General features: G+C 59.8%; 1 protein-coding gene across 4 annotated transcripts; it reads right to left on the reverse strand.

Moving 5' to 3' along the window:
• Positions 1-283: 283 nt before the first annotated feature.
• Positions 284-36,290, reverse strand: OSBPL2 (oxysterol binding protein like 2). Of its 4 annotated transcripts, none has more exons than XM_059132610.1 (14): positions 36,159-36,290; positions 23,444-23,615; positions 20,581-20,689; positions 18,950-19,025; positions 14,755-14,889; positions 14,115-14,212; positions 11,188-11,370; positions 9,720-9,827; positions 9,102-9,191; positions 7,010-7,133; positions 5,556-5,684; positions 4,377-4,500; positions 3,381-3,471; positions 284-1,603 (listed from the first exon to the last, which is right to left on the reverse strand). In XM_059132610.1, exons 2-14 carry the CDS (start codon positions 23,478-23,480, stop codon positions 1,501-1,503), a joined length of 1,407 nt encoding a protein of 468 aa, XP_058988593.1. In that variant the 5' UTR covers positions 23,481-23,615; positions 36,159-36,290; the 3' UTR covers positions 284-1,500. The 4 variants fall into 4 exon arrangements, with proteins under 4 accessions (XP_058988593.1, XP_058988590.1, XP_058988592.1 ...); XM_059132607.1 differs by having other exon boundaries at positions 20,581-20,725; positions 36,159-36,289; XM_059132609.1 differs by lacking the exon at positions 36,159-36,290 and adding an exon at positions 35,875-35,895 and having other exon boundaries at positions 20,581-20,725.
• Positions 36,291-51,788: the final 15,498 nt, after the last annotated feature.

The following is a 51,788-nucleotide window of genomic DNA, read 5'->3' on the forward strand; positions in this document are numbered from 1 at the left end:
TCAAATAAAAAAATTGTTTAAAAACAAAAGTCCAAACCTTGCTGGCCAATGACTGGTGGCCATGAGAAATGGATTCATCCAGAACAAGTCGCTCAAAGGCCCTCGGCCCTGTCACACAGGGTCCCCCACTCAGACAGCCAAAGTCTCCTCTCGGAATAGCGTCCCATGCGCAGCCTGCGCCAGCCGCCCCGCTCCGCTCCCCTCCAGCGGATCACCCTCGGTTCCCCTCCACACTGGGCCTTCCGGCGTCCAAAGGTACAAAATCAAGCCTTCAGAACAAGTATTCGCTTTTAAAAGTGTTTTAATTACAAATGTGATGTTGAAGCCTGGACACACAGTGACGACACCCTCTCCCGAGAACCCGCCACTCCCTACATGAGACCGCATGTGCCTGAGTGTGCAAGTATGTGCGAGCCGTCGGTGGAAGGCCTTCCGCTCGGAGCTCTGCTGTGCCCTGTGGCGGTGACATTTCTACAGAAAGACCACAGTCACTTGAAAAGATGTTTGCTAAATGGACATACGCTTAGTTTTTGTTAAATAATTTTAATCACAGGCTGCTCTGGGCCCTCCTGCGGCGCCCGCCCGCTGGGACTCGCCCGCGTCTGAACACACATGCTGGGCCGACGGGGACACGACCGCGCCGCGGGTGTGGGCAAGACGCTGCAGGCCAGGACACTGGCTCTGTGATGCAGCAGTGTGGCCCGCGCTGACGAGGACGCCCTGGTGACAAGAGGAGCGGACGAGGGCAGAGGCAGGGCTCCCTTCCCCGCTGGGAGCGGCCCAGGGAGTGCGGTCGACAACCCTCGAGGTTTCCGGCCGGCCCGGAGTGTCAGGGTAGCGCTTCCTCTCGGACAGACAATTGGGGATTAATGCATATGCTCTTCAGCAAAATACCATTCAAGTAGTTTTAACTTAAATATTTTAAAAGTAATCTTTACATTATCGAAGATTGGTAAAAAATACAGAATCTGACAACTTTTCATTTCATTCAATCTGCTGCTTTGACAACCTCCACGCTCGCACTACCGTCATTCCTGGCCCGGGTAAAGCTCCTCCAAGGACTTCCAGATCCATCTTCCCTGTTACTGGTTCACATCCGACAGTCCCGGGAGCCCTGCGCCCCTGCGTGATGAGGAGGACTGTGGAGGGATTTTCGACTATGGGAGCCCCTCCCGGTCACGGGCTTTAGTTACAAACTTTCCAGGGAAGAGGGTGCGGTCAGCGACACAGCCCAGCCAGGTCCTGTTGGTGGAGGGACTGCAAAGGGTTTCCCTTTTCCACCCTCGACGGGAACATGATGAGCCCAAGTGAAGCTTTACAGAGGCTGCGACAGTAGTAGAATGTTTGGCAAAATCGAAAGTTAATTAGAATAAAACCCCCACTGGGGACGGTGGTGCCGCTGCGCACACGGTCGCTGGAGAAGCCAGTCTCTGCGGCAGCCGCAGCTCCGGGCAGCCGCTCGGCGCAGTCCAGCCTCCGGTCCCGCGGCCGCTCCAGCCCTCAGTAGATATCCGGGCAGCGGGAGAAATTCCGCTCAAAGTAACCCCCCGTGTACAACCAGTCGGGGGTCCCCGTGTGCGGGTTGCTGCCCTGGTGGAACCACCTGCAACACAGACGAAGGCTCGGGAGGCCAGGGGCTCGGGGGGCGCGCGCGGTCAGGGCTGTGCTCCCCTGGGCCTGAGGACGTGGCCCCCCACGGCAGCAGCCCGCGCGACGACTTCAGTTGAGAACCTAATCATGCCTAATCACGCATTCCCTGAGATGGACGCGGTCCCCTACGAACAAGCCTGGGGTTCGCCAGCCAAAGCCCAAGGATTTAACAGAAAACACGCCGCGCCAGCAGCAGAGAAGACTGACGGGTCCGCTCCGCGGGGCCTGCCCCTCTCAGGATGGGAGCGCACACTGCTGTGCCCTCCCGTGGAGCCTGCCTCTGGCTGTGCAGAGGGGAGAGCCAGGGGGTGGAGGGGAGAGCCTGAGGGCAGAGGGACAACCGTGGCCACCACCGGGCCACGTTTTAAGCCCTGCGCCCTAGGAAGACCCCACTGGCTCCCATGGGGCACCTGTGCCCCTGTGCCATCCACCATCCCGACCATCCCCACCCCCAGCACCGTGCGCCGCACCTGCAGCCCTCCCCCAACCCCACCTCCCACTCCAGGACCCCCCCCTCCCCCAAGCCCCACCCCACTCCATGGCCCCGCACCCTCACTGTGCTCCCACTCTTGCAGCCCCCATCCCCTCCCCCTGCACCCCTCCTTACTCCGCCCCACACCTCTGCAGTCCCCCTCCCTCCTCTGCCCCTGCAGCCCCTCCTTCCCACCCCTGCACCCCGCCCCCGACCCCCTGGGCCACCTCTACTTCTGTTGCACAACATGAAGACAGCAGAGGTTGCCTGCAGGTTACCGCAGAGTCGGTGTGGGGGGCTCACAAAGTAGGAGTCACCATCTTAGGACAAAATATCGTTATCTTCACAATGTACTTTTAAAATCAACTACTTAGATAAAAACAACGAAATAAGGCTAACTCTTTCCAAGCTTTTTCTAGAAGGAAGCCAATTCCAAATATCAAACTCCTAAAAGCCCGGTATTAAATCAGACCGGGAGCCCAAGCACAAGGGGTCGGCTTTAAGAATGTCAGTCACGTAACCATGGCCGGAGGCTCCCGTCCTGGAGCCTGAAGCGTGATGGGAAGGATCGGAGCAAACCGCGCACGGCCGCCGGATCACTGCTGTGGGGTCGCGTGAACAGACCCGTTTCTCGTTACGCTTCAGCGCCACAGCACTCACCTCACTGAGTGCTCATCGCACGGGGCATTGTCCCCTTGCCACTGACAACTGACAAACCACAAGTCCCCACAATTCCGCAGGGAGAAAGCAGGCGGTGGCCCAGGGGGCTGGGGGGCAGCATCTGTGCTCTGTCTTTCTGCGTCTCTGTCACCTGGTCTGAGCACGGGTGCGTCCTGGCCGGCGGGCGCCCCGGAGCACACGGGGCACCGTGCCCCACCCCCCGCAGCCCCTCAGGCCACCTGTGCCACATGGCAGGCGGCGTGGAGAGCAGCCAAGCAAGCGGCGGGGCCTCGGGTGACGGCTCAGCACACGGCTTCTTCTGCGGAGCTGCCTGTCCGAAAGCTGGGCCTGCCCCCCCACTAATGGCTTGGTTCAGACGACGGTTCCTTCTAAAACCTGCCCTATCTGAGCAGATCGCGCGGGGTCAGACACGCTGCAGGCAGGACCGCGAGCCCAGGTCTGAGGTGACCTGTGCCTGCACCGCGGGCCCGTCTGCGCCGTGGGCCCCACGCTAATGGGGCCCCAGGAGAGCTTCTGCTCAGCCCCACGGGCACACGGAGCCCTCAGCACTCCCCCCTCCCAGCCCCCGAGGCCTCACCTTGTCTGCCACTCAGCCTCCCGTTTGGCTCTCTCTCTCCGGGCCTCCCTCTGCTTCTCCTCCAGCCGCTCCTTCTCCTGGCTCGCCAGATCTGGGGGCCAAGCACACGACAGGACTGACGGTGAAGCTTCCGGCCGACCTCAAGCAGAGCAGGGTGCTAAAGGAAGCAGATGCCGGGATGCTCCCACCCCAGACCTGAGACTAACAGTCACACCGGCAAGAAGTGTCGTCGGTAAGCCAAACTCCATCATGAGCGCACAGTGGCGCCCAGACACCAGTGGGGCCACGGCAAGGGGCCGGCTGTGGGCCCGCCCCACACGGGCATGCCGCACAGCTTGTGAAACAGCACCACGCAGGGGTGCGGTGAGGCTCGTGGGCAACCTGACCCATAGGACAGGGGCAGCAGGAGCCACTTCCCACAGACCCGGCCCACGGGCTAGCTGCCATGCGGGAGCCCGAGGGCCGCTGCCTGGTCGCGATGGCGAGCTCAGAGGCTGGGGTCTGCACGTCGCCAGCCCACCCTGAGCGGTCGCTCCACTGAACGCCAACTGTGTACACAAATCCCAGGGCCACTTCGAACAGCCCTCTGGGGAGTCATCGGCTGCTGACCTGACCAAGGCAGCAGGGCAGGGAGCCTGCGGCCAGCTCCCTTGTCACACAGACGTGTCCACGGTACATGAAAGTCCGAGCCTGGGACAGGGGGCCTACTTTTAATGAGCAAAAGTGCCGTCTTTGGAATGCCACCCTAATGTCTGCTGACACAAAGCCTGGGGGTCTTGTAGTTTGCACGTATTCTGTTTCATTGCCTTTTTCCTGTCATTTAACTGTATTGTATTTGCAAATGATCGGCCTGCAACGAGCTAGCATCCTTAGAGCTCTTCCAGCACAGAGAGAGCACACGATGCAATGCGCGTCCGGCGCGTGCCTCTCTGTGCGCCTGCGGCCCGTGGGCCCCTCCCCCGCCCGCGTGCGCCCCTCCCCCGCCCGCGTGCGCACCCATGTCCCCGTTCTCCATGCCGCGGATGTCAGGGCGCCAGCGGCAGTCCGTGGGCGCCAGGGTCTTCTCCATGCCGCTCTGCAGCTCGTTGAGGCTGACAGTGAAACTGGTGAAATTGTACATCTGGGGAGAAAGGCACAGACGCTATTACTCTATCAGCCCTGGACTGCGCACGGCTCACAGCTCGAAGCCCTGGGAGCAGCGGAGGGTCACCCGCTGCCCCACTGATCCCCTGCCCAGGTGCGGCCCGAGAGCCCCACAGCGTGCCCCCGCTCCCCACAGGTACGGGGAAGGCCCGGGCACCGCCTGAGACACAGGGGTCAGAGCCAGGGGCCGCGGCCACCCCACACTCCAGCTCCGTTCCTGGGCCCGGGGCGCACCCAGTGTCTGGCAGGCAGCTCCACACAGATGGAGCCGAAGGACGGAGAAATGGGCGCTATTTTAAAAGACGAATTCCCTCCAAATACATAAGCCTTTTCGTTCCATGATACTGTTCACATCCTGCTGAGAGCAAACCCTAGCCAGCTAGGTAACAGGTACACAAGGGGACATTTGGTTTCCTTTCACTTACGTACACGTGTTCCGCCATGTTAACAGGACATGAAATACAATAGGAAACCGTGAAATATGTTTATATATAATTTCCATATGAAGAAAATAATTAACAGTAGATATTAAAGTAAATTTATTGCACGTTATTACATTTATTATACAGTTACTTTATAGATGGTACGTTATTGTACACAGTATGACCTTATTATATGTGATAGAAATCAAGAATACATACCAAAATGCATTTAAGCCTCTAAATTGATAACTGAGAAAAACAGCGCCTCAGACCAACCCTGAAGCGCCTTCAGGCCCTGGCGGGCGCAGGTCATCCAGAACAGACGGGGTCACGTGCAGCGCGAGGTGGGGCGCGAGCTGGGGCGCGGCACGCCTGCACATGTGGGCAGAGCATGGCCTTCACTGCGGGCCTGGCCTTGGCAGGGGCTCCGGGATGGCCAGGGGCCCCCACAGGCTCACTCTGCAGCACGGTCCGACCGAGGGACAGAGGGCCCCTAAGCTCCGGGACAACGGCCTGAGGCGGCATGCGCACAGTCCCAGGGAACAACTGAGGGGCCTCGCCAGGGCTTGGGGGCACAGAAAGGCCCAGACCTGCAGGGGGGCATACGAACCTGGGCAGAGTTGGGGGGCCGAGTATTGACCCTCCAGAGTAGCTTGCTGCCAGGAATGACCTGCACCGTCTCCTGAACCTCGGGCACGGTGTCCACCGCGTCGCCTTCGGCTTTCTGGGAGCCATCGTCCTGAAACACAGAACACCTTGGGACGGCCGGCCCGGAGGCACAGCTCTGTGTGCGCAACTGACCGGCCAGCAGCGGCCCTGGGCAGAGCAAGACGAGCTCACCAGCTAGGAGATGCGGTCGCGCTCTCTTTGCCGGGGCTCCCCCGAGAGAGGGCAGGGAATCGGCAGCAAGGCAGGGCCTTCCTGGGGGGAGAAGCCCACACAGTTCCGAGCATCGCCGGCAAGTCTGCTCGCCATGGGAGGGGCCACGCCATCCCAAACAGCGGGTCGGGTTCGAGCTAAGGGAGGCTCTCCTGAACCGGAGGCAGTCCCCTCACACCACAGCTCGGCCCGCAGTCGAGAACTGGCTCGCACGTGGGGTTTAATGGCATCTCAGCTCTTCCACACTGAACCCTAGCTGGAGAGCACCTCAGCAGAAACACACACAACGACCACCTTACTTTGCAAACTCAGTGGGGCCTAGAGAAAGAAGTGGGTCCCCACGAGCTGTTCCAGAATGCTGGACTATGACACAGTGGCCTCAGGAACCCCCAGCCGACTCCGACAGGGTGAGGTGCTGCTGGCCGCAGGCCACAGGGTTTGCTACCAGAAAGTTCGGTAAAGGCCGCTTAGGGATGAGTGTTCACGTAGAACTCCCTCTCATATCTAGGTCACCCAAAGGACAGCGGAGCTAAGTCAAGTCTCCACGTTCTTTAAATGGAACTTTCCTTTTCTCAGAAGTCAAGAGCACGGTCAGAAGAAGGCCACAGAGCCAGATGCTGACGCCCTGGAGGAGGCCCAGCACCTTCGGGAGAGAAACACTGAACACTCTGGGTCAGGCCCGTGACTTCTTACCTGGCACTATCAGACGCCTCTTTTGAACTTTCTAGTCTGAGGCTCGAGTAACTAGGCCCGAGGGCACCAGAATCCCAGAGCTCCCAGGGAAGCCCTGAGGCGAAAACACTGCAACTGTGGGACATATCCTGAACTGAAAACACAGGCACGACACTCTCCGGGTGTCTCAGCAGGGTCTAAGCAAACCAGGCTCAGGGAGACAGCAGGTGCACCAATAAGCGCCCAGACCGCAGGGTCGCCGGAGAGAAACACGGGTGTAGGTGCGCTCTGCCAGGCTTAGGGGAACGTGGTGGCACCAAGGAACCCCAGGCCCGCTGATAACACAGCCTGTGCACAACCCGCACGCAGATGAGCCTGAGCCCCACGCAGCGTCCGCACAAGCAGCCAGCCCGCAGACGCACGTCTGATTCCCAGCCCCGGGCGCCAGCAGCCGGAAGCCCTGTCCCCCACCCCCACCCCGGGGACCACCCCTCGGGGGGAGCAGCCCCTTACCGGCTGCATCTTGCTCGGCAAGTCACCTCTCCTCTCCCGTTTCCTGAATGACTCATACGCAGCTGGGTCAACGCCCCACAAGCACTCTGTCCATTTCCCATAGATCATGAAGAGCTTCTTCTTGCTGTAGTCAAAAGAAATTTTAATTTTTTTTCTAGTTTATCATTTTAGTAATCTCTACACCCAACTCGCAACTCCAATGTCAAGAGTCATGTGCTCTTCACACGGAGCCAGCCAAGCGCCCCATCAAAAGGAATTTTAATCCTGAACCATTCATCTAAATGTGCAGCACCTGAATCTCGGCCACGGAATAAACCCCCATTCTAACCTGCCTTCTCATAAGTCTTAGGACTTCTCTGGACCCAAGTGCAAAGAGGAAAATCTGCCTTTTAGGGTCCCTACTCGGGCCTGATTCACCAAATCAACGAAGAAGATGGGGACACACAGCCCCGAAGGGGGGCTGCCAGGGCCCTGCCACCAGAAGATAAGAAACAGGGGCATCGGGTATCACAGAAGCCTGCGGGCCTGTCGGGTCACCGTCCCTGAAATGCACGAACTTCCACGCACGGTGTCCTCCCCCTCTCCTAGAAGTCATGTCAACAGCCCTTCAGTCTCCGCAGACGCTGCCTGTTTCGTCTTCACAACTGCAAACTGGACACCCGCACCGCCACTCGCCCCGCTTGCTTCACAAATGACAACCTCTGGGAACCGTCCAGACCAGCCACCAGAGCACTCTGCTGATTCCAAAAGAAACACCGACAGAGCTGGACTGTGTGTGTGTTTCTTTTCTGCTTCGTCCCACGGGGGGGGGGGGGGGGGGGGCAGGGCACAGTGGCCACGCGCTCCTGGAAACGCTACCCTGGCAGGCGTGCGACATCCTGGGAGGCTCCCGTCTCGGCTCAGCCTGGAAAGCTGGCACGTGGGGCCTGGCGGGGGGACATTTGGCCAGTCCTCGCTTAACAGACACCTCGGCCAACACGGTGTGTCTCCAAGAGGGAAGAGCTCACCCCAGTTTGGGACAGAAAGCCAGAAAATCAGAACAGGGCCGGCAGCCCCTAGTGGCTGGTGAGCGTGGCCCCGAGGTGCGGCCCAGACTCCGCGCCCACTGCTGCATCTGTGCACCCCGAGCCCGGTCTCCTCCGGGTTGTTTCTGCCCCAAGGAGAAGCTGCTCGGGCGCTGTTGGCACTCTTGGCAGAAAGACGACGGGGTCCTCCCAGTCTGCGGGCGGAGTCCTGACTTACATCGAGAGGCAAGGTGGTCACAGCCCAAAGCCTGAAAGCATCTCGCAGGCCGTTTGAACAGGTGACTTTCTGGTACCCAAGAGCAGGAGGGAGCAGAAGCGCCCACTGCGTTACTGGGGAGACTTGTTTCTAATTAGAAACATGCAGGGGCCCCTGGCTGGCTCAGTCTGTAGAGCAGGTGACCCTTGACCTCTGGGCGGTGAGTTCAAGCCCCACCCTGGGCACAGAACCTACTTTTAAAAAGAAAAAAAGAAGAAAAGAAAATGTAGAGCTTTGGAAGCAGACAGGAAATCCATGACATTATATGAAGCCTGAATTCCTTATTGTGGGAAAAAAACGAGAAATTTGAGACCAAAAACAGAAGGTAACCCAAAGGAGCGAAGACCCCAGAAAATGCGTTGTGACCTCCTGACCGTTTCTCTCCTCACAGATTTCAAACGTCCCTCCCTCATCGCCTGGACGGAGCCGGCCAGTCACACAGGCGGGGGTCCAGGCCTTGCCCACGGCCCGCAGCAGGCGCTGCCAGAGACGGGGAGACGTGCTCAGGTTTCCGACCTCGGTTCTGGTTGCAGAACCACAGAAGTAGCCCCCGTGAGGACGTCTCATTTTCTCATGTCCACTCTATCCAAGGAGAACGGACGCAAGTTTCCTCCCCCAGAGAGGGACAGACAGACCCCACTCTCTCCTGCACCCAGAGACGACACTTCCAACTAATGCTGCGTCTCCCCGCGGACTCAGGAAGGCCCTGTCTTTTCTAACCAAAACGAGTCCTCGTCTGCTCTACTGCGAGTGAATGTCCCGGTGTCACTGTGTCACTAACAAGGCGCCCGAACCGCGTGCGCAGACCTACTTCTTGTCTTGAATGTGGCCCTCCACTCTGTGAAGTTCTTTTCCGAACAATCCACAGGGTTTAAAGTGAAGCACACACTTATCTCCGGTTCTGTGGAGAAAACACACACAGGCCTCTGTTGTGTGACGGGAGATGTGTGGGAGGGGCGGCGGGGACAGAGGGGCGGGGGTGATTGCACACGGGTGTGGGGGGCTCGCGGCGCTGGAGGAAAGGTCCCAGCGCCACCTGGGGTGACGGCTGCACACTTTGGTAAACACGCTAAGAACCACTGAAGTTCCCACTCTAAATGGGCAAACTTCACGGTGTGCCGACTCCGGTCCCCATAAAGCTGCGGGCGAAGGAAGCCGATGGGTCCTGCGCTCCTAGGGAGAAGGCGAGGACGGCGGGACGCGTGGGAGGGTGGCCGTGACTTTGTCCTCTGGGAGTCACACCGTTCTCTGCTCAGGTTTACAGTTTCAAAATAAATTCATGTTCATGACGAACACCAAAACGGGAAGCAACAACAGGTACCAGAGACGATACCAGCGCCGCACCAGTCCCACTGGGCCCGCCCGACGGACAGGCTGCGGGGAGCCGGGCGGAAGCGCCCCCTGGAGGACGCCGCGCACGCGCCGGCACCTGTGGTTCACGATCTCCACCGTGCCGTACTGCTCGATCCAGAGCTTCCCGACAAGCACGTTGTGTACACAGCAGGTAGGGTTGGTCCAGGTGTAGGCTTCCCCGTGTCTGTGAAACAGGCCAGAAACAAGCAAGTCAGAGGCTGGCAAAGCAAAAGACACTGCGTGACCTAAAACGCAAGATACCAGACGGAATTAAACCATAATTGCGTTAAAACCTGTACGAGAGCAGAATGTGGCTTTGAACTCCCTCCAACAGTGGTGATTTATTTAGCATTTGTTTGAAATTCACTTCTGCTTTCCTTTGTAGCATCAACAAAGCTTTCTGCTGAGACGTCAGATAATGAGGGGGAGGCCGCCCAGACAGAGACGCGGAGGTCCTGGGACCTGCAGCAACAGCCCAGGCCGACCCAGGGGTCAGGGAGCCGCTCCATGGCAGGGGTGCCGGCCGCTGGGAACAACCTTCCAACACCTTTGCGTGTGCTCCTCTGCCTCCCCGAACGGCCTGGCCCAGGGAGAGAGCCCCAGCGAGCGTGAGACCCGAGTCTCGAGGGAGAGGCTGTATGAAAGAGCCACGCTCAAGGGCAGAGACCAGCCCAGAGCGGAAGCGTCCAGGACCAGCATCTGGATCCCTCAGACTTCCAGGGGGACAAAAATGTACCAATCGATACGGTTTGCCACGTCTCAGTTCTGCATGCCTCACCCCAAGAAAGCAAAGACCAGCAAGCTTCCCAGAAAACGGGGTGTCGCCACTGGGCCCAGAGGTGCATGGGGCTCAGGCACTGGTATTCCGTGGCCCCCATCTGGGCTAGGCAGGGCCGGCATGAAGCAGAAATGACACCAAATGCTTCCTGGCAGCAGGCTATGGGGAGCGGGACCAGCCCTCTGAGAACCAGCGGCCCGCAGCGGCCCAGACCATCGTGGATGGTGCAGTGACATCAGGTGATCACCGAGGACTCCGTTTTCAGTTTGCAAGGTGTCTGCCCAACACTGCCCTGGGGTGGGGTGGGGGCTGGGATGGAGATTTAACAGGTGCATGGGCAGACTCCGGGGTGACCCTCGATGCTCCCAACCTCCAGGATTCAGCCTGTGTCTCTCCCCTGCCCTCAAGCTGACCATCAGGGGTTTAAGGTTAGGATCGCTCCTGAGATGACGTCATAACAGACACCACGGCTTCTGCCACTCACGGCCCCCGGCCCAGGCCCTACGGAACCGCGTGCGAGGGCAGCGGTGGCTGGAGGCTCCAACGCTTGAGGAGAGCCGGCACCAGCAGCGACAAGAGGGACTCCGATCACATGGGGCGCGCAGCACGCTGGCATGCGAGCTGCACTCGTCCCGGGAGGGGTCTGGGGAGCTCCCCCTTAAAGGGGTTGCTGCGGTTGGAAAGGGCTGAATGGGGAAAGGCTGTGACACCCCCCACCCCGGGAGGAGGAGTGTGCGCTTCCGCCGGGCCCGGCCGCCGCACTCACTTGAGCAGCTCCAGCGTGATGGTGCCCTGGGGCTCAGCCTCCACGCTCTTGCCCCAGAACTTGAGCTTCGGGTAGATGGAGCCGTGAAACAGGAAGTCCTGATTGAGGCCTTCTGAGTAAAACGCACTAATGGGGGGGTGGTGGCTGACCTGTTCAGATATGAATCTGAATCCCAAATCCTCCCTGGGCACAAAAACAAGAGTGGGGAGAGCCACATTAGAGACCGCAAAGGCCCCCCAGGGCCGGCTCGGCACCCATCGCGGGGAGCCCCGCAGCCCCGGGGCCGGTGGGAGGGGCACCGGGAGAGGCGCAGGTGTGCTCCGTGCCCGCCGAGGGGTGCCCAGCCCTGCTCACGGACCGCACACGTGGCCGAACGCTCCCTCACGTGCGCACACACTAGCACATGCGTCTGCCGTGCCTCTGGGGCGCGTCTGAACGCCACACGGAGGGAGGAAGAGTGTGGAGGGTCTCTTCCTGACCCTCTGCCCGTGCCCCCCAGCATATGCGGGTCCAGATGCGTCTCCTGGCACCAGGGCCATAGAGGCCCCGAGGCCAAACCGCCATCTCAGTCCTCAAGGTACGATGCGCGCCTCAAGGCTTCTACTCTAGCTTCTCCTCAGGCTCCTGGAAGTTTCCGGATGGAATGTCTGATGCCCAAGACACTCGTGGCCAGGAAACAGGATTCTCAGTACATGCTCTTTTTCAATAAAAATGTCAGTTTTTAATTGTTCCGGAACTGTGAATACACCTACAGCTGTAGTCATTAAAAATTATAAAAGCTAAACCACATAATTACTAACTTAACTGGAATCAGAATTTCCAATCATTACAGAGGAAGGAAAGCTGAAAAATTAGATTTTAAAAGGTTGCCTACCAAGGTATGTAATTTACAAAATGAACACTTGTCTAAGAAAAGAAAGTGCTATTTTGGGCTCTAGGGGAGCCGTCTGTAGGGAAAAAGACACAGAGCACGACTTGGTTCACGGGCGTAGCTCCTCGCGCAGGAGGACCCTCAGGGCCCTGCCCGCAGCAGCGACCTGGACGCCAGGCCGGGACACACGCGGCACCGGCAAGGCTGGGAAGGCTCGTTTCTCTGTCGGTGGAACCTGGCTCAAGCCCCGAACGAAGTTCCTGGAAGAGACGGATGTGCAGGTGTCCCTGCGTCCGGCACCGGGGCTGCTCACAGACCTCGAGCCGCTCGGCTTGTCTGGAGCTCCTTCTGGATTGTTTCATTTCTCTTTTCAAGATACGTTAATGGTGCTTCTGAATGAACGAGAAGGCGCACCGTCTGCTCAGAGCTAGACAAGGTCAGAACCCTGAACTCCGCCCCCACGGCCCTGTCCAGGGGCAGCCGCTGCTCCGGAGGAGGCGTTCTAGAGAAGAGAGAACCTCCACGTGATGGGAGGACGAAAGGTTCCCTGAAGAGGGGCTCTCGGGACAGGTTTTTCCCTCATGTGGGCCTCGGTTTCCCCATTTCTGAACTGAAGAAGCAGGGATTTGCCAGCTTCACGCAGGGTCCCCTGCTGACTGCTGTGGCTGTGAGCACACCCACGGCAGCACCAGACCTCCACCCGCCAGACCTCTTGAGGGAGAGCAGGCGCCCGAACCCTTGGTGCCCGCCAGCCCGTCGGTCCCTCAGAAAAGAGGCCGCTGCCCTGGGGCAGCAGGTGGTGGGGGTGGTGGGGGTCACACGGCGGGGTCAGCAGCAGGTGGTGGGGGCCACACGGAGGGGTCAGCAACAGGCCCGCCCAGGGCAGCCAAAGACAGGGAGTGCCAGACCCTAGACACTGGGGTCGCTTCCCCGATGGCTGAGTGACTGCCGTGAAGAGGTGGCTACAGGAGACGACTCTGCCCATGGCCGTTGGAGACCAGGGCTGCCACTCGCCACAGCACACGCCCGGCAGCGCCGCAGATGCCCACAGCATGGACTCAAGCAGACCAGCGTGCCCGGTCCCCGCAGCCACTTACTCCCCCTGGAAGAACATGCCGTGGGCGACAGCACACGGTATTAAGGGCAACAAGGAGCCCAGGGAGCACGACCTGAAGGACTCTGAAACCAAAACGCCAGGGACCACACGACGCACTGCGGCTTCATGACAGACAGCAGCCACGCCAGGCGCACTACGACACATGTCAGACACAACACACGGCAGCGCGACTCCGCACAAGCCCGTCACATCGTGGGGACACCAGGACGGCACGATGCAAAGTGGCAAGCGATACGAGTTACCGCAATCACAGCACGCGAGCACACACACGACACACGACACACGAGGAGGCCCGGCCGAACGCAAACTCGACAGGATCACTTTGGATCACTCGGACTCGTCTCACATCAGTTCACACATTTTCTACACGGAGCACACTCGCATAATCAATACCAACTTCTATCTGATACAACATCCAGTCAACTCTCCCTAGAACCCGTGGAGAGACAGAGTAAAAATTATCCCCATCTTCTCCAAACAGCCCCTCAGGGCTGAGCACGCCCACACTCACGCTGTGGGAGTCGCACACTCACCCTCACCCTCACACTCACCCTCACACTCCCAGAGCCACGGCCAGGGCTGGACGGCTCGTCCTTCCCCGGCTGACCTGGCGGCAAAGACAACATGGCCCTCAGCTTTCGTGCGTGTGCCTGGGTGGGCAGCGGGGTCAGAAGAGCACCCGCCCAACAGGCCCAGCTCACCCTCCCGGGACCCCAGCAGGACTGCCACAGGCAAGGCCGGCCCTGGACCGCGCAGGCCTCGGAGACCGGGTCAGAAGCTGGGGAGCTGCCCGAAACAAACTCCTCCCGGAACGGTCCCAGTCCCTCTCGCTGGCCTTGGGAGGCTGCGGCCACTGCACTTGCCGGCTCCAGCCGCCCTCCAGCACCTTCGTCCCTCTGTGTCCCCAGCCCTGGCGACCCCGACAGCCTGAGTCCTTACCTGATCAGCTCGTACGTCTCTCCCAGGAGGGGGTTGAAGGGCTTGCCGGTCCTCTCCCACTGGGAAGCCACCGCAGACACTGCAAAGGCCGCCACGCACTGGGGGCAACGCATGTGGCAGTGAGAGGGGGCTGAGGGGCGCGTGCACAGCTCCCCAGTGGCAGGAAGCACTCCTGGCGGCCCCAGTCTCCTGCTTGTCACATGTTTGGAGATTACAGAACTTCCGGAGAAATGCCTTTATCACGGACACTTCCTCAAAGCCACACAGGCAGGAAGAGTGCCAGGCTTCCCGGCCCCAGCCCCACCCAGCCCGGAGGCCCCACAGCTCAGCTGGTCAGTCCGGCTAGTATTCCCACACGCACACCGGGTGCCGGTCCCAAAAGGACCCAGGAGGAGCTGAGGCACAGGGCCCACTGCCACCCATGGAGATCAGGCCCTGGGACAAACGCTGGAGCCGTTGAGCAGGACAGCCCCCAAAAGTCAGTGTGAGCCACATGGGCTCATCCCCCCGACGTCCTCCAGCTGAGGTGCCTGGCTCCCACCACGATGTGGCCGATCAGATGGTGTCAGGTTCATTAAAAACTACAGTCTGGCACACACGCTCCATGTCCGACACCCCCTGGAAGGAGCCCACCACCTACCTGCATCCTCTCCAGGGCCTGGGGCTGGCAGCAGGCGCTGCGGATAAGGTACACATGCTCCATGTACTCTGTGATCCGCTGCAGGAAACTCAGGGGCTCGTTGAAGGCGATGGGCATGGTGATCTTGGACAGCTCCTACAAGGGGTGGGGGAGACCCGTCACCGGGAGCTCACGCGCACCCTGCCCGGTGCCCAGGGAAGATGCTTGCCATACTCTTCAACAGAAGGGAACTAAACTATGGGGGGCCCGCACTGCTCACCTGCTCAAATGGAGACCCTCTAACCCACCTGGGGCATGGCTGGGGAGAGAGGGCCCCAGCGACCTGGCCGCGGAAGCACAACGCCACACACACCTCCTCTGCGGTCTAGCGTCCCATTTCCAGGAGCCCGGCCCACAGACCCCCCAGCAAACATAGAGAGACCAGACATCACTCAAACAGCCCCCATGGTGCCTGGGAGGTAGGCACAGCCCTGGGAGGCCCCGGGAGGCCACCCGACGCCGGACCACGCAGGTAAGCAGGGCTCCACATGGCCGTGGCTCCACTGGGCAAGGGAAAGGCGCAATAGCCTCGAGTCTGTCTGAAGAAAGAAGATGACACTCCATCGGGAGTAACAGACCAGAAAGTTCTGAACAGGTCCCCTCCAGGGGAAAGGGGACATGAACAGACAGGTCAGTGACAGGAAGGTAAATTCTTAGAATACACTGGAACCTCAACTTAGAATATACTGGAACCTCAACTGCAAGATTTGACTTTGGATTCACAATCTTTTTTTTTTTTTAAAGATTTTATTTATTTATTTGTCAGGGAGAGAGGGAGAGAGAGCAAGCACAGGCAGACAGAATGGCAGGCAGAGGCAGAGGGAGTAGCAGGCTCCCTGCTGAGCAAGGAGCCCGATGTGGGACTCGATCCCAGGACGCTGGGATCATGTCCTGAGCCGAAGGCAGCTCCTTAACCAACTGAGCCACCCAGGCGTCCCTGGATTCACAATCTTGAAACAAAATTAGTTTAGATAAGCCATCCCCAAACATCCAGAATAAAATGAAACAAGCGAACGCACACAGGTGCCTCGGGCACAGCCGCCTGGGGACGGGGTCACGCAGGGATTTAAAGCGCACGGATTCAAGATGCACCCTGAGGACAACATGAACCACAAAAGACAACAAACTCGCACGTTTCAGTAAACCCGCTGTCGGCAGCAGAGCTGGTCCTTCCCTCCAGAACCGTGACGCATGTGGGATGGAGCGGGTGAGTCATTACGTGCTCATCTAGATCAGACATCTCCAGTGTTGCTAAAAACTGGGCTTATCGGGGTTGCCTGGGGGGCTCAGTCACTTAAACATCTGCCTTCAGATCAGGTCATGATCCCACGGTCCCGGCCGGAATGAGCCCCACATCGGGCTCTTTGCTCAGCGAGGAGCCTGCCTCTCTCTGCCCCTCACATCGCTCATGCACATGTGCGCGCTCTCGCTCTTAAATCAATTAATAAGAATCTTAAAAAGAAAACTGAGATTATCAGTGTGGGAGAAAAGAGGCACAGACAGAAGACAGAGGAGGTTAGATGAATCCTGTCATCCCAAATTTAAAGCACCGTTGAAACAAATCAAAACAGCTCCTAGCTCTCTCCCCTGGGAAAAACCTAGAAAAAAGCAACCTGATAGCCTCCCTAGGGCCCAGCTATGGTCTTGAGTTGTCTCTCCCTCAACAAGGATTCTGGACAGGGAGGTACAGAATGAGCCGGGCGTCTTCTGTAAAGCATGGCGGCCGACCTGAAGATGCCGTTACCAGCCAGAGGTGGAGCAGCTCGGGGCCAGGACACACCCAGGAGCTTTAACTCCACGAGTCCGAAAACTGACAGAAGACACGCTGGTTGGTTATCCTGGTCACACCAGGTAACGCAGATGAACCAAATACATCACTTGACAACTGGGATAAAGAATCACTCCCTGACCCTGACTTTCTTATGCAAACCACACTCACAGCAGTGGAAGGGCTGCTCTCGGCACAAAAGCGTCCCAGGAAATAAAGGCAGAGCGACTGTGCTGGCGTGGCTCCATGACAACTGGGGCACGGATTGCCGAGAGCTCAAGGTCAGGAGAGAAGCAACAAAACGGTGTCCGCACACAGACTGAGAAGCACAGACACAGGAACGGCACTCGAGACAGCCATGAATTTGAGGACATTAACAGACCGCATGTTTTCCTGCACTAGGGTACCAGGACTGCGGTCGTGTTAAAACAGAAACTGGGGGCATCTGGGGGCCTCAATCAGTTAAGTCCATCCAACTCTTGGTTTCAGCTCAGGTCCTGATCTCAGGGTCCTGGGATCGAGCCCCACATCAGGCTCAGTGCTCAGCGCAGAATCTGCTTTAGATTTCCCTCCTGCTCTCTCAAATAAATAAAATAAATAATAAAAAAATAAAATAATAATAAGAAGAAAACCCAGAATCTGAATCCTTTAGCAATACAAGACATCTTCGCAAGTGGAGTTTGCTTCAAAATACCAGGGGAGGCAGGAAGTGATGAAGTGTGGCTGGGGGTGATGACCCCTGGCGAGGCCATGGTGCCGCCGTGAGCCGGGGCAGGACTCGGCCCTGCCCGCTGCTGCACGTGCGGGCAACAGCCCCTGTGGGCCCGCGCGGCGCTGGGGTGTAGCAGGCCGAGCCGTGCGGAGAACGGTGTCTCCGCTCCAGAGGCAGAGCCCCCACACGCTCCGCTGGGGCGGCTCTGGGAGCGTGCTGACCCGCGCGTTCCATTCGCTTTAATCTGAACCATCCCATCCCCAGGCTGGATTCCTCGGGGAATGCGATGTGATGGCGTCACTTTATGAAAACAAGCCTCAGGATCAAGGTCAAGTTCATCACCTGTCTCCAGACAGACACACCCGTCTGGACCTGATCTGCTCACACCATGAAAAACATGGGAGATAATAATGCTAAAAGAAAAGAATCCCAAATGTACCATTTTAAAACAAGAGACATGTGGGGGGCCTTGACCAAGGCCTCCTTAGTCAAAGGAGCCACAAGTTCTGATCTCAGGGCTGTGAGTTCGAGCCCCATGTGGACTGCAGAGATTACCTAAAAATAAAAATCTTCAGGGGCGCCTGGGTGGCTCGGTTGGTTGAGCATCTGCCTTCAGTTCAGGTCATAATCTTGGGGTCCTGGGATCGAGCCCCACATCAGGCTCTCTGCTCAGCAGGGAGTCTGCTTCTCCCTCTGCCTATGCCTGCCTCTGCCCTGCTTGTGCGCTCTCTTTCTGTCAAATTAGTAAATGCAATCTTTGGGAAAGAAAGAAAGAAAGAAAGAAAGACAGCACCCCTCCAACAGGAGGGCAGCTGGGGGGAGGCCTGGGAAAGCCCAGTCCCGCAAGCTGCGAGCAGTGATGCTCCAACAGGAGCCCCTTGTCCTGCGCTCGGAGCTCTGGCTATTATGTGGCAGGCTGCCATGACGGGCAGCAGGGTGAAAGTAAGCAGTGCGTCTCTGCACTCTTCTAGAAGAGTCCAAAATTATTTCAAAATACACAAAGTGCGAGAAAAGGTGCGGTTTCTGATGGGAAAAAGGCCTCCCACTGAGGGCAGAAGCAGACGCAGAAGCATGCCGGTGAGCAGCGCAGGGGTTAGGGCCACACGCCTGCTGCAGGACAGTCACTGGAGTCCACGTCAGCCACGGCCCGCGGGGGCGCTCTTCTCTCCCAAGGGCCACAGCTCACATCCCCAGGGAACGTCCAGACCATCATGGAGACCATGAGAAGAAAAGCCCCGTGGCTCCGGACCCCAGACACCCAAGCCTTCTGCCGCAAACCCAGAGCAGCTGAGCTCTCCCTGCAGCCGGCACGGGGGGCTGGGGGGCCGGAGCCCCAAGTCCCACACGCGTGCTCACGGCCTGCCCTCGGCGTGCGTCAGGGAGCCCAGTGTCCGAAGCCCGCCAACTCCCAGCCCGTCCTGGGGCTGGATGTGCACCCCCGTGGTGCTGCCTGCGCCAAGAACGTGACCGGCGGGATTGTCTTCCCGCTGCCCGTGAACACCGTGGCCACTTCTCTCCCTTGCCTTTACGTCTCTGTCCCTTTCCGAGTCTACTACCTCTGCCTCATGCCGCTATAAACACGCAGAGCGCGTCTTCCACGACCAGCAGTGCCGCAAATTCACAGGAATTAAAAATGTTTCAGCTTAAAGCCCCAAAATGGGTCCATCTGGACTTACCAAGCCGATGCATTTCTTTAATATGCTCCACACGCTGAAGTCACTTCTGGAGAACATCGGGGCAGGCAGCGAGGTCCTGCAGAGAAGCGACCGAGAAGCAGGTACTTACTCCGACGGCACGCCAGTCGCTCTTGGCCAATCAGAAACCACACGTCTGCACTAGAAGCTGCGGTGCTGCTCCGTGCCAGAGAAACAGTCATGGCCACACGGACAACTTTCCTTGCCCTCCACAGAGTCGGGGACAGGACACTTCCCTACCCCGGAGCAGCCCCGGGCCCACAGGCAGAGGCCAAGACATGAGGACACAAGAGGGAACTGAATTAACAAAACCTTTCCAGAAGCCTGCCATAAGGCCCTTTCAAACGTGAGTCTGTTTTCCTGAGCGACATTCCTCGCCGGGCTCTCTTCCCACCAGCTTCTGGGGGAAGAGAGGGAATCTGGAGCGGTCTCCCTCCTGGGAATCTGGAGCTGGGATAGGAAGCTCTCTCCTCCTGGAAAGAGGGAGCTGAGCAGACTAGGAATCCAGATGTGGGGGGAGGTGTGCTGGACCCACGCACTGCAGATAACCCACTGGTAGGCAGCCACACTGTGGGGGGACCCCCAGAAGGTGCCAGGGTCAGGAAGGGCCCCCCTGCCCCAAGGTGAGCCTTATGTGAGTCGAAAGGAAAAGCCAGAACTAGAGACACAGGAGGAGAATGCCGTGGCCAAGGGAGCCGAGCACACAGAGCTCTGCTGTGGGAAAGGCCCAGGTGTCCCCGAGGACTCGAGAGAGGCCCCTGTCAGCTGGGACCAGGGACAATGGGACAGGGGACAGGGGCCTGAGCCAGAGGAGTAGGGCCAAGGCTTCGTCCCAAGAGGAGGGTAGCCTTATAGTCCCCTAACCCAGCTGAGACCCTTCTGTTAGCCCTCACCGGGGACCACATGGACATCGGCTGAGAATTCCAACCACGAGGTGGAGGAGGCCCAGTCGGACCCGCCTTGTGGAAAGATGACTCTGCCCACAGCACGGAGAGGAGACGAGAGGGTGTGGAAGCAGTTAGGGGCACCACGAGGCACAGGAGAAGTGGGGCCAGTGCCTGAGGCACAACAGAGGGGCTAGGAGTCCTGAGGGACCCAGGCCCGTGGAACAAGGCCAACACGTCAGAGCCGGGCGACAGGGTACAAGGGAAGGAACGCGGCACTAGGCCGACGTGTGAACCAGACTCCCGGGGCACTGAGGGGATGACGGCAGAGCTCAGATCAGCAGAGCCCTACCTGCTCTTAGACAGGCCATCTGGGCATGCCGGGGGAGCTCTGACATCTGCCGAGCGAACGGACGAACAGAGGTGTGAGCGAGGCGTCTGAGTCCCCCCGGTGCACACATCCAGCAGGCACGGGGTGGAAGGCTCAGAGCGGGGTCTGCGGTGATGCTGGAGGGCTCCCTCAAGCCACAAAGCAAGTCATCATGGCGTGGACAGAGGCCGCCTTCCCACTGCCATGGATGCCGTCCAGGGGCCCCAGCACAGGTGACAGAAGCCGGGTTGCTCCTCCCGCTCAGGGCTCAAGAGAGCTAAGGGGTGCCCCTGCAGCACAGCGGGGGGCGGCCACGGACGCCCTGGGAGAGCCTCAGTTACACCCGCAGGACAACATACCTGTGCTTCTGAATTCCATTCTCTCGAGGGGGCCTCTCCTCGACCTTTCCGACCGCACTGCTTCTGCCAGTGTCCACGCGCATCACTCCAGCAACCCTCTGATCGGCCTCTGAAAAGTCCCCGGCAGAGTTCTCAGAATCAAAGCCTGCACACGACAAGCAGATCGGTCATTCTCACAGGACCGGGAAGACGCCCAGTCCACCTCCAAGAGTGCCGACCCTGCAGCAGAGTACCAGAGGCACTGACACACACTGTAGCTGTGAGCTCTGCCCCAAGAGCCCCAGGCCGAGGCTGAGGACGCGGGCACCCTGGCTCTCGGGGGCCTTTCCCACGAGCAGCTCGGCCAGGCTGCGGCCTGAGGTCTGGCCCTCTGGCAGGGAGCAGTCTGGCCTCACTCCAGTGGGGCCCACCTTGAGGCTCAGCACGCTCTGACCCTGCACGAGGTCTTGTTCTAGAACACAGGCCACGGCAGTAGCCTCTGCGGAACAGGAACCGTGCGCCGCACACACGCACTGCCAGACACATGCCCGTGAGCGAGAGGCCGAGCACGGCCAGAGCGGTTGGAGTCCAGCAAGCCTCCCCCACAGCACAGAGCTCCGGCGGTGGGTTCCTGGGGACTTGCCCACTGGGAGGGCCTCCTCCCAGAGCAATGAATGGGCCTCGCCAGCGCTGGGCCACGGCCGCCAGGACAGAGTCCATCCAGCTGGGGACGGGGCTCCAGGACCACCACGCTCGGCCGTGACCTTGACCACGGGAGAGAAGGCACGAGACCCAATGGGAGCTGAGCTCCCGCCGGCCCCTCACTTGGCAGATGAAGGCGAGGCCCGGGGCATAAGGCCAGGCGGGGGAGCACTGCCAGCCCCGAAATGTAAACAAATCTGCTGCTGTGCTTCCCTGAGCACGTGCGGACAGCCTCCCCACGGCTCCTCCCCACACACAGGTTCACGAGCTGCAGCAGGTACCGCTCTGCGCCTGGGTGGCTCAGTGGTTTAAGCCTCTGCCTCCGGCTCAGATCATGATCTCAGGGTCCTGGAATCAAGCCCCACATCGGGCTCTCTGCTCTGCAGGGAGCCTGCCTCCCCCCTCCCTCTGCCTGCCTCTCTGCCTGCTTGTGATCTCTGTCAAATAAATAAAATCTCTAAAAAAAAATAAGGAAGATTTTAAAAATTAAAAAATAAAAATAAAAAACCAAAACGTTCCCCTTCCATGGTGCTGATCCTTGGCCGAAATAACTGCCTCCCCAGCCTTCATCTGGTGCCTGCCGGGCTTGGACACTTTGTCCTACTTTTTCCTCCCGGCCATGGACTCAGACCAGTGCTCCGCAGTGAGGCAATCAGCCTCTGCGGCTCTCCGGCTGCATCACTGCACTGGGCAACTCGGTGCCTTTTTTCTATTATCTGATTTGGAACTGAAGGACTGAGGTGAGAAGGCGCCGTCCCCTGGACAGCTCTGTCCTCCTGTCTCAGGGACACGCAGAGGAACACTGTGAGCACAGAGGCAGAGACTGAGCTTCTCTAAATGGCTGCACAAAGCTCATGTCCTCTCTAGAGAAAACTCTCCAGGCCAAGGTCAGAGACGTGTTCGGGAATCTGGCTACACTGGTCCCAGGCCAAAGGGAGCTTCCTATGAGACCCCGAAGAGAGGGGTGCACCAAGGCCGCTCTCCTACTTACAAACACCATCGCCCCCCACAAGGGCCCGGTGGCCCACGGGCCTGAGTCCCTGATGACCACCGCGCTCTGCGGTGACCAGCTGCACACGGTGACTGAGGAGGGAGGTCGGGCAGAGCAACACGCTGCCCAAGAAGCACATCCACGAGGAGCATCGCAGCCCTGAGATCGAGATCGTGGAGGAGGACTTAATAATTTGGCCTCTGAAAACCATAGGCAGCTCAGCACATCCCACTTCTTGGGTTTCAAAGAAGGAGTCAGTAGTCGGGGGCTGCCAGTCCCCCAAACTGCTGCGACCCTTGGTCTGCGGCTGGTGAGTGACAGCCCGAGAGCCAGCAGACAGACATGGTGGCCCATGGTCAAGCAGGCCTAGAGGGCACAGTGACAGCAGTCACCAGCAGAAGGAGCCCCTCTGACCTGACAGTCTGCCACTAAAAACCCCAAGAAAGAGTTCAAAGTTGCCATTATGGTCCTCTACCTAACGGGGGGACTGGGACCACCGGAGTCTCTCCAAGCCCCTTCCCACCAGTAACGGTCCTCAGCTGACGACACACGATGTTCCAGATGTTGCCCATGAGAAGGAATTGCCGGCTTGAGCGTGAAGGGTCATTAGGACCATGCGGTCACTGTACACTTGCCCCCTTAGGGGCTCGGGGCTTCTTCCCACCAATGGGGAGAAGAGGCCACTTGAAGCCAGTGTGAGCTGGGCCAGCGCAGCCCGCCCTCCCCGGCCCATGCCAGCCCCGGCCCCAGCCCCGCGCACGCACACGTTGGCCTTGCCCCGCGCTGGTTCCTGCAGGCTCATGCTGTCGTCTACGGGCGGACAGATGTCAGGGGCGCAGCAGTCCTGACAACGGTCTCAGGAAAGAGAAACTAAACCAGATCTAGTTCTGACGCACAGACAACAAGGCATGATCAGTGCGTACAGACGACGTAAGAAAACGCGCCATCTCGTTTAGGGATCCCGATAAGAGCACGTACACTCCAGGGCAACTTTTAAACCCAAAACTCAGCTGCCCTTTCTTGTTACGGCCTGTGGCCTAGAGGCTCCCTCCGCATGCTTCTGCGGGCGTCAGTGCGGGGGAACATGTCCCACTTCTTGCCTGCACGGCTTTACCGAGCCTTCTCACGCCCCCAAGGCCCAGTCTAGGGCCGGGACGCCACGGCCTCGGAGTCACTTCCTGCCCCACTCACCTGTGACAGCGTCGAAGAATTCCTCCTCGCCGTTCATCCTTCGGTTGCCGGGCTCCCTCGCCGCCCGGTCCCGGCCTTTCTACGGAGCCATTGCGCCCGACCTACATCAGCGGGTAAGTAACTGTACGCTGGCAACTTCCCTCTTGGTAAAGACCCAACAGGCACTGGAGATCTAAGGGGAAACACATTTCCATACACTTAGCTTTCACAAGTTTTATGGTTTAGAAACATTTTTAAAATACCCAATCAGCATTATTGGAATCAATCTCGATTTACAATTTAAGCAAAGAAATTAAATGAATGATCTAACAAATGCATGATCTCAAAAAATATGAGAGAAACATTCCTAATAATATAAATATCCATCAGCCAATAACAGATTAATAAGTAACCATTATCTGAAGTTATTTTAAAAAATCGTTATCTACAGTTGTGTAAGGAAACAGGAACACTGTAGTCAACAGCACGAGAAACAAGTGCTGGCGAGGACACGGAGGAAAAGGAACCCTCGTGCCCTGCTGGTGGGAAGCAGTCTGGGGCAGCCACTCTGCAGCCCAGGAGGGAAGGGCCTCAAACATTAAAGCCAGAGTGACCATGTGATCTGGTGATTCTGGGTATTTACCAAGGAAACAAAAACGCTGATTCTGAGTGATAAATGCACCTTTACCGCAACAGTAAGGACAGCAGCCAAGACGCAGAAGCAACACAGTGTCCACAGACAGAGGGCCGGCCGAAGATGGGGGTGCGCGTGCGTGCGCGTGTGTGTGTGTGAGAGAGAGAGAGAGAGGGAACACTACTCCGCCATAAAAAGGGCAGAATCTTGCCATCTGCAACAACATAAATAACCCAGAGCACGCGATGCGAAATACGTCGGAGACAAACGAATACCACACAACGTCACTTACATGTGGAACCAGAAGACAAATGAATAAGCAAAAAAACAAACAAAAAGCAGAAAAGACCTATAAATACAGAGAAGAGACCTACGGCTGCCAGGGGCGTGGGGGAACGGGGGAGGGGAGGGTCAAGCTTCCAGCTGTGGTGGGAACAGTCACAGGGGCTGTGGCCAGGGGCACTGTGATAGCAGGCTGTGGCGACAGACGGCAGCCGCACCTGTGGTGAGCTCAGCATCACTGGGTTGTACGCCTGACACTAACGTAACATTGTGTCAACGATACCACCTTATTTTAAAATAGTAACAAATTCTTAAAAAGAAAACAGTGAGGGGCGCGTGAAGCCCCAGACTCAGTGTTTGCTCAGGTGGGTCTCAGCGTGGCGAGGTCAAGCCCCGCACTGGGCTGCGCTGGGGGTGGAGCCTGCTGGAGAGTCCCCCCACCCCACCCCCGGCCTCGTGCTCTCCCTCGCCCTCTCCCTCGCTTTAAAAAGAAAAACCACGCAATGATCGATGCGGGGAAGCAGCCAGACCCGCGGAAGGGCAGGTCAGTTGCGGTGAGGTGCTCACACGTCTGGGGCTCAAACACACCCAGAACCTCCCACTGAAGGTCGCTGTAAACAAGAAAAGCACAATGACGTCCGAGCCCGTGTCCCACCGACTTTAAACCGAGTTTCCACCCCAGAGAATTAAGGCAGCTGTGTAAGTGAGCTGCTATCGACACAAACTGAAACCGACTTAGACTTTCTCAAAACTATTTTGGCAGAACTCACGCATCCCTTTATGAAAAGCAGCATTTTATAAACAGCAGCGGCAGGTCAGCCTTGTCCCCAGACCTTTCCCTTTTTATGAAAACAGGCTGAGTCTACATCTAACTGTGTCAGCCACACCGACGTTGGGGCCGAGCCCGCCTCCCGGTTCTGGGGCAGCGAAGGCTCAGGCGGTCCCCAGGAAGGGACACGCCCTCCGTCCTTGGAGCGGCGGCACAGTGCTGGGTGACATCTGCTCCTCTCCGGCCGTGTCCTGAGCACACGTGAGCTTCCACGCTATGGATCGGGCCAGCAGGAAGCCGCCCTGAAAGGCTCTCAGAGATCCCGTTCTTCCCACTATGTGGAGCCAGGCACCAGGCAGCTTCTGGAAACACCCATATGAAGCCTCACCCAGCGGTTCAACGTTGTCGCCTACCACGTTAGGGAAGTGACCACTTCCTCTAATTCCTCTCTGACGTGACCTGTTCCGTCTATGACACACAGCCACTTGCCCAGTCCCTCTGGAAGCCGCTTGAAGGAGCCAGAGTCCCTGGAGGAGAAATGGCTGACTCCAGGACCAGGATCCGTCTTGGGCAGCAAGAAGCCAGAGGCTCCCATCACAAGGCTCAGGACGAGCCCACAGAGGCTCCTGCGGCGACAAGGGAACCACCTAAGTGCCAGCACGCAGCAGGAGATGCAGACACGTCAGACACAGCTGAGCTCGCCAGAAGACGAGGTGGTCACCCTGGGGGACGCCCACACATTGAAACCAGTCGCTGACCGGGAAGCACCAAGCCTCCATCCAATCTTCTTTTGGGCGCAGGCTCTGGGCCACCGTCTGGCTGAATGCCAGAGGGGGAGCGGCGTGACAGCCAGACTCCAGCAAGTCGGTGCAGGGGTGGGGGGGGTGCATGTGGGGCACAGCTGTACAACACGGACAGGTGGCCGTGTCCGGTGCCGCCTGGAGGCCGCCCACCAGCGGTGCTGTGAGACCCGAACCGGGTGCGCCACGTGCCCATGGCACAGGAGGGCACCACACCCGTCCACCGCTGTGCCCCAGAACCTCAGCCCAGACGCGCCCCGGCCTCCGGCTCTCACCGCCAACCTAAGGAACACAGAGCATAAGGCAACGCGCTGAGCCCCAGCCTGATGAGAGTCAGCAAAATCCAGACTCTCGGGATGTCTGCGCGGTGACCCAGCTTCTCGGAGAAACAGGTCACAAAGGACGGAGCAGGGCAGGAGGGGGCCTCCCCAGTGCACCCGGCCCACCAGCTACACGTCCAGCTACGCCCTGGGCTGAACGGTCAGCCCTGCCCAGGGTGAACGTGTGGCAGAGAGTGGAGGACCAGGTCCCGACCGAGGGGACAGGTTCAGGGGTGCGCACGTAGGTCAACATTTACTGGACGGCTTAAATATGGGTCCTTGGTTGTACCTCGGTTAAACCTCAAATAAAGTACTTTTCAAGAAGGCACAGGTGTCCTAACCTCTTTAGAGCCACACACTGAAGTCCACGTGGACGGAAGGTTACCGCCGGGATCTCCCTCCAAGTGACCTGGAAGCAGCGGGCGGGGCAGGTGGGTGCTGGCCCAAGCCAGTCCCGGAGGAAGCCGGGATGGGCGCACAGGGGACCCTTGGGCTCTGCCACCTGCCTTCCCGCACACTGAAAATCTCCCATGATAAAAGGTACATGAAAAGCCATGACATTTTCTTTTTTGTATGCTTTCTCACCCAGAATAAAACTATTAAAATATTAAAAATAAATCAAACAAAATGCATGGAAATCTTTAAATTGAGCCTCGAAGATGTCAGGCAGGACAAGCGCTGGCTGTCAACCAGGCCAGCGCTGAGAACCGGAGCCTGCCTGGAAGGCCTCTGCCACAAACCCCACACACTGCACAGGGTCAGTGATGGGGTCTGCACAGCACCCGCAGGCCGACTCAGTCTTACCAGGTCAGGAATTAATTCTAACAGTCTCGAGGTAATTCCTGAAAGAGCTGTCTTCATTTTGCCTGGGCACCCAAACTCCCCACTGCCACAGACCATCAAGGCCAAACGGTGATTTCCCTCACGACTTCCACAAACATCCGCCAACGGCCACTTGGTGCCCGGCCTGGGGGGCCCCGGGAGGCTGTGCGGGGCGGCCCCAGGCCCTTCACACGCCTGCCGCCCACCTGGCCTCGTCGCGGAAGAGGAGCCCCGGCCACCACCTGGGGCCCCGCAGCATGTGGTCGTCCACCCAAGGGGCTGAGCTGTCTGGGGTGCTGGACATGGGTCTCCCACCCCCAAACCTGGCCCACGCGCCCTGCAGAGGGGAGCGCAGGGCCGTATGCATCAAGCCACCCCCACCCCCACAGCAAGAAGGCGCTCGAACTAAGGGACACTGAGGCTCTGTCACTCAGTCCCCCACCTTGGTGCCCGGACACACAGCAAGTCAACTGCTCGAGAAACGGCATCGAGAAGGCAGAATTTAGTATTTCCTACATATGTTCTTCTTCACGCAGATTTTATTGTGCATTCAGAAGACATCCACTTAGACAGTATTTCAGGAAAGGGCTTTCTTTCTTTCTTTTTTTTTTTAATTATCTCCTTCTGTCCCACTGTCCCCTCTTCTAACTGCAGACAAAACGCAGGAAGCTAAGCCTGTTCTGCCCATCGTCACTGGCCTCCTGTCATCGGGCTGTCCTTCTGCACTGCCCTCGGGCCCTGGAGTGATGCCACAGGGCTGACCTGGCCTCACGGAGGGAGCAGACGAAGGAGGCAGAGGTCCTGACCCCTGCATGTGGGGACCTCCCGCCATGGGCTGCACGGACTCCTCACTCCCAGACTCTTCAGGGGGACACCAGCCCATGACCTCACCATTCCTCCCAGTCTCCCACAAAATGCCTACTCCCTTGAGAAGAGCCGCGGCTCCTTTACCGTGTGCGCCGGCTGCCATCCGCACATCCGGGCGCCTGGCTCCACACGGAACGTCCCGTTACCACTTGTACAAACACAAGCACACTTGAACAAACACCACTCCAGGCTTGCAAACCCAGCTGTACCACGCTCTTTAGAAAACCAGATCCACTCACACAGGAGTAAGGGACTAGCTAAGGGACACAGACACTGGCCTTCATGGTCAACCCACCAAAGAGATGAACCGTGCGTGATTTCTCCTCTCTATGGAAAACAAGCAAGGCGACCTAGGTGTGACCTTCACAAAGGAAAGGGACACAGCTATGAACACTCGAAAAGTACTTTTGCAGTTCAATATCAACTGTGAACGTCAATTGTCCAAAATAATATAAATTCTATTGAATAATTTAAAAATACACCAGCAAGCATCAACCCGACGGGTGGGACATGAGGACACAGAGCGCTTTGAACCTCGCCCCGCAGGCTGGAGGCCACACAGAGCGCACAGGCCACCACCCAGCAGCGCCCGTGGCACACGTTCTTCCCGAGCACACACGGGACAGCGTCCAGCAGAGGCTGCATGTCAGGCCACAACCTACGTCTCAACAGATTTTACAAAACAGTCTCAGGCAAAGCATCCTGTCACCCTGAAAGGCGATGAGTTAGAAATCAAGAAGAACAGGAAGACTGGAATATTCCCAGACGTGCGGCGATTCGATGGCGGGCTCTGAAGCAAGAGATCAAAGAAGAAACCACAAGAGCAATCAGGAAATACCCAGAAACAAATGAAAACGCACACTCCGTGTGCACAAACCCAGGCGGTGCGGCAAAGGCAGTGCCGGCCGGACTCGATGAAGCAACACCAACATCAAAAAATAAGAAAAAACTCTCAAATCAACAACTTTACGATCTAAGGAAAAAGAATCAATACCAAGGTTAGCAGAAAAAAGGGAGTAAGAATAGAAAAACCAATGACCCAACAAAATTGATCACCGTAGCGAGGCCGACAAAGAGAAAGAGAGGCCGCTGAGCGACAACCGGACATCGCCACCGAGTCCGGCAAATAGGGCTGCGGTGAGTGCCGCAAGCACCGGCACGCCGGCCACCGGGACCCTCTCGCTGAAGTGGACAGACTCCCAGAAACACTAGCCCCACCACCAAGACCAACTCATACAGAAACAGAAAATCTCTGACGAGTAAGGAGACTGACTCCGTGATCAAACGTCTCGCAGTGAAGATGAGCCCCGGGTCTGATGGCTTCCATCACGCCCGTCAGAAACAGAGGTGGGCGGGCAGTGGCCACCTCCACCAGCATCTGCAAAGCTCTTGTTACCCTGTGGCTGTTAAGGTCAAGGCCGAATGCTTCTGGAAACCGGTGCCCGTGCACAGTGCAGAGGACACGGGGAGCCTCAGGCTAATGACAGAGCTAACCCAAAGTCTCCACCGCCTCCCCGCAGGGCGTCTCCTTCTCCAGGAGCCACCTGGCCGGCAGACCCCTGGAGAGATGCTCCTGTGACACTAAAATGTTACTGGGGATGCAGCGGGCACCAACACGGGAAACACTGTCCCTCCTGAGTGTGAGCCACACGCTCGACTACAAGTGGGAAGAAGAGACCGACAGAGGTGGAAGAAGGAACTCAGGAAGAGGAAAACCAAGGTCAACTGGTGATGGTGACATGCCCCAAGGAGAAGGCCGGCCCTGAGGTATACCACAGCCTGCCGGCTCTCTCCACCAGGCAGCCCCTGAGGCAGGAGCGAGGGGCACGGAGCCACCGGTCCCTGTGTCTCCAGAGACCTCACCCCTCCCCACAGCAATGCCACTGTGGGCAGACAGGGCTTCTTGGCTACACCGTCCTTGTGGTCACTCATGTTTTAGTGTGTTTTAGTTTTTAGTGTTTAAGTGTCCACTTTGTGCATGAAACCTACCCGTCACTTGGATGCCTAAGACCCTCACCCTACCGATGCCCAAAGTGCCACAGTTCCCAGCTTCTTTCTTCTGTAAAATACCAAAAACAGGGGTACCTGGGTGGCTCAGTGGGTTAAGCCTCTGCTTTCAGCTCAGGTCATGATCTCAGGGTCCAGGGATCGAGCCCCGCATCAGGCTCCCTGCTTACCAGGGAGCCTGCTTCCCCCTCTCTCTTTGCCTGCCTCTCTGCCTACTCGTGATCTCTCTGTCAAATAAATAAACAAAACCTTTAAAACACACACACACACACACACACACACACACACCAAAAACAAATGGAAACAGGCTCAATCTGCACCGGCTCCAGAGCCACGGCGCAGAACCTACGGCCTGGCTAGAGATGCACTTGTCTGCTGGGTCTGGTGCAGTAGCCTGTGAGCACCTGAGCCGCCGCTGCCTTGTCTGACAAAGGCAAGGCTTACTCTTATGTAATGCTAATGGACTGAATGCCTTCCACTTCACCATCCATCTGGACACAGCACTCCAGGCCCTCACTGGGCTGAGACCATGGGTGACCTTCTCATGGACCACGCAGCAGCCCCAGAAAGCCCCGGTGCTCCGGCCACACAGAAGCACATGGAAAGGAGGTGGCCAGCAGAGCAGGGAGGGGCGGAAGCAATGACTGGACCCATTGGCAGAAGCCTTCCCCAAACCCACCTGTTAGATGCGACCCAGCAAGGACACTGGGCCCAGCCTGTTTGTTCTCATTTCCAAACCCGCCTGGACAGCTCAACCCTCACGGAAACGTGCCACTGCCACCCGCGACGGAGTTCAGGCCCTCGTCCTCCCGCAGCTGGCGGACAACCTGCTCTACTCACGCAGCCTCTGTCACCAGGTGAGCCGCACGGGGCTGTGCACTCCCCGTCCCCCAGGCACCCCTCACACCGGGTCTTGGTGACCTCGGGCAGGAGCGGAGGCGGACCTTCTGGACATGGCTTCCCGAGACCTGTGGGAACGTGGCCCCGTCCGGAGGCACATGACGCTCCACGAAGGGGCTGGGAGCCGTGCGTTCTGACGCGTGTGGCTCTCCGTCTCTGCCTTCCCCAGGTCTGTGCCACCAGCATGGCGATCAGCGGCCTGACACCGGACAGGATTCACAGGCTCTGCTCCGAGGGCAGGTTTCAGCTCGGCTCTCGCACAGACAGACAAGCGGCAGCCCAGCCCGGAGCCGGCGAGGCCCGCATCCACACTGGGCCTGCGGGACCTGTTAGGGGTCCGTGCACGAAACAGCGCCAAGCCCTCGTGCTACGCAAGCAAATGTTCGTGCCCATCGCGGATGGTGTCCCGTTCTCCGCGCCAACAGAGGACCCTGAAAGGCAGGCGGAGGGAACACCAGCCGGGCCCCAGGAGTGGCGGCAGCCACCGCAGGGAAGCCGCACCCACCGCGGGCTCAGCAGGCGGGAGCAGAGCACCCCATCACACCGACCAGCTCCCTCTGGCTCCCGCCCCCCCCCCACCCCAGCGGCTGAAGGTTCCACAGCGAGTGCCAGAAACACCACGTGCATCGAGGCGTGAGCCCAGCACCAGGACGCGCCAGCTCTTTTGCACACACACTGGGCTTCACCCACCTCGTCATTCTGTGACACGGGAAAAAGCGGTTCCGACCCACAGCCCGCGACAATGCATGCGGACACTGGACAGGGAGCTCGACCACGGCCTGCAGGCTGTGCTCGCAGCAAACCGCCGAGCAGCCGCCATGCCAGCGGGCACGGTGCAGGGCGCTGAGAACCGGGGAATCCGTAGGGAGCGCTCCCCACCCCCGCCACAGCAGGCCCGTCAGAACGGGAGAAGGCCACCGCGTCCAGGGAAGCGCAGATCCCGGAGAGCTGAGGCTGGGCCTTAGAACCACGCTTCTTACAAAATCGCGCAGGTTCTTCCGACGGAAGAGCCCCGTGACGCTAACCCAGGAGCCCTCCACCCTGGCAGGCATCAGCCTTCCGCCCAAAGCCCAGCTACCACAGAGACAGAAGCCACAGCACCTCTCAGGGAGCCGGGCCCCAGCACAGGGGACCCCTCCGGCCGTCCTCCTGCCCTGTGGCCTGCCCTGCTCCCCCTCGGGGTTCTGAGTCTCTGGAACACAGGTGCTCAGTGCCCGACCCAACAGGATCCTCCCCCTCCCCGCGGCTGGACAGTGTCACCACAGGGCCCGCTGCTCCTGTCACTACGGTCACTCTTCACGGTGCCTCTTGTCACTCTACAGGTTTCCAGTCTGGATGTCAAATCATAGTCCCCGCTGGTTTCAAGGCAGCAAAGTCACTTTCCAGCCAAGCAGGAGTCGGAACACAGCTCGCCGTCCCTCACCGCCAGCCTCGGAGCAGCCTCGTCCGTTCAGTAAAACACACGGCCCCCCTTGCCCCGTGGCTGCCGTAGGTTTCTCTAGAACCTGGACTCAGTACAGCGTCCCTACAGACCATTCTCACGCATGTCACGCCCTCTCCCCAGAACTCCTGCACCAGCCTGGAACAAGCCTTACTCTGGGCACCTTATAACCCTCCGTGAAGGTACAAACTCAGCAGTGAGACACACCTGTCCACCCAGACGGTCCCCACTGCTGACAGGCCACAAGCCTGGAGACAGCCCCAGATCCTGAGCACCCAGGGACCCAGGGCTTCTGGAACAGACCATCAGGCTCGGGGGGATGAGGCCCAGAAGAGCACCCCCCTCCACCCCACCCCAGTCAGGCCCCAAGGCTGTGCGTCTGGGAGCCAGGACCAGGACCAGGACCACAGCCTGTGTCTCAAAACAACCTTCCTGGCACTACCTTGACAGAAAGACAAAGCGAGCAGAGACACGCAGGCAGCCAGGATCTTCCGACATCAAGCTTCTTCAGACAGTCCTTTCCATTTTTTTAATTAAGTTTTGTGGGGGGGGGCCTGAGTGGTTCACTCATTTAAGCATCTGCCTTGCACTCTGGTCACGATCCCAGGGCCCTGGGATAGAGCCTCACATCTGGCTCCCTGCTCAAGGGGGAGACGGCTTTTCCCTCGCCCCTCCCCCCCCCCACCGCTCCAGAGCTCTCTTCATGCACACACTCTCTCTCCCTCAAATAAAATCTATTTAAAAAAAGATTTTTTTTTAATTTTATTTTTAAGCTACCTCTACACCTGCCGTGGGGCTTAGAACTCACCATCCGAAGATCAAGAGTCACAGGCTCTAGCGACAGGGCCAGCCGGGCACCCCAGACAGCCTTCTGTAAGAGCCTGCTTCCCTATCTAGCTCCACACAACGGTTATCGTATTTGTGTGACCTGAAGATCCGATGGAAAGAACAGTGATTTGAAATCCTGCCAGATAACCTGAAGTTGCTTTGTGTGCTTCAGAGAAAAACGGGAACCACCATCAAGAGTCTACGGGGCTCTCAATCACATTAAGGAGAGCTGCGGGACGGACCGTGCCCTACACCATGTCTGAGTCTGGGCTTGACCCCAGCCCGAGTGCCACGCGCTCCAACACCAAACCCTGGAAAGAGCAGAACTTCCAGCAGCCACACAGAGCAATCACCCCCGCAGAGGCTGCGTTTAAAGCGTTAACCGTGAACCGAAGATGCTACCTCTGAGGACAGAAGTACTTTTTATTCCTCAGTCGGGTCGGAACACGGAAGTCTCCCGCAGCCTCAGGAAGCTGGAGTCCTGCTCCAGGCTCAGAATTAAGCCTAACACGAGGCAACGCACACCCGACAGTAAGCCCAGGGTCCGCCCACACCAGCCTGGCGCAATGGCGATGTCCCTGCGTGTGCAGGGCCCTCCACTGTCCCAGGGTCCTTCTCGGGCCAGGGGTGTTGGCGTCAAGTCCTGTACGACCCCATCTCAGTAGTCAGAACTGTAGAGTTTCCTGTAACTCATTTCAACAAAATGTAGCCCTGCCGACCAAAGATGTCTTTGGCTTCACTTCTAACCCGCAACCACATGTGTCTGTGCATCACGGTCAACGTCAACGCTCCACGGACCAGGAGAGAAGATGTGCAGAGCACCCGTGACAATGCTGGGCGCCCGCCATGGCACGGTCTACACTGATTATGTCCCTCAAAGTAGCCTGTTTTACAGGTTCAGACCCTGGGAGCATGGAAAGAGAAGTCACCCTGCCCCCACCCAAGAACCCGCATGTCTCCGGCCCTGAGCACTCCCCGCTGCCCCTGCCAGCTTCAGAGTGACCCAACTCTCAAACGGAACACATCGGCCATCTGGAGGGCTCGCATCACAGCTCTCACTCAAAGATGTGAGCCCCACCTGCCTCCTATCCACCACAGCCAAACTCTCAGGAAAAGACGAGGCCCTGGCTTTCCATGGAAATACTAAAATAGTTTGCGAGAGACAGCTGACCCCCTGTCTGAAGACAACACGGGAGTCCACTCCAGGTTTCAAAACCTTCCCCAACAAAAAACAAATGTCACTTTTATAATTAACTGAAAATAATAAAATCTTAAAAGACTCATTTGCCAGCATTCCCTAGAGGGCAGAGGGCAGAGCTAAGGGACTTGATGGTGACAGTGAAGCGGTACTGGAGACGGACTGTCACACAGAGCGCCAGGCTGACCCCTCAGCCTGAGACCAGGAACTCCCGAAGCACACGGTTCACAGCCACGGCAGGTGGGGGCTCAAAGCTGAGTGCGGGTCACAGCCTCGACCTGCTGGGCGTGTGTCCCTCATCAGCCCACTCTAACTCGGCCTTCCCCACAACGCCCCCCAGTCACCTCGGTGCTGACCAAAGAGTTGGACGGCAAGGGGACTATTTCAGCAAAATCTGGGACAGCCAGATGAATTAAATATTTCAGAAGAAACACACTGGTTTTATAAACACGCGTGCTCACAAGAAATGACCACCTGTCAGGTGTATATGCCGGAAGCAGCACAATTCGGACAGAGTAAGGAAGGCAGTCAGAATATTTCAGAAGAGAACAGGACGAGGAGACTGTAAATAACGTGGCTTTCAAAGGCAGCGTGGGGAGGGGGTTAAGGTGGAAACACTGGAGCCAGCCTGCTTGGGTTCGAATCCCTGCCGGTCCACGGGGGATTGGAGTAAGTCACCCACCCTCTGCGCTCCTTGGGCTCCCCAAGAGCGCAGCGAAGGAGGCGGCACCCCAGAAACCGAGCGCGGGCGGTGCAGCCGTCTGCGGAAAGCAAGTGCTACCTGGACAGGCCGCGGGAGTCCGGAGCTGCCGTCCGTCCGCACAAGGGCGCGGGAGGCGACCGGGAAAGCCGCTCCCCGGGAAACGCAACGGCCCGTGCACCGCCCAGCTCCCGACGGCAGCACCGCGCCAGGCACCGCGGGACGAGGGTTGGCCCTGACGCCTCCTGCCGGAACAGGGGGGCCGGGAACGGGCCGTCCCGAGCGCTCACCGCGCGCCGGGCTGGGGCGGGCGGGGGCCCCGCGTCCGCTCAGCCGCCCCGCAGGTCGCCGACACGCGCTCCCGGGAGGGGGCGGCCGCTGGGGGCCGGGAGAGCGCGGCCCGCAGGCGCGTCAGGAGGCCCCCCCGCCCCGCGCCGCCCAGCGGGGAGCCTCGGGGCCGGGTCCTCCCAGCACCCCCGCCGGGCCGCAGGGGTCAGGCCGCAGCAGGCGGCGCGCCCGGCGGGGCGAGGCCCGGTCCGCAGAGGCGCCCGCGCGGCCCGGAAAAGGGGCCGGCGCCGCCGCCGCAGCGGAGCGGGTCGGGTCGGGTCTGCAGCCGCGCCCGGGCGGACCCCGGGGCAGAGCCGCGGGCGAGAGCGCGGCCCCCGGAGCAGCCCCGCGGCCCGGCCCGCGCGCTCGGCAGGTCCGAGGCTCCCCGCGCCCGCACAGCCCGCGTCGGACCTGGGCGCCCTCCGCGCCGCCGCGGGCCGCAGCCCCCCTCCCACAGGTGGTCGCCGCCGGGGCCCCGCGGGCCGCTGCCCTCCGCGCGCCGCGCGACCCCCGAGCGCGCCCCCGCCCGCCCCCCGGGGCCCCGCCGCGCAGCCCACCCGGCTTCCGGCGCCGCAGTTGCCCGGCGACGCGGGGCCCCGCCGCCGCCCCCCGCCCGCCGCCAACTTTCCTCCCAAGTTTCCCCGGGGCCGCGGGCCGGCGGGGCGGGCGGCGGGGGTCGGGCCGGGCTCGGGGGGGCGGGGGCGGGTCCCGGCCTGGCCGGCGGGCGGTGGGCGCGGGGCCCCGGCTCCCCTCCCCCTCCCCGGCCCCGCCCGGCCTCCCGCCCGCCCGACGCCCGCCGAACGCCGCCGACGCGGGGCCCCGGGGGTCCCGGGCCACTCACCCGGACCGCGCTCCCTCCGGCGCCGGCCGAGCCTCGCCGCCCACCCCGCCCCCGCCCCGCAGGCCCGCGACCCGCTGACACCGAGGCGGAAGTGCGGCCGGCCGCCGGGCAGACTGACAGCCTGCGCTCGCCACTCGCAGCGCCCGGCGCCAGAGCGTCAGCCGCCGCCCACCCAATCAGCGGCCGGCGCGAGGGTCGCGCCGGGAGGCGGGACTATGCTAATCGTTTAGCCGGAGTGGCAACACCCCCTTTGCCCCTCGAGAGTCCCGCCCATGCGGAGGAGTGACGCCACGGACAGCCAGTCACAGCCTGGAGAGGCGGGGTTATGCAGATATTGACCCTAAAGGGGCGGGAGAGAGGGAGGAAGGGGCGTGGCTGGACGAGTTGAGTTTACAAACAGCGAGTCAGGTGGCAGGGTCGCTCCTTGCGCAGGTCGCTCAGCGCCCGCAGTTCCCGACCCCTGGGGACGGGCGGAGGCGAGAGTCATCCTCCCAAAGCCGCGTTTGTCAGCTCAAGAGTCTCGCAGGGCTCCCCATCGTCCGCCTTCCTTGACATACCATTCATCTCTCGTGGAAACCTGGCGCCAATTTACCCTCTGGCTGCATCCCTGACAGTGTATTCCTCTGTTTAAAACCACCGATCTAGGGCGCCTGGGGGCTCAGTGGGTGAAGCCTCTGCCTTCGGCTCAGGTCATGATCCTGCATCCTGCTCTCTGCTCAGCGGGGAGCCTGCTTCCCCCTCTGTCTCTCTGCCTACTTGTGATCTCTGTCAAATAAATGAAATGTTTTTAAAAATAATAAATTAAATAAAATAAAAATTTTAAAAACACACCGATCTATAGTGGCTCCGTGATTGAACCCAGAAGCTCCGGAGTCAGACCCTGAGCTTGCATCTGTATCAGCTGTGTGGCCTTGGGCAGGTTGAATAACCTCTCTGAGTCTCTGAGCATCCAGATTTTCCTTTGCAAATCGGAGTTCTCCCATTCTCATCCCCTTTAAATCATGGGTCTGGTCTGGAGTAATAGGAACCAGGCCAGTTGCTCAGCCTCAGAGCAACTGGTTCAGGAGTGAGCAAGAGACCCTATCCTGACCATGAGGGTCAGCCCTGGGACTTTTTTGCGGAGGGGTCAGAGAGCTCGGGCCTCAAGGGAGGCTGAGCCCAAATGACTCTCCTGTCTACCCATAGACCTCCCCAGAACTGGGCTGGGTGACGGAAGGAGGCTGTGTCTGAAACCACTAGTGGGCATTTTGCCACCGTGAGGGAAGGAGCCACCAGGGAGAGAAGCCAGCCCAGAGGAACACGAAAGCAGATATCCTGAGTCACCTGAACCAGCTACACCTGAAGCTCTGTCCTAGGCTTTTCGGTTATATGAGCTTTTCTATTTTCTTTGCTGCTTAAGTCTGTTGGGGTACTAAGGAGTATGGGTCCCTGCAGCCCTGAGAGCACCCACACATTACCCGTGACTGCGTGGCGCATTGAAACGGCCCCGCTCACTGCCACCCCTTCCACGAAGCCAAGCCCACTGGAGTCTCTGCACTCCCTCCTCAGAACATGATTCCTCATTTCTAGCAAGAAGGATGGACAGACAGGTTGCCCACAGGGACCAGGGGTGCCTTGAGGGCAGGGGCCGGTCTTGACTGCCCTGTAAAGATGAGGCCTGAGAGCACGGATGGGGTCTCTGGCAGGGTGGGGCCCGGGCTGCATTTCTGCATCCAGAAAGCCTGTCATCCCCCATCCTGGAGGCTGGCCTGGCTTGGTGGTGGGCCGTGTCAGCGGCGCCGTGCCGCCGGCGTGCTGGGACTGAAATGGAGCTCTCGCTACCTCTGCTGTAGAGAGAAACCAGGAGGGGGTGGGGCCAGGCCTCAGAAACAAAGGCGTTGCCATGGTTACCCCTGAAGAAACCGACCCCAGCAGGCGCGGGAGGTGCGTGCAGGCCCCCAAGCCAGGACAAGGACAAGGCCTGTTGCCATGGAGATGCTCCAAAGCTTCCCTTGTGGGCCTGGCCCAGGTCCAGTGCAGGGTTCCGAAACCACCATCCGTCACCCTGACGGGTCTCTAAGAGTCTGACCCAAGGCAAAGGACATGCCCCGAGGGGTTCAACCTACCGGCCTACCCCTCCGCCGTGACCCCTAGGCCGAGCGCAACATCAGATGCCTTACCGCCAGAGGAGAGGCCGGAGTGGACAGAGGCTCCTGTCTGCCCATGGACCTCCCCCCCCACCCGTGGCTGAGCTTGACCACCTCTGCCCTGGCCGGGGGTCAGGTAGGGTCTGGCTGCAACTGGGCCATGCAGCTGGAGTGTGTCAGTTTACCCCCTTTAGACAGATGCAATAAACCGAAGTCCTGGGGCCAGCTGCAGCCCTCCCTGGTCCTCACGGCCAGGACTGAGAAGGGGTCCCCTTCTCAGCCGATGGCTGGAAGGACGGTGCATGGGTCCCAGTCATGATCTAGGTCAAAAGGCTGATTCCAAAGGCTAAATTCTCTAAGAATGGGACTCAAGGCAGGAGTGGAAGAGAAGACAGAGGGTTTGGGGCTGCGCGGCGATGGTGGCGGTGATGACAGCTGGCATTCCCCAGGGACCAGTGGCTTCTGTGTGTGCCATGGCCGATCAAGTGGACGCCGCGTGTCGGCCTCACTGTGCAGAGGCACAGACTAAGCCTCAGGCATGTAACGCAACTCACCTCAGGCCTGCAGGGAGGAAGGGGTCCAGGCACCATCGGGCCCTGCAGACCTGCGGCCCAGCACGGACCAAGAGCTCATTGGAAAGGCCCACGCTTCTAGGCCTCTAGGCCTGGGGTCTGCCCCTAAGTAAGATGCCCTGGTGTTCCTGGGTGGCTGGGACCTTGGCAGCGGGGGGCTCATGGTGATATCAACTGACCGATTCCCTGCCTGGTGGCGGGGGGCTTTTCACAGAGCCTCCTCCACCCCGAGCACTCGGGCCAGGCTTGGCTCTCAGGGTCCTCTCCGGAGTGCCCCATCCATGTGTGTGCTCTCAGAGCTTTGAGAAGTGCTGAGCTAGTAGATAACTTTCAGGGTTGACTGTTCCCATTGGAACTGCTCTCGGACCAGGCCAAGCCCAAGAGCGAACACTGCAGTCATGTCTGTCAGTCACTCACCGTCCCCAGAATTGGATCCTTCCTGTCCCGGCTCCTGCATGAGCATCTGCTGATACCACGACCCACGTGTCCTGTGGGTGGCTGACCCGTGGACCTGGAGCCTGGCGTGCTGGGCTCCAGAAATCCCAGCTGTGGGCACCTACGCCCCGACTCTGCCTTCAGGAAGCACGTTCACGTGAATCGTCTCCTTCACGGGGTGGCCTCCTTCCATCGGCCTCACCAGGGGGAGGCAGGACAGAGGCGATCACTCCACCTTCAGAAGGGGAAACTGAGGCTCGGGGACCAGAGCACCTTGCCCACTGCAGAGCAAGTCTGCAGCCAGAGCTGCCCCGTGAGCCCAACAGGGCTGGGTGTTCAGGAGTGCCCGGCACCTAGCAGTGCTGGCCTCGCCTTTCCCCGTGGGGGGCGCGGCCCGAACTCACTCCTTTCCCTGCCACCCCCAGGCCTCGGGAGAGGACGTCTTCCGCTCCCTTCTGTGGGATGCCGGGGAATCTTCCCTCTGGATGCCGCTTGGGCGGCCAGAGAGCGCTGGCCACCGAGGCCTGGCCCCGGCCCTCACGTGGCCCCGGCAGATCCTTCCCCATGCAAGTTTGTCGTCTCCTCTGCAACGTGACAGCACCCGGCTTCCCCATCGTTGCAGGAGAGTATTTTTAGTTTTGAACCCACCACGTGAAGAGAGACAAGTTATCAATAGCAGCGGCAAAGGGCTGCTATTTTCTTTTTTTTCCCCATGGCTTTGGGACCTGAGCAATCTGCACCCGTTGAATTCTGCCAAAAGAAAAAAATGCATTCCTCTTACCAACTTTTTACCCCGCGGCTTCCTCACCGCTGTGCCTCTGCCAACCAACTCTTCCCAGCTGGACCCCAGCCGATTCAGCAGCGCCCCCGGCTCTGGGGGAGGAAGGCGGCCCCGAGGTCAGTCTGCCCCAGGGAGGAACGGGCAGGAGCGAGCGGACCCCCAGAGGCCAGGATGAAGGGAAGGCAGAAGCCAAAGCCCTAGAACAGGCAAGCATGAGGGGATTGGGGGGCCCTGACTTCCACGCTCAGGGAGTTGACACGAGCCCCATTTCTAGCTTCAGGAGCAGCCCTAGCCTTTATTGAGCTCTTACTGTGTACCCAGCGGCAGCCTAGATCTGTGAGTGCAAACGAGGTGCTATGGAACCCCCAGGCCTTTCTGGCTGTTATTAGGTGTTTCTGGAGCAAAGGAGTCCACGGTCAAGAAGATTTGGGAAGGAGCGCCTGGGTGGCTCTGCCTTCGGCTCGGGTCATGATCCCAGGGTTTTGGGATCGAGTCCCACATCAGGCTCTCTGGTCAGCGGGGAGCCTGCTTCCTCCTCTCTCTCTGCCTGCCTCTCTGCCTACCTGTGATCTCTGTGTGTCAAATAAATAAATAAAATCTTTAAAAAAGAAGAAGAAGAAGAAGATTTGGGGAAAGCTATTAAAATAAAGCCAACAAATGTCCCCCTCCAATGCAGGGTATCCCAGGGCCCTTCTCATGCTGGTGTACGTGGGAGCCTCCTGGAGACAGAAGGCCCGGCTGCAGACCCAGGATTTATTGGAACTAGGAAACGTTTTTCCATGGAGTGTTTTGCATGATCCTGGAGTGCCCTCCTACCTTGCTGGGGGAACATTTGGACCAGCTCAGCTGCCTGTCCTTTAGGACTAGTTGGAGCTACATATATAGGAACTCAGAATAACACAGTCTTCCACAAGATAGAAATGTACTTCTGTCTCACATGACACCACCCCAGGCTCTCCAGGGATGGCAGGGGACCATGTATTATCAAGGACCCGCTTCCTGTTGTGCCACTTTTCCAGAGCTAGGTTCCATCCTCACATTCACCTCACGGCTCAAGACGGCTGCTGGCACTCCGGCCATCTCATGCATATTCGACCAAGAAGAGGGAGGCAGAGAGAGAAGAAGCACAACAGTGCTGCCCCATCAGGGGAGTCAGCTCCCTTTGAGGGTCTGTCCCTGACAGCACCAGGCACTTCTGCTCACATCTCACTGGCCAGAACTGCATATCATCTCATTGTTGGAGAGACAGCAGTGTTTTAAGCGGAGTGCATTGCCAGCCTGAACAAAACAGAGGACCGGGTGGAGAAGGTTATAGGTGGGTGCTGGTCAGAGGATTTGCCTGCTGGCCTCTCTGAACAGAGGTCCCTGAGCTGGCCCAGAGTCCTGTGGCTCCCAGGTCTATGCCAGCTCTGGCCAGGGCAGGGGCAGAGACAAGACAGACTCTGGGAAGAGCCACACCGGATCCAAGGGCGAGCTCTCGGCTCCAGTGCCCGAATCCCTTGTTCCACGTGGCTCAGGCCCCGTGCCCAGAGATGCTCAGCGCTGTCCCTGAGCACTGAAGTACTCACCGGGCACCCATAGGGTCCCGCTTCCTGGCTGTGCCCTGACTTCAGCATAGGGTCCCCCTTCCTGGCTGTGCCCTGACTTCTGGCAGTGGAGTGCCGACTTTGCACCCCTGGGGTTGCCACCATGGCAGGCGTGGGCCCAGGAGGCCACTGGGGACCCCAGGCAAGGAGAGGGGAGCGCAGGCTCTGCTCCCCCTCGCTCCGCCCTTCCTGGACGGCAGGGGTGTGGTGCCTCTGAATGTGGGGAACCGGTAGGGCAGGCCGAAGCAGGAAGGACAACTTGGGCTCGTTCAGTTTAACTTGCCATGGGAGCCGCCCCGTCGGGGAGTCAGAGGCGGCACAATTTAACCAGCCTGGGGTCCAGGGAGGAGCTGGTCACCAGGGCACCCCCCCGCGCCAAGCAGCCACACTCTTCCTCCAGCAGATGGGGTTGGGGGTGTTGGGTCAGAAACACTGTAGTCTTTGGGGTTCTTCTGGGGGTCAGTGTGCCCCCTCCGTGCCATCCCTAAGAGGTGACGGCAGGGCAGGGGGGAGGCAGGGACAGCAACCGTGGGCCAGGCACGCCCTAGGCCTGCCTCTGTGGCTCAGAGTGGAGGGGCAGGATGCGGCCCCAGCAGGCTGGACTGTGTCCCCCGCGGGAGGCGTCTGGCTCAAAGACACAGAATCCGGGCAGTCCTGTGAGACTCCGCGCCGGAGTCGCTGCTCTGCGGCCACTGCCGCCGCCTTGACGTTCTTAATTTCTGGGGTGGGGTCGCATTTTCATCTTGCCCTGGGCCCCACACATTCTGCCGGTGGCCCAGGCATCCGGGTGCGCGGGGTGCGGCCTCACCGGTTCCGGATGCGGGAGCTGCGCACACCCTGCTCTGTCCCCGCCCGGCAGGGGAATGAGCAGGTCAGGTTTGTTCTGGGGAAGAGGCCTCACGCTGGGAACTTTGCCAGAGCTGCCCCAGCTCAGGGCAGGTGGCCTGCCCGGGAGTCGCAGAGCCCAGGGCACACCAGAGCCAAAGGCAGCCGGGCACCTCCACCCACTCACCAGCCTCGGGAGCAACACTGCTTCCCGGGCTCCTGGCCGAGCGACAGGGGCCGCGTGATGTGCGAGCGTCCCCAGCAGCAGCAGGAGGGGTTGGGGCGGTCTGAGCAGGTAGCTGGGGTGCCGGTGGGGTCCGTGCCAGTCCGGGCCCAGGCGCTTGCGAACAGGGCGTCTCTCCAAGCCTGTTTCTCCAGGGCTTGGCGGTGCCCAGAGGAGACCGAGGCTTCCAGGACACCTGTGGAGGCCGGGAGGGCACAGGCGCGGGCGAGCTGAGCCGCTGACGCGCTCCCCAGCGTCCATCCCGGTCTCCAGGAGCAGCCTGGATTCTCCTGCGGGCCCCCTGCCCACAGCCTGACCCCATCTCCCGTGCCAGGCAGGGCACGTGGCGGGGACTGGGGATAATCAGGCAGCCCAGGGCTCTGTCCCGAGGCCGTCCTCTGTGCACCACGGAGGGCAGCACGGCTCAGCCTCGGCCGGGGAACGCAGGCTCCGGGGACAGGAGTCTCGGGGCCCACTTCTCCACACGTGGGGACAGATCTCTGGAGCCGCCCTCTCCCCAGCGGGGGCTCCCAGGCCCGGGGCCGCCCTTGGGCGAGTCACTCAGGGACAGGTTCCAAGGGGCCCCAGAGGTTTCCAGGAGGCTTTTAGCCACCGGTTTATGCGGTTTGCACCATTGCACAGATGGGAAAATAGAGCCCAGGGAAGGGCTCAGTGCTCAGCACATGGGCTCCCAGCTCTGCATAAATCCGCAGGGCGGCTTTAGTAAACGTGAGAGGGTTATTCAGTGCCAGGAAAAGGTAGACCCAGGCTGAGTCTGACAGGGATAAGGAGGGGTGAGGGAGAGGGCAGGGGAGTGGGGGGAGGGGGCAGGGGCTGGGGGAGAGGGCAGTGGGGGAGAGGGCCAGGGTAGGGGTGTGGTGAGAGGGCAGGGGGTGGGTGAAGAGGGCAGGGGCATGGGAGAGGGTAGGGTCATGGGGGAGAGGGCGGGGGGTAGAGGGCAGGGGTGGGGCTGGGGAGAGGGCAGGGGGGTGAGGGCAGAGGCTACAAGAGAGGGCAGGGGGGCAGTGGGCAGGGTGTTGTGGTGAGGGGGCAGGGGTGGAAGCAGGGGGGAATGAGCAGGGGTCTTACAGGGATAACAAGCTCCCCCTTCCCCCAGGGCCCAGGGGAGACCCCCAGTGGGCCTGCTGCACCCCTACAGAAGGCAAGTCTCTGGTCTGGGTCTGGACGCTGGGACTCCACTGTCCCCTTTCTACTGGTTGCCCCGGTGGAGCCTTGTTGGAACCAGTCCCCCTCAAGGACTTGGGGCACTCCTTCCCAAGCTGGGTCCAATAACCCCAGCCCTAAACAGTCGGCTCATTTGGCACTTTCCTGACCCACACAGGCCCCCTGGGGAGCCACCCCGAGCCCCAGGCGACTCAGGGAGCTGGCAGAGATGCCTGGCTGGGGCCAGGCTGTGGGCACGTGGGCTCCCCTGAATGCTGTGTCTGGAGGGGAGCAGGGCGCAGGGCTCCATGGGGTTGGGGGCATCGGGGGTGCCCATCCACTGGAGGCCGGACTATGCACACCCACCCTCTGGGCCCAGCTTAGTGCTTCCAAGAACAGCGCGGGCAAGATGAGGACGAAGCGGGCAGACCCTGAGGCTTCTGGGGTGGGGAGGGCGGCATGGGGGACCCGTGGGGCGGGAACAGAAGTTTGGCCAGACTTTAGGTTCCAGGGCCAGACCTGGGCCTTCGGGGACCCTGACAAGGTCCAAGATGGGGACTGTCAGCCTCTCTGCCTCCCCCCAGAGCAGAGCCGGGCAGCAGCCCCTTGGGGGAATGGCCTGCAGCAGCCAGAGCCCCAGGGCAGCCCCCAACATGGCTCAGCCCAAAGGTGACCCTGTCCCCTGCCCCAGAGAGACACCCGTCAGTGGTGCAGCATGTGGTGCTGGCCCCACCTGCCCGGCCTCGACCCCCAGGGCTGGGGTCTGCGGACGGACTGCGATCACCAGTCCCACCCTGCCTGGCCATCAGAGGAGAGGGCTCGTGGGGGACAGGAGGTGGAAGGGAGGGGGCAGGTCAGCCCCAGATGGCATGCCAGGGCTCTGATGGGCTGTGACGGTGGTGCTGCCCGGCAGAGGGCACAAAACAGCAGAAACACGCTCGGGTCAGGGCAGGACCTCCAAGGACAGGCAGATGGCAGCTGGCCACAGACCAGCTGCCGGCCTGGTGTCCAGACAAAGGAAGGCTCAGGGCAGGGAGGGGCCAAGGCCCCGGCAGGTAGCTGTGGGCTTGAGGTGCCGCTGCCGTCAACCTGGGTCACAGCCACGAAGGCCTCACCCAATACTCTTCATGATGTGATGGAGGCTCCCAGAATGGGCCAGGCTCCGAGCCCTGCAGACCCTCCAGAGGCCCCACACCAGCCCACACGCAGTCTGACCCCAGGAGGGGCAGTGGGCAGGATCTGAGCTCTCTTTCCTGCTTTCTCCATCTTGGAGTCATGTTTTGCCCATGGAGGAAACCAGTACAGATGAAACGTGTTTCATTCATTCTGCAAATCCTTCTAGCCAGCCCCGGGGACGGGGGGCACATCCAGAGGGACAGATCAGATCGAGGAACTTTCTGGCAAGTGCCGGTGTCTCTTTCCTCAGAGAAGGGCATTTGTTATCCCTCTGGTCCCTCAGCTGTCCGCGTGTCCCTCAGATCAGACCTTTTCCAGGCTGCGCCTCCTCCAGGAAGCCCTCCTGACATTACCTTTCTTTCGTGTTTGCTCTCTCCACCCAGGCACCATCCTCGGGAAGGGGGACGGAAGTGCACAAAGGGAGGACATTCAGAGTCTGCTCCCATTACCTGTCCACACTTGCAGCGCTCTCTGTGGTTCTGAGCCCCCGTGAGGGCTCGTCTCCCTGCCCTCAGCCACTCTGCTCCCTCAGTGGAGACCAGGTCCTGGAGGGGGTCCCCCCAGGCAGAGTGAGGCAGGAGAGGCTGCAGCGGGGTTTGAGGGCTGCTGACGAGGCTGGACTGGGTAGCCCAGCTCTGAGCTGGCAGCACCGGCTCCCGGCGAGCAAGAAGTAGGCCGGGCGGGGCTGCCGGCTTCCTCCCCACAGGCCAAGCGGAGGCGCCTCCAGAGCAGCCTTGCCCGGGCTCTTCGCGGTCTGCTGGGTCTGCTGGGGAACAGAGCCACCCTTACCCCCACGTCCTGCGCACTCTCTCTCGCAGCGGAGGCCCAGGGAGAAGGCTCTCAGCTGCCTTCAAGGACCTCTCCCTGGGGCTTGCTCTCAGGGGCCTCCCACTGAGCTCTCTGTGCCCAGGATGGAGCCTCGGGCTCCTTGGGCACTGCCAACGAAGGCCCTATTGGGGAAAGGGCCAGAGGCACCCCCCAGACCCCCAGGGTAGCTGCAGGGGGTGACTTTGTTTCCCTGCCCACCACCCTTCCCCCCACCATTCTTCCTCTGCCCTCCACAGGGGTGGGGCTCTGATGGTGTCAGCCGAAGCTGCTGCGGGCTCAGGCAGTGGTGCCTGACTGCCTGAGCCAGACCCGTGGGGCTCAGTCTGACCCTCCTTTGTTTCACGGAAGGGAGGCGAGAGCAGCAGCCGCTCCTTTGTCCTACAGAGCCGAGGAGAGCAGAGGAGGGCAGCCTGCATCTGCAGGGAGATCTCAGAGAGACATTGCCTGCTAGGAATAGTGAATACAGAAAAAACAGATGGAAAGAAGCAGTTCTTGGAGCTCCTGGATACAGCTGTGTCTGAAACCCACCCCCTGGACTTTTCAGTCACACACAGCAATAAACACCCCTTTCCTTTAGTGCTTTTTAGTTATTTTTGTCATTTGCAGCCAAACAATAGCAACTATATCCTTGGTTCTCCTGTCCACTCTCTCCTTCCTGCCATCTGGGCCCTGGGTCCGACACAGCTCTGTCTCTAAAGGCAGGGAAATCAGACTCAGCATTTATTCCAAACTGGTGGCCTCCAGAGCCATTCTGATCACACGCGGGCCCTGAACTCATCAGGACGCACTGGGAGCTGGCTCAGAATGTCACCAGGAAAAAAAAAAGAGAGAGAGAGAAGGAACAAAAAAAGAAAAATCTGCATTTCTATATTCAAATGAGCTCCTGCAGAAAGAGAAAGCAAACAGCAGTGGCTCCTCTGAAGACGCGTCACAGTGCCGGACCCAGCGCCCTGACAAGCGCTCCGGCACATGCGCCTGGCCAGAACTAGCGGGACGATTGCCCTGCTGGCCCTCGGTGGCTGCACTCGCTCATTATTCCTCATTAGTGGGCTACGTCCCGCGCAGCAGGGGCCCTGCTCTGCGGGAACAGCACCGGCATGCAGTCGGTTGAAGGAGAAAGGTTTTTCTAGCACAGTGAGGGTGGCTAATGGCAGAGCCCGCTGCCCCGTGACAGCACAGGACACAGGGGACGGCGTCCTGCTGGTCTGACGTGGGCAACACCAACTTTGTTCCTCCAGCACGGAGAGGTGGGCGGGCTGCTGCTGGGCCAGGCTGCAGATTCCGGGGCTGGAGCTGGGTCCTGGGGGGACCTGGTGATCTCTCCTCTGGGATGGCCGGTGGGCAACTGAGTCTCAGAGCACCCCACTGTCCCCCAACTTGCTTTTCTTGCACAGTCTGGGCTCGCGGGTGCAGCACCTTCCTCTGAGCCACCAGAACCCAAACCCTCAAGTCATCCTTGACCTCCACCATCCCATCACACACGTCATGGGGTCAGCTTCAAAGACACCCAGAACCTGGCCAGGGCTTCCACCTCCATGGCCACACCCCTGCCTGGCCAGCATCGCCCTCAAGGGAGCCCCCTGCCCCTTGGTCTCTGCCCTCCGCCCGGCCAGGCACTCTGCACTGAAGCAGGGGTGCTGTCACAGTGTCTCCCCCAGCCGTCCTGGGGCTCTCCCTCAGCGTCCTCACCGTGGCTGGAGGCAGCACGGGAGCTCTCCCACAGCCTCCCCTTCCTCTGGGCTGCACCCACAGACACCCCCCCCCCCACTCCTCCGAGCTCCCCTCTGCCCAGAACACTGCTCCGTCCAGACCCCCCACCCGTTCCCCCTCCGTCCTGTGCATCTTCACGCAAGGGTCCCCTTCGCAGGGGACACGCACTGACCGGCCTTTCAACGTTGGAACCTGGCCCGTGTCGGCTTGTGCTCTCCAGGGGGCGGACACCGAGACGGGGTTCAGGGTCGTGAGATGATTGAGGGCAGAGGCAGGAGGTCAAGGGAAAGGCAGCAGGGAGGGGCTCCCACCCCGCAGTGCGGGTCTGATGCCCTTGCAGGGGGGGCGCAGGAGGGCGGGTGGGTAGGAAAGGGGGCAGACATGGGCACCTTTGACAGCCTCAACCCGTCCCATGGGAGCCCGGAGCGCGGACCACCCCTCGGTACCCCCTGCTCGTGGCAGCCAGGGTCGTGACACCAGCCTCCTCATGCTCTCTGAGCAGCGCCGCTCCCTGTGCCGCAGCTGGTCTCCCCTGCACATGGGGGCTCGTCCGGGTGCCCCAGCTGCTCTTCCTGGGGGGAGATCGCCGACAGGGGGGTAGGCACCCCAGCCCCGTCACTACAGCTGCTCTCGGGGCTCAGCTGTTGCTCCTTCCTTCCCTCCTCTGCCGCCCAGCCTGTCCAGCCACACCCCGCCTCTGCTGTCACCTCTGCAGGTCTTGGGGGCCTCCGTGGGGGTGTGACCCCCATCCCCACTCCTGAGGGACGGAGCCCCCGGTTACTGTGCCTCCTCAGGCTGGGCTAGGTGCGCTGTCCACGCACGTAACGGTCACGGGGTAGGCACCACAGTGCCGGGAGGCCCCTGAATGCCACACGTGTCCCCCACTCCCACCCCGGGCCGCTGGAAGTACCAGCAGCCCCACCTGCTCCTGCTGGCTGGCTGGGACTCCCGCTGTCTGCTCCTCTCCAGGGTCGGGGCTCAAAATGCCGGGGAGGCAGTGGAAGCTGGTTTGTTGGGCTCCTTCCCATGCCTCCCAATGAGAGGGAGCCCTGTGGGGGAGGGGCCTGTAACAGGGCCCCAGGGGCCAGGGGGACATTGATTCTTCAATTGGCCACAGGGTTCAGGATGATCGTTCCCTTCCCATTGGAAGCGTAATGCCATGTAAAACTCTCTGATTCACGACAGTGTGTCGTGAGGGATGGCACCCATCCTCACGGGCACTGCCCCGCCGCTGTGCTTGGGAAGGCTGTCCAAAACGGCTGTCATGCCATTTCCGGGGATATGAAACCCTTCACACGGGTGCCCATGGCCCCTTGTCCATCCACCAGGACTTCAGCCCAGAGCCCTTGTCTCCACTTGCAACCCTGATGGGTCAGGCCCCTGCCCGGGCCCCCAGACTTTGGGCAGTGCCACGGAATCTGTAGCTGTTCCGTCGGGGCCACATTCCGACTCACGCCGCGCATCCCACCAAGCGCTGGAAGCCCCACACACTGGGGAGGCATGTGCCTCACCTCAGCTTCAACTCAGCAGCAGATCTCAACAGTCCTGCCCCCGCCTACTCTCTTGAAAGGAGAGCTGAGTGGCATGTCCCACAGCGGACCCAGCCCTGTGCCCTGGCATTTTCTGTCCCCTGCCTTGCTTCATTTCTTATAACCAGTGGGCATATGTCTGGCTTCTTTACTGCGTGGTGTTTGCCTTCCTCCGTTGACAACTAAGTGTAGTGCCTGAGACATAGTAGGTGCTCAATTAAACCACGTCACACAGATGAATGAACAAATTAATCAGTCAGTGGGTGAACCATCTCCTCTGTGAGGGGTTTGTGGGGGGGTCTGGTTTTGCTAACCTGGCTAGGGAATGTGTGATTGGGGGATTTGTTCAATGGTCTCTCTGTTGGACTGGACATTTGGTGCACCGAATGCCAGCTATTTCAACAAATAGAGAAACTGGGGTCCCAGGCCACTGTCTCTGTGAGGTCTTGGTGAGCCCAGTAGAGGAGGCTATCCTTGTCCGCCAGCCCTCAGCACTCTTTTCCAGGGTCTTGGAGGGTTCTCTGCTATCCAGGTACCTGAAACTCACTACTTGGGACAGAGGCCCTATGGCAAGATATCCTGTGCATAGCCCTGTGAGGACCTGATTCATTCACCCCAAATTTCCTTGGCCACATTGGGCCCAGTCCAGAGGACATCAGGCTTCTGTCCAGCCAGGGTCAAGATGGGCCTCAGGGACTCTGACCTTAGAGCTGGCCCAAGAGAAGGGACATTGGCCTCATTTGACCTTGGGTAGGTGGCTTCCTCGCTCTACAAAGGGACCTCCAATCCTACCCACCTTGGAGAGCAAATGGGAATTAACAAGGCCATGCTTGTAAACGAACATAGGAGGCACTTACTAGCCTTGGCCATGGTCATCCTCAAACTTGCGGGTCAACCCTGGCTCCCCCTCTCCTTATGGCCTCAACTTAGAGAGGAAGATCCCCACATTCAGAAAAAAACACATAACTCCTTTTCATCAGGCAGCTGGTCTCCTGGTGCCTGGATCCGAAGTGAGTCCATGCCCCCTCCAGCTGCTGTGGGGCCAAAGACTGTCAGGGAAGGCTCCAGAATATTGATAGCCACCAGGATAACCATGGGCAGCTTCACGGAGACTTCAGAGGGGATGCCCTCTGCACAGACTTCCCCTTGATTTGGCCCATGCATCCCGTATGGTAAACAACATAGTCCCCCTTTTGAGATGGGGATACTGAGGCTGGAAAGGAGGCTCCCAACTAGTGAGAGAGAGCCTGAGCCCCCTTCAATCCCCTCTGAACTCCAGCTCCCAAGTCCAGGGGTGAAGGGCATCCAATCCACACAGTACTGTCGGGCCAAAGCCAGCCTTAAGTGCTTGGGGGAAGACCAGAGCCGGTGCGGGGGTGGCGCTCAACAGAGAGCTATGGGTTGAGCATGGCGGACAGTGAGTCCTGACCCAGGACTGAAGGTGTAGGCGAACTTGGGTGATGGGAGCGAGGGGTCCAGCAGCACCCTGCTGCTCCAGAGACTCCCCACATGGCTTGTTTTCTCACCACCAGACAGCTGCCCGGTCCCGGCACTGCCCTGCCCACCAGGCTCACTGGGGAGTGGAAAAGGGAAGCTGGGGAGCCTGTAGGGGGAACAGGGCTCGCTTCTGGAGGGGAGGAGTAGACCCAGTTGCTCAGAGAGGGCTTCTGGGAGGATGAGCTGGATCCTCATGCTCCCCCTCCAGCAAAGGCTGCCGCCATGAGCCAAGGAAGAGTGGGTCCGCTAGGGCAAAGGTCTGGGGTCTCCAGCTGCAACCAGCCCTGAGGAAGGGTTAGAGGGAGTCTAGTCTCCCCCACTTCCCAAAGTTTCTGAAGTACCTCTTGGGGCTAGGGAAGGGGGTGGGTCCTTGCACAATCAGGAAGCTACTGTACGCATGGGGGTGCCTTGTGTGCCGGGCAGCAGCCCCTTCCCCCAGCCTCCCGCCCCCCCATGCAGACTCCCCCACTTCTGTCCTCCTGGAGGCTTCCACAGATGTGCGCCGCTGGAGACAGAGCAGAGTAGCTGCCCTTCTCTCCCTCGGGCGCTGTTCCCTGGCTGGCTGCTGTCTGATGTGTGTGTGTCTAACTGCCGCTGGTGGGTCCCCAGCCTGACGCTGGGTGGCTGTTTCCCTGGTCTGTGGGTGTCTGTGTGTCTGAGTGTGGGCGCATCTGTCTGTCTCGCTGTGAGTGTCTCCTGCTGAATCTGTCCTTGACCCTGTCTATCTGAGCCCGTGGGGGGGAGGGGGCGCTCCCTCCCGCTGCCTCTCCTCCCCCATCCCCTCCTGCAGGCGCTAACGCAGCAGCTGCCTTGGCTGCGCCCTAAGCGCAGTGACCTCGTCTGTCCCCGCGGCGGTGACCGCCCCACTGCGCTGTCAGCCGGGGGGGAGGGGACCCACGGCCGGGCTCTGAACCTCCCGCCTCTCCCCCCATCAACCTGGGTCCGCCTGCGCCCCAAGTGGGTGTGCTCCCTTCGCGGTCGGGTCCACTGGCTCCAGATCTTCCCTTATGTAACTCCACAACTGTCTGCTCCTTGCAGGTCGCCCTAGACCCTGCGTCGGGCCCTGCCGGTGGGGAGACTGAGACCCCGAGTCCCACGCATATGGGGGCTGGAGCAGACCCCTGGCCAGGGATCCCGCTCTCGGAGACCCCTCCCATCCTTTGTCTTTGGGACGTTCC

This window comes from Mustela lutreola, chromosome 9, assembly GCF_030435805.1.
Source record: "Mustela lutreola isolate mMusLut2 chromosome 9, mMusLut2.pri, whole genome shotgun sequence".
Classification (NCBI taxonomy): Eukaryota; Metazoa; Chordata; class Mammalia; order Carnivora; family Mustelidae; genus Mustela; species Mustela lutreola.

Coding starts and splice junctions, on each gene's coding strand:
- OSBPL2 (XM_059132607.1), bottom strand. CDS start 23,480: ATGAACGGCGAGGAGGAATTCTTCGACGCTGTCACAG. Junction 11,371..14,114: donor GAGACGTACGAGCTGATCAG/GTAAGGACTCAG, acceptor TTTTGTGCCCAG/GGAGGATTTGGGATTCAGAT. Junction 9,192..9,719: donor GTGGAGATCGTGAACCACAG/GTGCCGGCGCGT, acceptor TTTTCTCCACAG/AACCGGAGATAAGTGTGTGC.